This window comes from Temnothorax americanus, unplaced genomic scaffold, assembly GCF_048541705.1.
Source record: "Temnothorax americanus isolate GAGA-0224 unplaced genomic scaffold, ASM4854170v1 Scaffold128, whole genome shotgun sequence".
Taxonomy (NCBI): Eukaryota; Metazoa; Arthropoda; class Insecta; order Hymenoptera; family Formicidae; genus Temnothorax; species Temnothorax americanus.
The window spans coordinates 196,213-268,301 of record NW_027509262.1 but is presented as its reverse complement, the minus strand read 5'-3'; the positions used below and the strand labels follow the sequence as shown (position 1 = coordinate 268,301).

Here is a 72,089-nt window from a genome sequence, read left to right as displayed (position 1 = left end):
AGCGATAAGGCATTCAATTTGCACACCTTGAATAACTTGTAAATTATGCGTTGTAACAATAAAAATTATTGCATACAAAAGTTACACGATTTTAATATTGTATATGTACTTTTTTTTATAAATAGTAGCGTTTCAGAGATTTAAAAGTCAACTTTGATTTTTAATGGTATATTAATTATATTACATTTTTTTATGTCGCGGTTAGAAAGTATTTATTTGTATTTTTTATAAAAATAATGACAAAAATAAAATATTCTTAGAAAAATTATTCTGTGAAAAACAGTAATAATTTGAAAACATGTCATTCTATTATTACAATTATATTTTCAACTACAATGATATCACAGGACGCCAAGTGAACAGAATAAATTAGTAACATCTGATTTTTTAAATCATATTTCTTCATTATACATGTTATGTACCTGTTTTGTTTTTTTTACATATTATGTCACTGTGTTTGTTGGGTATATGTTACTAACTAAAAGTAGTTCGTTACCGTTACTCATGACCAATTAATAAAAGTAACTCATTGTCGTTATTTTCATTTATAATAACGTTATAAGTAACCCGTTACTTCCAACCTTGTATCATATTCCAAATATACAAGCAAGAAATTTCGAAAAAAAAATAAATTTACTGAGATTTACACGAAAAATACTTGGCGTTCCCGGATCGTATTAACAACTTTAATGTTATATAATATGAACGCAACGAATCGATTGAGCCCACCCAGAAACGCATTGTTCAGCCGTTACAGCCGAACGATAAATCTTTCCTGCGCTCAACTAGTCGGACGGCATAAGTATAAATAAAGTCAGTGCCTTGTTTCGCGTATAGTATAGGTACACTCTACCGCGTCTCTTGATAGTCTAAATAAAAACGTATTACTATATTTATCGATTCAAATCCTCATAAATAACGAGATATTCAAGATATTTATGTTTAACATAAATAATCTTAGCTTATTATTATTGTTACGATTGTCTGTTTTTTAAAGAAAATATATTAATACAATAATACGTAATTTATTAATTAATAATAAAACAACACTCTAAATTGTTTCTGAATTGTTATTATACGAAAGATATCAATTTTCATCAAAAACGATTTCCAAATCAATCGTCGTAGAGAATTTTTATGGCACCCCGTGTACCAGATCTAACGTTATTAGTTTAAAAATGGGTCTAAAAATGTAAAAAATTTGTTTTTACTTACTTAAATTTACAATAATTCATTTTGTTGCATTTTCCTTCTTATTACTTGACCTACAACGTCTTTTACCGTATGCACAATTATTGGCTATTTATCAAAGAACGACTGCGTATGTGGCAAGATGGGCAGGAAACACAACGATATTTTGTACTCTAATAGTTCTTTATTCTATAAGATATATATATAAACTCAAACACGTCCGCACGTCCGAACTCGACAACACTCCGGGCTCTTGTGTGTTCACACAACGACCGAAACGACCGCACGTACGCGTGGCGCCCCGAGGCTCGTGCCACGCGGGAGCTGCCCTCTCGAAGGGCGGGAGCACATCGCTCATTCAAAGCTCAGCTCCTCATAACAATATTATTTTGTTATTTATTACCTTTTAATCTTAGTTACCGTTTGATAACCAGACGATTTGGTTTTTATTTCATATCATAACTGTTAACATTTTATATCATAACTGTCTTTTTGATTTTACCATTAACTCAAGTCTACCGATGATTTACTCTTAAATATGACTTACCATTTGATGTAGACTTTATTTTTTACATCCACGTTCTTTGAACTCTTTGAATAAATTGACTTTTTATCTCATTTTTTGTGTCAGCTTTTTGTCATGTTTGTTTCGATTATATTATAGACTATGATCATTAACTAAAATTTTATTTTGATCTCTTCCGACGAAATATACTACTCTTAGACTATTCAATCTGGAAATATTTATCTGTAGTTCTTCAGAGAACGTGAGATTACTTTATTTTATTTGTTATCGCATCGCTGAAAATTGGCTCAAATAGAACCGAAACGTTCAATGTAATCGAATAAACGTGAAATTTACGTTCTCTCATGACGTTTACAATTCACTTCGTTCTCGTTTGAGTAATGTATAAAATCTTTTGCACGCTGTCGCATATGTTTTTAAGTGTTTCTTTTGCGATTTGCACGGAGATAAAAAAAATTTTAATTGCATGTCATTGATTCACTTAATAGCTATAGTTTATTTGGAATCGGTTGTTATTGGTTAACTTTTTTGTTTAACACATCACTCAAAAGATATTACAGAAAAATTGATTTGCAATATTTAACATGTATCGCGTTGTTGTCGCATTATTCAACTCGATTACAGGTAGGTATTCGTCTCGCTTGGCGATTGACTCGGCTGCTTATCTGCACGTGATCTATATCTATACATTGACCGTGACACTGTCGCAGGTCAGCTTTGGATAGTGTTGTCGCATAGAGCTTCAGCTCATCTGGCTATTAACTGCTTTCCTAAGTATCTCATTCAGTTAAGGATGCGTTTACTCCTTGAGCGGCCAGATATCTCATGCCTATAGTCCTAATTAGCCCGGGAGGTAACGACACAAAAGTGTCAGCGATTTGATTAGTCTTGGAACAAAGTAATTTATCTTGTTTTAGTAGTGTTGTTGATGAAATGCAGAGTCTGGCTGCGCTGTCTCGCTGGAATGGGCGTTGCGGCGCCTTTGATCTTGTCGAAAAACACTTATGTAGGAAGAATTTGATTAGTGCTGAGCTTTTATATATTTATTGTTTTTTGTATAAAGAAATGTTTTAGAAGAGTCTGGCATGCAACTGACACTGGAAAATGAGTCTGGCATTCTCCCAAAGTCGTTGTAAAAAGTCGTTTTATACCACCAATAATACTTTTACAGGCTCGTAGCTTAAAAATTAGCATATTTTGAGGGTTGTGCGGATTTGAACTTTTCATCGATATCACACAAACTACAGTTTTCCATAGTTTTCGTAGATTTGAACGGTGGCCACATTTTTCATATAATTAGTGCGTGGTCCTTTCTTTTATATTAGTCATCATAAAATTTACTGAATTTAATAAAAAAATTGAATTTTTATTGAAATATTGATGGAATAACAATGAAATAAGGTCAAATAAGAAAGAATTTCAGTAAAATTTTATTATATTTTTAGTATAAAATATTTCCATTAGGGTCTTGTCTTTATATAACAAAATAAATTTTTTAGATTGGTTTTGCCTTAAGTACAGTTTTGGCAATAAATATAAGGTATCTATAAGAAATAAGGAAATTGATATTGTCAGTATCTTTATCGACTACTGCGATACTACACTTAGATTGTAAGAATGTCTCTATAACCCGACGATGTTTCAATCGTCACTCTAAACTGACTATTTACATCATCCGGTCGCAATTTAACCACTAATGCTCGTTTACCGGTTAACGATGAGATATTCTGCATATTCGACAAATGCTTATCAACTAGCTACTTCCGATAACAAAACGATTTGTATTGCATTTCAACAAATCAAATTGTTGTAATTGCATGTAACATAACGCGAGCGTCATGCAATTTCAAATAATTTTACGTCAATACGCGCTTTGTTTTAAAATCCATCTAATTCATTCATCTCAATTAAATGTTACAAACAACTAATTGGTTCGACTGATTGTGAGTATTTGTTATTTATAATTGTCATATATATAATGTTATATTTATAGAAAATGCAACATTGCAAAATAATATATTTTTTGATAATCTTATATGTGTATTAATCACGCTGAAAATTGTAACTTTATTACGTAGTGGAAAGTGCAACTTCTCGTCGTCGTCAAAATAAGTTGAAACATGAGAAATGTTGAGAGCACGGATACGTCGTACACACATTGTGGCAATAAAAAGCTATGAATTCTATGAACTCTTTGTATAACATCATCAGGCGAGACACGTGCAACTCCATGGGTAACAGCATGGCAAAGTAAAATAGCGTAAGGTAACGAGTAACGAGATTTTGAGTGATCGTAAGTTTGTAGAGTAAAGCTCGTAAAATATGACAGAATAAGATGCGCAAGCGAGAAACGACGCAGCTTAAAAGTAACTTTATTTTGCTTCTTAACTTGCTAAAACCATCGCGTCATTCATCTTCTCTTTTATTTAATGAGATTTAAAGTTTATTAAGCACAAAACATATATCTTCGTAATTAATTGTTGTTCGCAGAAAATAGAAGGTGCAGTGAGTGCACACAAAAGATTGAGAGAGCAGTTGAGGAAGTTTTAAAATCTTATTATATACACAGAAAACAATAGTCAGAACAAAAAATTTCTTTGCATGTATTAATTGGACGCAATTCTGCAATGCAAAACCAACTTCAAAATCTTACTTTTCCGGTAGAGCAAATTCCACGAAACATTAGAAATAAAATTCTGCGCCAACGTTATCTCAAATATTACGACAAAACTATAATCCTCCTCAAATACAATTTCATGTATTATATACGTTTCTAGAAAATCTTTTGTCCACGTGAAGTGGACTTTGCAATACAGAACTAAAAATCATGAAAATGGCGCTTAATTCCTTATTGCATAACGCCATAACTGCAAATTGGGAGCATGTATTACACTGCAAGAATTGGTCAAGCAAGGCGCGACAAAAACAACGGACTACCGTGAGAACTGGGCACGTATTATGGAACTTTTCGGAATAGATTTTAATTGGAATTGTTCAATTATTTTCTAGATTTCTATTGTGTTTTTCTCCTCTTCTAAAAAAAACAAGTCATCGATACTCTAATCTATCGAAGTATTGTTGTCGCTTTTCCGCGATGCCGATTGATTTTTTATCTGCGCTTATATACTGTTCTGTAATATAGTACGTGATGTCCTATCGATCAAATTTGTTAGTAAAAATAATGAAAATTAGCTGTTTATCTAACTGTGTAAAAAACTAGCAAGTGCCGAATGCGCCAAAGGATTTATTCTTTCGTCATTTAAGAAAGTTCGCGAGTCTTCAAAACTTCAATAACAATAACTTGACGTGTCGTTTGATGGTCGATCAGCTATTTCGTCGATCAACTTTTATTTTGCCTAAAATGCTTACAATATATATTTTTTAACCATGTCACTCAAGAAAAAGGGAAAAACAGCAATTGACTATTATTAGGCACATAATATACAGTCCATATCAAATGCTTCAAAATTGTTGAGATGAAATAATTAAATAATTTGTATATTAATGTTAACATTATAACAATGTTAAACAATCGTGACTTTAAGTATTTTAAATTAAAATAAAGTCGGTTTATTGTCAAAAATTCTGAGTCTTTGTTTTTTTAAATAAATCTTTATGTAGAGATATTTTTTAAGAAGTACGTTTTGAATAGAAGTTTTTTGAAAAATAAATCTTTATACACTTATTTTGTAACAACAGATCGGCATGTACATGTCTCTTACTATCTCTCATTAGGAGTGATTTGAGGGGTGCTCAGCCTCCACGTTTTATTACTAATCTAATACAGATGAAAGCCGAAATCACCACATCTAACTTTACTTTAAGAGACTCTATAAAAGGTCCTATTCAGACACTTCATGGTATTAATCTATACATACAGGGTAGGCCAAAAATATGGGTACAGCCGAGTATCTTGAAAACAATGAATTAAAAAAAAATGTTTCAGAGAAAAATTGTAAGGTTTAAAAAGATATATTTACTGACTGTATTAGTTCGAATTTAGATAAAATCGTTAAGGACAAGTCAGGGTCACTTTGGATTTTTTTAATTGGATTCCCTATTTTTTATTATTTATTGCACATTCTTGTAGTCTTTGTCGAGACGTTTTTAAAACACTATAATGAAACGCTATAATAAAGCTTTCTTTCCTTAAAAATTTCCTGAGATATTTCGAAGTTTGTTATAATATTTTTAATATAAAATGAATTATCCCGTAAAGTATTCACTTTTCTCTGACTTTACCTTGATACTCTTATACGCAGAATAATGAAAGAAATCGATTTTTGTAAAAAAAAAATTATTTAAAAATATTTGATTGTATTTTGTAGACGTATTCAATTTTACAAAATTGCAAACGTAAAAATTAATATTGTTATTCAATTCCTTTCATTATTCTACGTATAAATGTATCAAAGTATAGTTATCAAAAAGTGAATACTTTTTGATATATATATATGTATATATATATATATATATATATATATATATATATATATATATGTATATATATATATGATGTGTATTTCATATTTTATCACAAAATATAAAGATATCATAAGAAACTTTGAAATATCTCGGAAAGTTCTTAATGAAAGAGAGTTTTATTATAGTGTTTTGAAAACGTCTTGACAAGGGCTACAAGAATATGTAATAAAAAGTAGAAACTTGCACATTGTTTCCTCGTAGTTTTTAATTGTGCAAGTAGAAACTTGCACATTGCTTCCTCATAGTTCCTAAGTGTGCAAGTTTTTATTTTATTCAAGGTATAATTATCGGTATTTATTTGTTTTGGCTTCCTCATAGAGGAAGCTGTGTTAGCAAAGGTTCTGATTTCACACTTAACTCTTTTGGGGACTGCGTAAATAATTATGTACATTCACTAAAAAATACTAAAAATACTTGTCCACTTAAAAACTAAAACAATATGCAGATTTCGCCAAATTCAATACCAATAACCTTCCTTAAATGATACTTTATCGATAAAAAATATCAGCCCGATATTATAAATATTTGAGATAGCGATTTATTTTTAATTCTATTATATTTTCCAGTCTTTTCTACCCCTATTTCATATATAATTGGTTAAAATTTGGTTGATCAGATCAAGTTTTATAAAGCTTCTATGTATGTACGAATTGTTCGAAATTTCAAATGTGTGTAATACGAGATCTGATTAATCAAATTTTAATGAATTATATATGAAATATAGGGGTAGAAAAAAAACTGGAAAATATAATAAAATTAAAAATAAATCGCTATCTCAAATATTGAGAAAGCGGCAGCGTAAAACACATTTTTCAAAAAAAGGAAAATCTGCATAAAATCTATACCGGTAGACCGATTTCAATAAAATTTGAGGAGGACATACTTTCTATGATACTCTATTTGTGTGCAAAAATTCAAACTGGTATCTAAAAAATTGTAGAAGTAGATGCGTGTACAAAAATCCGTACACACACACACACATACACACACACACACACACACACACACACACACACATACATACATACTTCCGGACATTTTTTACTAATATGATTTTTCGTCATTTTAGAACATTCTAAACCTATTTCCATCAAAATCTCGAAAAAAAAATTTTTCACCATTACAAAGCTTCCTCTATGAGGAAGCAAAAATAAGAGATCTACTTTAAAAAATTCAAAGTGACCCTGACTTGATCTTAATGACTTTATTTAAGGTCAAAATTAATATAGTCAGTAAATAGATCATTTAAACTCTACAACTTTTGTCTAAAACATTTTTTTAAATCTATTGTTTTCAATATATTCGACTGTACCCATACTTTTGGCCCACCTTGTATAAAAACAAATGTCCTGACTGACTGACTGACTGACTCATCAACGCCCAGCCCAAACCCCTAAACCTAGAAACATGAAATTCGGGGAGTATATTCCTTCCATGACATAAACACCCACTAAAAAAGAATTTTTATAAATTCGACCTCTAAGGGGGTGAAAAAGGATAAAATGTGTGTTATCGTAGCGAAGCACGAGTATCAAGCTAGTTTCACATAAAACGATAGACGGGATACCAAATTTCTAATTCACGATTTCTATAATTATGACTAGATGTTATCGACTTATTTTATAATTGATGGTTTTTATTATAGCGCACTGAAGATTATCTTATTTTAGCTCGAAACGTATTGTTTATTTAAATTATAATACATTCTTATATAGCACGTACATCCAATTTTAGTTCGATTTGTTAGTAAATCTTTACTTTGAATTCACAAGAAAAATCATGGCATACATATTGCGTGAATAAAAATTCGTAGAAACTTCCAAGTTCTTTGGCGAAACGTATCGAGTAAAATCGCTAACAAACGTGTTTGCAAAAGCCCGGTACGCACGCGACAACAGATCAATTTAACTTTTGTGATAAGAAATGCATTTAACTCACTCTCACGTGCAAATGAGCGAGCACAAAGATTCGCGCTCGTATAAAATTCTTCATAATTACGACAAATCTGTAGTTGACAAGAGAAATTTCTGTATTTCCACGGGCAATATTGTGCATTTACAATATATCGACGTCACGCAGTTTCAAGGATATCGAATCCGAGATGAGATTTATATATCAATAGAATATCGTTAGAAGCCGGTCTTTCGCATGCACTTACGTGAATCTACAGCGTAACGCGTACTTGCGACTATCCCCGTGTGAATCGATTCTTTTGAAAACTCGCGTGATACATGGCGCTAGAAAATTACGGCAACAAGTAAAATCATTATTACGTCATGTTCGAACACGAGCCGTGTAGTTGTAACATTGCAACTTATAATATATATCGCGGCAATATTTCTCAATCCGCCTTCTTCTTTGCCTTCAGTTATTACCAGGTCGTATTTTATGCATCAACGCTTCTAGAGAAGTTAACAAGACTTCCGATACTGAATGTATAAAAATAAGTTGACTATTCTATTAAGTTTAAACTTTGCTAATTAAACTTTCAACAAATGTTTAATTCCATAGTTTTTGTCAGTAAGACGTATCGGAGTGATTGGAACGATGCAATAATTATCTAGAATGGCCAAAAAAGCGATAGAATTCAACAGCATCTCATGCTTTACTTAACAATAAAACGTAAAGTACCAGTGAAATTAAAAATGTATTCAAAACTGTATAAAGGCCAAAATTATTGATAAAATTAACATATTAGGAATACGTATCTACTGCCAAACGCGCGGCAACGATAAGATAAATCAGATATCTACGCGAGTTGATTAATTTAATCAAGATATAATTATCAAATCTCAATAATGACTGATAGAAGATGGCTTCAAAATGGCTTGATAGTAAACTGATGAATAACACAAAATTAATGCAATGAATCTTAATAATCAAATAATTATGCAGTTTTTATAACAAAAATCATAATAATAATAAATTATAATAATACTTAACATTCAAGAGAGTTTAATATAATTATGATTGTCAAATATTAACATTTATATTATTTTAATTGCTATTATAAAAATTATAATTAAAAATTTAAATTTAAAAAAATTTCTGAGCTATTGTATGAATTAGATAAAGAGATATTTCATAATTATTTTTTCAATTACTTTCAAGGATGTAAAATATTCCTGATATTAATGTTTTTAAATCTAAATTATAACATATTTTAAAATCTAAGTGTACATACAGTTATAATGTAGTTACCTTCATCATATTATTATGTACATGACACATATATATACACATATACACGGAGAAAATTTTATATTAAATATATTACTATGATATCTCTCACTAACTTCGGACCATCAAGGAATTATAAGTTTCAATGCTATGGCCATTATTTTAAAAACAATAAAGCAACGAAATTTTTACGTTTTCCCATAGTAAGTATGTCTCAAAGCAAAAACTTGCTGGATAAAAGTTAGAATTACAAAGAGAAGTAAAAAATATGTACCGAATAAATTTTTCCTGTACACACCATAGTAAAAATTAACTCTTTCCACTTTAAAATATAGCTTGAGCAGCGTTTTCACAAAAATTACTTAATTCATTATCTGTCACGACTCACGACGCGGCGACGGTCACAATCTAGGTTATAACTGCAGTTATAATCTAATCATGACTTAACGTTTACGCGAGCGTTACTTCTGTAGTAACTTACGATAATTCACTAGTTTACACGGAATAAATTATCGTAAGTTACCACAAAACCCCGTTTACGTGGAGGAATTATCGTAATCCTGCTGAAAATGACCGATTAAATCCGATTGGTTCCGTATTAAATTTGGTGAAATTGAATCGGAATGAATGCATTTTCAATCCGGTTAATCGGATGCCCGATTGGAAGTGAATCGGTTCTAATAACAAATCAATCGGAATCGTTTTTAATTCGGCATTTCCGGATTGATCTGAATCCGTCGTTATCAGTTTCAATCGTATTAATGCACATCCATTTTAATCGGATGAATAAAGTGAGCACATGAATCGTGTTGAATCCGCATCAATCGTAAAATTTTAATACAACACCGAAATCGGATTTAATGCGATATTTCCGAATTCATCTGAATCCGACTGAATCGGTTTCAATCGTATTAATGCCAATCCATTTTAATCAGGTGAATAAAGTGACCACATGAATCGTATTGAATCCGCATCAATCGTAAATTTTTAATACAACACCGAAATCCGATTTAATGCGATATTTCCGGATTTATCTGAATCCGACTGAATCGGTTTCAATCGTATTAATCCTAATCCATTTTAATCGGGTAAATAAAATGACCACATGAATCGTATTGAATCCGCATCAATCGTGAAATTTTAATACAACACCGGAATCGGATTTAATGCGATATTTCCGGATTCATCTGAATTCTACTCAATCGGTTTTAATCGTATCTGATGCGCTTAATCCATTTAAATTGGGGAAAGTAGCTATGTGAATCGGATTAAATCCGCTTTAATCATTAAAATTGTATATAACACATAATTTTTACGTAATAGAGTTCTTATTACTGGATTTTCTTTTGATAAAATCATGAGTTCTATATTTGCAAAACTGTAAAATGTTTTTATTTAATCCTTCGAGAACACACAGGGTTAATTTGAACCTTTTTTCTTTTTTTTTTGCCAGAAAACATTTTAGCCAAAAATATTAGACAAAAAAATAAAATTTTTTTCATAAAAAACTTTTTTTTTTTTTTCAAAAGAACACACTGAGTCAATCTGACCCTACACACACACTTTGATCGTCCACCATTTTAAATTGACGAGTGCGATCAACTTGAAAAAATTCCCAGATGTACTTGAAACATTGTTAAATCAATTGATATAAATAAAAAGTGCCGTTGGAATTATTTACATATTTTAAAAAATTTAAAAAGAAAACACATTTTTTTAAATTTTTTTTGAATTTTTTAAAATATGTAAATAATTCCAATTACACTTTTTATTTATATCAATTGATTTAACAATACAATAAAAAACTCGTTAGCTTCAACCAATCTGGCAATCTTTATTTTCAAGCACGACGCGTTTCGACCGAGATTCCGGTTCTTATCAAGTGCAACAGTCCATTAAACGCTTGCAGAACACTTCATTGTACAAATGTGGCAGCAATAAGTCAACAAAAGGAAAAGGATTTTATTATATTGATTTAACAATGTTACAAGTATATCTGGGAATTTTTTCAAGCTAATCGCACTCGTCAATTTAAAATGATGGACGATCAAAGTGTGTATGTAGGGTCAGATTGACCCAGAGTGTTCTCCGTGAATGAAAAAACAGATGTTTTCTCAAAGGGTTAAATAAATACTGCACATTGTAATAAATTTGTAGTACAAAGAATGGAATTATAATAAAGTAGTAAATAATCTTGTTTATATATCCGGAATTCACGGATTCTATCAGTTTGAATCGGTCAGTCAATCCGTTTAAATCATTATAATTTCATGATTTCAGGGTTCACGAAATCATAATAACAATTTAAACGATTGACTAAGACTGATTCAAACCGATAGAAAACGAGTGCAATTACATCCTTGAGTACGAATCCGTTTCAATCGTTTCCAATCGGTTTAATCGTTATATAACTAATCATGGAGTTACTGACCAGTTCACTCAAAAAGAGTGAATATTCGCTCCAATAGAGTAAATTTATTTACTCTAAAGTAAAAAAAGTAGAGTTTCACTCTGATTTTTAAAGTGAAGTCGTTAGAGTGAAGAATTGTCACTCCAAACTTCACTGAACTTGAAGTGAAATCGCCTTCCCTCTTCCCGCTTCCCGCGTGTTTAGTTGTTCCCGTGTAGAAATTTGTTAGAGATGGCCTTACATAACATAAGGCCCCGATTATTTACGAATATATTTACGAACACAAAATTTTATAATGATCCAGCACTGGTTTTTGACATTCACCCGACATTAAAAAATTCTATTATATATCCAATTCAATTTATTACTCTTTTTAAACTGAATTTGTTTTTTAAGATAATTTTTGAAAAATTATATATTTGCGCTGGGGTTGTAATATATGTAGACTATATACATATAACGCTTACATCAAATTAAGAAGTAGTCTACCACATAAGGCAGTTGGCTCACGATGCAGAGGTCCCGAGTTCGAATCCCACCAAGGTAAGTGTTTTTCAAATACGAGAAAATATTTATAATTATAGACTGCATCTTAAGAAACAAATTTAATTAAAAAATAGTAATAAAATTTTAAAATAAATAATTTTTGTTTCCTTATAGAGGAAGCTTTGTAATGGTGAAAAAATTTTTTTTCGAGATTTTGATGGATAGATACTTACCTGGCGTAGAGGTTACCGTGATCATGAAGGCGGTTCCTCCAGGGCGAGGCTCTTCCATTGCACTACGGTTAGGGCTGACCCTTGCGAATATCCCTAATGTGGATATCTCGGATGTATTATTTTTGGTATCGATAAGAACCGATTGAAATTACATCTTTGATTACCAATCCGTTCCAATCGTTTTCAATCAATGTAATTGTTATAAAATCATAACAATTCAAATTGATAGAATCCGATTAAAATTACATCCTTGAATACCAATCCGTTTCAATCGTTTTCAGTCGGTGTAATCGTTATAAATCCGTGATTTACGGATCAAGAATCCAGATTCATACGGATTCAAAATTTTTAATCGGATTCAATCGGTCATTTTTAGCAGGGAAGTTACTACAGAAGTAACGCTCGTGTAAACTAGTAGATATGAGAGTGCGCTGATGAACCGGCTGAAAGCACTATTTGCACTCTGTCACGCACAGAGCGACAGAGCGACTGCAGTGCACGGTCTGCGTCTGCACGGGCATCACTGCCCCTTTATGTCAAAGATAAGAAAAGTGACAAATTATTATTATTATTTGTCCGATGACAACGTGGACGTTTCTTAAAATGTAATTTTCTGATTCGGACTTTGCATCGCAATATCTCCGCTCGTAAGGCACGTAGCGGAAAAATAAAAACACCTTTATAATATATAAATTTGGTCCAAGCTATCAATTAAGCCTAATTAGAACTTGATCCGTTCACTGGTTACCAAGATCTCAAAATCTCGGTTACTTGCAACTTGTCGGGTCGCGTATAAATGTTGCTGGTAAGACCTTTTATCGAATGTGATACGAAAGTCTTATCAGCAGCATCGATACGAGTGTAAAGGTCTTACCAGCAACATTGAGAACATTCTGTATTAACGAATACGAGTGTAAAATAAAGTTATAGGAAACTAGTGTGAATATTAACGTTGTCCACATTGACCACGTAACAGAATCCTCGGCTTAAGTCGATTCTTTGATATTTTCATAATTGATTAAATAATAAAATCAATGATGGCTCAGAATCGCTTACAGTGTTACGTTTGTGGTCATGCATTCGGTCGTCAACAGATGGCTCGTATTGATGGCGAGGAAAATGCACACAAACGAGAAATCGCTATCACTAGACGTGATGCATTAGGACAAAATCCTCTCGATATCACAGACAGAACACGATTGTGTTTGAATTGCAATCGTTTGATCATAGCGGAAATAACCGCCCTTGAACGTGATCCTTACTGCTTTAAACTTAATGTTTTAAGACAAACTCAAAATAGAACTTGTTTATTTTGTAATGCTGCAGTTAATCTGCACAGATTATCCATCGCATGTAGGGTCGATGTATTTGTTAAAATAAATATTTATATTTCAGAAATAACCAAGTCTTGTGCACAGCATTTGGATGATCGAGGATTCATTCTACCATTGCTTTTACCTGCTTTGCAGTTTGTCAATAGACCATATTCAATAAGAGGAGATCAGATGCAATTGTTTTTAGATGAACTTCAAAATGCTGTGAACAATACAAGAGTTTATCAAAATGAGAATGATTTCGAAGATAATGCGTTCCAATGCATCAATCCTATTACAAAGGAACAGTTCCAGGATTTATTCACATACTGTGTTCCTGTTCATTCAGCAGGTCATAACAGAAATATAACAAAAAAAGATCTCATGACATTCTTATGTAAGCTACGACAAGGTTTATCAGATGACTTCTTAAAAGTAATCTTTCATTATAAAAGCAAACAAAATGTGAGCTTAGCTGTCGCTACTGTGCGAATCTCTCTAATGCAACTATTCGTTCCATCAAATATTGGATTCGTTGCAATAACTAGAGAAGATTATATAGTGAGACATTGTACAGACTTTTCAAATGAATTATATAATCCACAGCCAGAAAACCGAAAGGCGCTAGCTTACATTGATGGTTCTTATTTACGAATTCAAAAAAGTTCAAACTACCGCACGTTACGGCAATCTTACTCTGTACATAAGAGTTATCATTTACTCAAACCTGCCTTAGTTGTTGCTCCCGATGGTTATATATTAGCTATTCATGGACCATATTTTTCAGATGCGAGCAATAACGATGCTCAAATGCTTTGAAATAAATTCGAACAAGATATGCAACGAATGAGAAAATGGTTTCAAAATGGGGACATTTTCATAGTAGATCGAGGTTACAGAGATGCGATACCACTGCTTGAAGCTATGGGAATCACACATAGGATGCCTTGTCTTCTTGAACGAGGTCAACGTCAGTTTACTACGGAACAAGCTAATGAATCTCGAATAGTAACAAAGACAAGGTGGGTGGTCGAAGTTCGTAACGGACATTTAAAATCAATTTTCAAAATTTTTGCTAACGTCATTCAAATAACCCACACAAAAAATATTGGGGATTTTTTACGAATTGCTTGTGCTATTATTAATAAATACCACCCGCCTATTCGTATGGAAGAAGCAAATGCAGAGTTAGCAAGAGAACTTTTACAAAAATCAAGGCAAGTAAATGTTGTACAAGAGCGTGTGAATGCAGAAAATCTAAGAGTTTTGAGAGCTAACTGGAATCGACTCAATCACCAGCGTGTCCGTAACTTCCCCCTGCTTACCTTAGACTATTTACGAGAATTGACAGTTGGCACTTATCAAGTGAATTTAGCTCCGTCTTACGTTCAAGATAAACTCCGACGAGATGGACAGAAAGAGTTTCAAATCGATGTTCACTTTGATAAGCCATCATTGATTAGAGTTAGAGTATATATGCGTTACCGTAATGCAACTAAACACCAACTCTGGATTTCGTATAATGAAATGAAGGATGATAATATTGATAATGATAACGATGACGTAGAACCAATAACAGGTTACTATTGTACATGTCAAGCAGGTGCTCGAACACTGGGGACATGTGCGCATGTTGCAAGTGTTCTTTGGTTTTTGGGGTACGCACGACACCAACAGCGTATTAAATATCCTTCAACACAACTATTGCAATCTGTTCAAGATGCTGCCCATAGACCTCATCTGCAAAACCCTAACCATGGCATAGAATAAAGAATGGATCATAACAGAAGATATAAGTAACGATTTATTAAACGCGCACGTTTACGCGCGTACACACACACGCACGCACGCACGCACGCACGCACGCACGCACGCACGCACGCACGCACGCACGCACGCACGCACGCACGCACGCACGCACGCACGCACGCACGCACGCACGCACGCACGCACGCACGCACGCACGCACGCACGCACGCACGCACGCACGCACGCACGCACGCACGCACGCACGCACGCACGCACGCACGCACGCACGCACGCACGCACGCACGCACGCACGCACGCACGCACGCACGCACGCACGCACGCACGCACGCACGCACGCACGCACGCACGCACGCACGCACGCACGCACGCACGCACGCACGCACGCACGCACGCACGCACGCACGCACGCACGCACGCACGCACGCACGCACGCACGCACGCACGCACGCACGCACGCACGCACGCACGCACGCACGCACGCACGCACGCACGCACGCACGCACGCACGCACGCACGCACGCACGCACGCACGCACGCACGCACGCACGCACGCACGCACGCACGCACGCACGCACGCACGCACGCACGCACGCACGCACGCACGCACGCACGCACGCACGCACGCACGCACGCACGCACGCACGCACGCACGCACGCACGCACGCACGCACGCACGCACGCACGCACGCACGCACGCACGCACGCACGCACGCACGCACGCACGCACGCACGCACGCACGCACGCACGCACGCACGCACGCACGCACGCACGCACGCACGCACGCACGCACGCACGCACGCACGCACGCACGCACGCACGCACGCACGCACGCACGCACGCACGCACGCACGCACGCACGCACGCACGCACGCACGCACGCACGCACGCACGCACGCACGCACGCACGCACGCACGCACGCACGCACGCACGCACGCACGCACGCACGCACGCACGCACGCACGCACGCACGCACGCACGCACGCACGCACGCACGCACGCACGCACGCACGCACGCACGCACGCACGCACGCACGCACGCACGCACGCACGCACGCACGCACGCACGCACGCACGCACGCACGCACGCACGCACGCACGCACGCACGCACGCACGCACGCACGCACGCACGCACGCACGCACGCACGCACGCACGCACGCACGCACGCACGCACGCACGCACGCACGCACGCACGCACGCACGCACGCACGCACGCACGCACGCACGCACGCACGCACGCACGCACGCACGCACGCACGCACGCACGCACGCACGCACACACACACACACACACACAACACTCTTTTTCCCCCTTTTCCCTCTCCCCCAAAAATCTTTCACCAGTACATTTTATGAATCCGAATTTCTGTAAATACACCAATGCTCAATTTTCAAAGTGTTCCCCAAGCACCACAAACTTTTTAATAGCTTTATCGTATTCAGGAGATTAAAATCTACAAAAAACACAATTTCTTTTACTTACACCTTTTTGGGCGAAAATCGGCCCTTTTTTAACATACTTTTTTTTGCACTTTATTTAACTTACCAAAATATATTTAAATCAGTTCTGCGACCGCATTTTGATGAAACCCAGACGTGATGGAGCAAAACGGTTTACAAATTCGGATTCAATGACCCAAAATCTATAAAAAAAACATCTACTCTCTGATCCCAGTTAATTTCCCAAAAATTTTTTTTATGGTCCTGTGTTATATATTACATTTATTATACTCATAGTGGAGGCAAATTAGGTTTTTATCTCGGAACCGGTTAAAACTACTCGGATTTGAACGTTTTTTTTTTAATGTAGGTAATTAAAAACACTACAATGTTAATGGGTTAAAAATTGACGCTAATTGTTTATTTAATAAATTTTTATTTAATAATTATTTAATAAATTAAAGCGTCAATTTTTAACCCATAAACATTGTAGTGTTTTTAATTACCTACATTTAATAAAAAAAAACGTTCAAATTCGAATAGTTTTAACCGGTTCCGAGATAACGCACTTTTTTGGTCTAATGTGCCTCCACTATCATAACAATATTGCCAACATTAACATTATTATTATTTTCAACTCGCTTATAGAAAAGACGACAAATATGGAAAATGAAATTCAAAATGACAAGGATGACAGAGATTGTACTCCTGATCAAAGCAAATCCACAGATTATTGGACTGGCGATAAAAAAGTATTATTAGAAAAAGCATTTTTATTTGAAAAACGAGAAAATCAAAGTAAAGTCGCAGTCTGTAAATTATGTACATCAGAGAAAAAAGAAGTGAAAATGAAAGACGGTAATACAAGTGGAATAAGAAAACATTTTTTTAATGCTCATTCGCAAATTTATGAACTTATATATGCTAATAATGGATCAAAATCAAAACTTACATCGGTAAAATATTTTTTCTCTTTTGAGAAAACTAATTTTTATTATATTAAAGCATAATTATTACATACATTGTTGGAAAATTTGTTGTGTTAAATTTTATAACATAAATCGCATGTCCCAAACGGTCCACTCAAATTTTTGTGTTAATTTAACATAATATGGATGTGTTAAATGGTAACACCGATACTATGTTAAAATATTTCAACAGAAAGGAAATGTAATTCTGATCGTAATTTGAGGTTAATTATGTGTACAATTAACATAACTTTTATGTTGAAGTTAATTTTCCAACAGTGTGTAATAGTTTGGCTTCCTTATAGAGGAATCTTTTTAAGATTAAAAAAATGATGAAGAAGGAATATGCGAATTTCTAATTTGCACATTTATTTTGCTTTCTTTACTTTTATAACCATCGCAATAAATTCAGAGATCATATAATATTATAAAGCTAACCAATAAATAAAATAACTTATTTTTAATAAAAATTAATAAATAAAAAAAATAATTAAATAAATAAATAAATAAATATAAATGATTAAATATATAAATAAATAAATAAGTAAATGTAATATATTATACGTATAGGTATCATTCACGCAAGAACGCTTCTCTGAGATGTTGGTTGATTGGGTTGCAAGAAAATATCTACCATTAAGTTTTTTTGAAGATGATGAAAAACTCAGAAATTATTCACATTTTTAAATAAACAAGCAGTTTTACCTGGTAGAAATAAACTTAAATCTAATGTTCAATCCCAATTTTATAAAAAACAAAAAGCGGTTATTACGATTTTATCAAAACATCAATCAAAAGTTTCATTCACAATTGATAGATGGACATCAATTGCTAATCAATCTTTTTATGGCATAACTGGTCATTTTATTGATATTGATTGGAATTTGAGATAATTAGTTATTGATTTTGTTCCATCAAATGGAAAACATACTGGCCAAGATATAGCAACACTTTTTTATGGAGTCCTAGAACAATTTGGATTGCGTAAAAAAATTAAAAGCATAACTGTCGATAATGCTGCCGCTAATACTACTTTTATGGAAAAACTCTCATATTTAATGAATTCTGCAGATGGGCGAAGTGTTCGATCCTATCAACCAACATTTTCGATGTATGGCGCACATAGCAAACTTAGGAATTCAAGACATGCTTCGTTTGTCAAAAAGTGGTTTGCAAACTGAGAAAGACAATGATTCCTTTAATGAGATTGATGATAATGAAATTGTGGAGGATAACGATAACGATGATGATAGCATTAATGAGAAATGTGTACTTCAGAATTTGCGTATTCTCTTTAAAAAATTAAAGTATTCAGAACAATTGCGAAATAAACTCCATGCTTGCTGCAAGACAACAAATGTCAAACCTATGGCACCGATTTTAGATGTGTCAACGAGGTAAAACTCAACTTTTGAAATGATAAAATCAGCAGTAAAAATAAAACAAGCTATTAATTTACTTTGCGAAAATAATGCAAATATTCAACATCTTTCTATTACAGAAAATGATTTGCAGATATTATGTGCAGTTTTTAAACATCTTCGTATATTTAAACAATTGTCTGACGTTCTTAGTGGTGAAAAGTGATGTGACACTACCACTAGCTGTGCTGACATTTAATCTTTTACTTGACAAAATTGAACAAGTCATTGGAGACATGAATCAAAAACATGATCAATCAGACATAGAATATAATATCCAAACAGCACTTGTTGCTGCTCGCGATAAGCTTGTTAAACATTATCGAAAAATGAATTACATTTACTGTGCAGTATTAATTTTAGATCCGAGGCGTAAAGTAAAAACGTTTAAGTACACCGATTGGAGAAGAGAAATGGAACAAATGTCATTAAAGACATTTTAAAATATTTACAAAAAACACTACTACTAACCAGAAATTAATATACTTAACTTATCGCAGGATGAAGAAGAGAGTAACACATCTGACGATGATTGTATTAATGTAAATAGATTATTTAAAAAAGGGACTAGCATTAATCTTACAAAAAATACTGCATATCGTAATAATCTTTGGAAGCAAGAAATAAAAAATAAATCATTATTTATCTGCTGAACGAGCTGATGCAAAGGAAGATATTCTACAGTGGTGGCATCAACATGAAAAAGTATATCCGACAATGTCTCGAATGGCTAGGGATTTCTTAGCAACACCCGCTACGTCTGTTCCTGCCGAACGATTATTTTCAAGAGCCTCTCTTATTATCCGTAAACACCGTAACAAACACACAAAAGAATCCGCCAAATGGTTGTTATGTTTAAACTCATGGATAACATGTGATTTAGCAAATTATATACATAATTTCATGGAATAATTTCAAAACAATATAATATGTTCTACAATAAATATTATTTTCATAATTATTTGTTTTATAATTAATTTTCTTAATTTCTAAATTGTTTTTTAATTAATTTTTGTCTTAAAATTTAATATCGAGAATAGTAGGGGAGACCGGGGCTAATTTAACACAATTTTTTTAAAGGCAATTTTCAACAATTAATTAAAATTTTCAAGCAAATTTAATGGTACACATTTAAAAAGCGTTCCTTCAGGTACAAAATTGCTTAAGAAAATTTTATTGTACGTCGCTTAGTTTTGCCCTCAGGAAAGGAAAAGTGACGCAAAGGCAAATTTTCAAATTGAAAAATACCGGGGTAAACTCGACACAATTTTTTCAAAGGCAATTTTCAACAATTAATTAAAATTTTCAAGCAAATTTAATGGTACACATTTAAAGAGCGTTCCTTCAGGTACAAAATTGCTTAAGGAAATTTTGCTGTACGTCGCTTAGTTTTGCCCGAAAGCTCGATGAAAGAGTAGACCATTTTCGAGAGATCAGAAAAATTACTTTTCACTATCAAAAACGCTTATGTCGCGTTAAAAATTACACTATAACTCAGAATGTTACCAAATTCCGTTGATAATACTGGCACATGAAGACGCATTTACAGTAGGAAAGGCAAGTTTCTACGATAGATTTAAATTGGCAAAAAGCCTAGTGTCAAGTTTGCCCCGGTGTCGAGTTAGCCCCGGTCTCCCCTATTTATCTCGTTTTTCCGAGAAGAGACGAGAACGAGACGAGACAAGAAAAAACAAATGACAGATAATAGCGTTTAGCCACAGTCGAAGTACCTCCCATCAAGGCTAGACAATTTAATGCAATCTTGTAATTTCTCCTATTAAGTTGCTGTCAATTAATATAAATCACGTTACATATTATTAATAATAAATAAAAGGTAAAAAATATATATATAAATATTACATAAACAGTAACTGGCGAATCCAATGTACATCATTTTGATTTTGATTATAAAAATTTATCATATGTGAAACAACACATCAGATGCGATAAATATAATGGCAAATGTAAATACTCCTGTCGACCTCACTTACGTAAGTAATGACAAATCAGATATATTAGATTGTGCTGCAACAATAATCGATCGACCGTGGCCTTTCGACGCGCGTAACGTTGTATTGTGATATCATCTTTGTTACTGACAGTACGATAATTAAACATATTCAAGAAACAAGTAAAGAAGTGCAAGAATTGATTTCAATTTCGACAAAACTATATGGTGTATACTATAATAGTTTAGTAGATAATAAAGCTGTGATAAATATATCAGTACGACATTATATAGATTTGCTTTGTCGATGATTACGGGTGCTCTAAGCCTTTATTATTTTATATGCAAGGATTTGAATTGTTTTAAATATGGTACATCACATAGGCCACCTATTCCTATATTGAGAAACTAGCTTGATACACCCGTGCTTCGCTACGGTATGCGAAGGATTTTATAATTCACCCTCAAATTTAGATTTGCCCTTTTAGGGGTTGATTAAGGCAAAATCTTAAATGTTTTAAAGCACTTGTATGGGTAACCTTTGTAAACAAAAACCAAGTCGATATCTCAACGGACCTAAGAGATATTGAGAAAGTCGTGAAAACACATTTTACCCCGTTTCATCCCCTTAGGGGTCAAATTTCTAAAAATCCCTTCTTAGTGAGTGCTTACGTTATGGAAACAAAATACTCCTCGAATTTCATGTTTCTAGGTTTAGAGGTTTGGGCTTCGCCCCGGAGGACATATGTAGTAAAACACGCAAATAATCTCCCTCTCTCCCTCTCTCTCTCTCTCTCTCTCTCTTTCCCCCTCCCCTTTTTTTCTCTCTTTCTCTTTCTCTCTCTTTTTCTCTCTCTTCCTCTCTCCCTCTATCCCTTTACTCCTCTCTTCCTCTCCCTCCCTCTCTCTCTGGTGAGTAAGCTGTGTGCACGTCCGTTGTATGGCTCCTATTTCAAGTGGATATATTTCTGCTGCAAGCTGCTTTCGGGCTTTTTTGTTGCAGGTTCAGGCAAGTCTTTTTGTTGCTCGTCACGTGCTGTTATTGGTACGCATCGGGCTATCTCTGATTCTCAGTATTTTGCACGACGAATGTTCTCATTATTACTCTATTATTTCTGAGAATCATTCCATGGAGGATGTTGTCCTCTTCTGCGCATGTGCCTGCCGCTTGATCTGTCCTTTCCTGCACCTGCTGCCCTGCGTGCCGTCGAGTTTGGAGTCGATATCGACGTTTGGCGATCGATAGTGGTGCGATTTCGAGCTGTCTCGTGCACAGTGCGCTCTGGTCCCTGTTAATCAACTACTTAGTCGCGTCGTGTAACTTGAGCTGTCTTATACTCAGTGTACTCACACACCTTCTCTGGCGTGAGTTTTTCGTTTTCATTGCCTATTTGTGTGACGGTAATGCAGCGTTCGTGCTCCAAATGCGGAAAGACAATTGCGAATAATTTGATTGAATGTACATGTAAGAGAGTGTTTCATCCTGTCTGTGTCAAACCTTACGCTGTCACCAGGTACGCCGACGCTTGTTGCAAGTCGTTGCTTGCTTCTACTTTACCTATCACACCTGACAATACTGATCACTCATTTAATTTTACCATGGCGACTCCAGTGAGCGTGGGCGCTCTGTCGCAGTCTCTGTCGCAGTCGCAGTGTGACAATACGACTAATAATCTTTTGCTTCGACTGACCGAGCAGCTGAGTGAGTCGAATGCAAGACTGAGTGAGCAATTGAGCGAATCGAATGCGAAATTCTCTGCTTTTGTAGAAGAGCAGCGGCGAACGAATACTATACTTAATAATAAGCTTGATAAATTAAATTGTGTCGCTAGTTGTGTCGAACGAAATAGCCAGCGCATTGTCGAGTTGGAGCAACGGTGTGATGCTCTTGTGGATGAGATTCGTGCGCTTAGGACGGGTGGTGCGGATTCTCATTCTGTCACGCATGTTCAGTTCGGGAATGAATTAATTATATCGGGAGTGCCTGCCACAATGCCTGTTACCTCTTTAGAATGCGTTCGCAACGTGTTTACTACCTTCGAGATCCCCGAGCTGACGTGTCACATTCTCGGTGTTAGGCCCGTCGCTCGTAAGCCTCTGCCGGTGGCCGCTCGTGACCGTCCCTTACCGATTTCGCCAACGAACTCTTACATCATCACGTTAGCCTCGAGAACTGTTCGTGATGCGGTAATGTCTAAAAAGCGCGCTCTGCGTGCACTCGTGCAGAGAGACATATGTGGCAATGACTCGGGTCGGAGTGTGCATGTGAACGAGCTGCTCCCCAAGGACACCTATGAACTACTGCAGCAAGCAAAGCGTGTGGCTAAAGAAAAGTCTTACGCGTATGTCTGGGTGAGAGGGGGTCGTGTTCACGTCAGGCACTCTGACGGTAAGCCTGCTATTTCGATTAACTCGGTTGCTGATCTCAATAAGCTCGTTTGACATGCTCATTCTGGACACTCATTGCCTTCCGTCGTTTGGCGTGGCTTGATTTCTGAGTCCTCTTGTTTTCGTGTGGCTCAGTTCAACGCCAATTCCCTGCGTGGACACATAGATTATATTAGACTGCATTTTGCTACTCGTTTTTATCATGTCATTTCGGTCTCCGAAACGTGGCTCAATGAGAGCCTCTCCGATGCGGCGGTGGCTTTGGGTGACTACTTTTTGATACGGCATGATCGAGTGGGACGGATGGGCGGTGGGGTGGCGTGTTATGTACATAAATCACTTCAAGCTAAGATTTTGGTCACCTCTAGTAATGTCTGTGAAAATTCACCAAAATATTTTCTCTTAGAAGTTCGTCAACCAGATGGTGTATCGGTGTTATTTGCATCTATTTACAGAAGACCCAAAGGTCTTCTTTTGAACGATTTTGTCGAGTCTCTAAATCGATTCTCCCATCTCTATAAGAACATCATTATTGGTGGTGACTTGAATTGTAATCTAATGTCGACTAACTTTGAGGCAGATTATTTGCGTGAACTCATGTCTAGCCTATCGTTACATATTGTCATTTCTGAGCCTACCCATCATACTGCTACCTCTGATACCTGGATTGATGTGTTGGTGGTGGATGATGTTGAAAAAATCATATCATATATTAAATCTTCAAGTCCCTTCATTGCTGGTCATGATCTGTTAGAGCTGTCAGTGTCACTTGATTGTAAGCTGAGATTCGAGCGTTCTATCTCCCGGAGGAATTACAGGGGCATTGATGGCTCTGAGTTCTGTGATCATCTTCGTTCTATCGCCGGCACAGTACGGGCTCAATTGGACGGGTTGTCTGGGGATGCTGATGTGGATGGAATGTGTGGAGTCCTGTCCAGCAACTTGTTGGGAGTTCTTGATATCTTTGCCCCCGCTCGCGTCCTATCAATTAAGAGGCCTCCTGTACTTTGGCTCACTCCGGAATTGACTGCTTGGTTACAAATTCGTGATCGGTTGTATAGGCGAGCTAAACGTGCCAATAGTCTCCTAGGCTATGCCACATATAGACTTTTCCGTAACCAACTTAATATAGACATTAGGCGTGCTAAGAGTAAATTTTACTACAGTTCTCTCATTGGCATTACAGACCCTGCTAAACTTTGGAGGGAGCTTGCTCGGCTGGGACTTGCAAAACCGACTCTCACTTCTCCTCTACATTTCTTCTCGCCCGGCCAGTTGGGCTCATACTACGTGTCTGTTACAAATGTTCAGCCTGTTTGCACTTATTTTAACTTTATCTCAGCCATTGCTTCGATCTCTCGTCCTTCTGATCGTCCTGAATTTGTTTTCTCGTCTATCTCACCTTGTGAAGTCCTTAAACTTATGTCTGAGAGACCTCTACACTCGTATGCTTCTGGGTCAGATGGCATTCCACTGTATATACTGCGTGTAGCATGGCCGGTTGTTTCGTCGTTGCTTGTGTCCATATTTAATCGCTCGCTTGATACTTCGTTGTTTCCGTCCGAGTGGAAGAAGGCATATATACGTCCGCTTTCTAAGGTTCGTACACCACTATCCCCGTCAGACACAAGACCCATTGCGAATCTACCCGAACTGTCTAAACTAATGGAGAAGATTGTTGCTATGCAAATATTAGACTACCTTAATAAACATGACATACTCAATCCAAGACAGTCTGCATACCGCTCAGGGTTTAACACTCAGTCGGTACTTTTGCGCGTTTGTAATGATATCAAGCGGGGGATTGATGATGGATTCATAACCATCATGATACTGTTTGATTTCAGTAAGGCATTTGACATGGTTCCCCATCTTCTATTGTTTGTTAAACTTAAAGAGATTGGCTTTTCCGATGCTGTTCTTAACTGGATTTTCTCCTACTTAACTGGCCGTTCTCAAGCTGTTATTGACGATGCGGGTAATCTCTCTGAATGGTTATTTACTTCGTCTGGGGTCCCTCAAGGTTCCGTTCTTGGTCCTCTGCTTTTTTCTTTGTTCATCAACGACATATACAAAGTTTTGCGTTATGCATTTCATATGATTTTTGCAGATGATATACAAATCTATCGCCTTTGCTCACCTGCTGATATTCTCAGTGCTCTAGAATTAATTTCTAAGGATGCCCAAGCTCTTTTTAACTATGCTAATAAGAATGGACTTAAACTCAACCCGGCTAAATCCAAAGTCATTATATTTGGAAGTCAAGCGTATGTCAATGCAATTAATCTTAGTAATTTACCACCTATCCTTGTTAACAATACGCCTCTTCCATTTGTGCATGAGGTGAGAAATCTTGGGGTTATGTTTACTTCCGATCTCTCTTGGGCGCGACATATCTCATTGATTTCACAAAGGGTCCATCATGTGTTGCATAATCTCAAGTTTAACAAGGGTTCTCTTTCCACCAATCTTAGAATCAAACTTGTCTCTACTCTGATTATGCCCCACATAGACTACTGTTGCCTAGTGTATCATGGCCTGAGCGATGGGTTGGATACTAAATTGCAGCGACTAATTAACTGCTGTGTTCGTTTTATTTTTAATTTAAAACGTGACGAACATATTACGCCTTACAGGCGTCAGTTAGGTTGGCTTTCTGTTAGGAATAAACGTTTATATTTTCTGGGATGCCAGATATATGGTATTTTGCATTTGTCTTCTCCTACATATTTACGTGAACTGTTTACCTCTCCTGATTCTTCTCTTAGAAGGTCCGATCGCTTGGCTGCTTCCTTCACTTCATCTTTCCATATTCCTGCTCATAGAACTATCACGTACAGAAATTCATTCCAGCTTTCCGCCATATATTTTTGGCACTCACTTCCTAGCAGTATTACATCAGCATCTTCCTTAGCATCATTCAAAGGTCTTCTGCGTCTATTCTTATTTTCATCTGAATTCGAGTGACCACTTCGCTTACGGGTAACCCATGCCATGTTCCCTCTATTTTTGTTTTCGTTACATTTAGTCTTAAATTAATTTTTAAGTTGCGCTAGTTATAAGTTCTTGTTGAATGTTTGCGTTGCATGTAGGCTGAGAGTGTGCCTGTGTATGCTTGGCATTATTATTATTATTATTGTTCTGTATTTCGATTTTTGTATTTTACTTTTTGCCCTTTAGCAGTTGCTCGGGCATATTAAAACTATATCTATCTATCTATCTATCTCTCCCTCTCCCTCTCTTTCTTTCCCTCCCTGTTTTTATATACAACTCTTTGAGATTTGGTCATTTGGAACTGGTTTCCAAAAAGATTGGTAACAAAAAATAGTACACTTTATAGCACTTTCCGGGAAATTTTGTCCCTATTTCATGTATAATTCTTTGAGATTCAATCATCAATTATTTCCCGAAAAATTGAAAAAATTAAAAAAACTGGTTTCTAAAAAAATCGGTAACAAAAACTGTACACATCATGGCGCTCCCCGTAAAATTCTACCCCTATTTCATATATAATTCTTTGCGATTCGGTAAATTAATTCCCAAAAAATTGGAAAAATTTCTGATACCTATTTCCAAAAAGATTGGTAACGAAAAATTATACACATCATGGCAATCCCCGAAAAATTCTACCCTCACTTCATATACAATTCTTCGAGATTCGGTCAATTATTTCCCGAAACATTGAAAGAATTAGAAAAACCGGTTTCCAAAAAATCGATAACAAAAAATTATACACATATTTAAAATTTGAAGGATTTGAAGGAGAAAAACAATTAAATTTTCTTTATAATGTGAACAATTCTTTAAAATTTGGTCAATTATTCCCCGAAAAATTGGAAAAATTTCGGATACCGGTTCTCAAAAAAATTGGTAACACAAAACTATACAGTTTATAGCACTTCCCGGGAAATATTATTTCCCGAAAAATTGAAAAAATTTTGGATACCGGTTCCCAAGAAGATCGGTAACGAAAAACTATACACTCTGTAGCACTCCCCGGAAAATTCTATCCTTGATTCATATACAATTCTTTAAAATTCAATCAATTATTTTCCGAAAAATTGGGGAAATTTCGGATACCGATTTTCAAAAAGATCGGTAATAAAAAACGATACACTCTATAACACTTCCCGGAAAATTCTACCCCTACTTCATATACAATACTTTCAAAACCAGTCGAATAGTTTAAGAGTGCATAAAGGACATACATACATACATACATTCATTTATATATATATATATATATATATATATAGATTTTTTTAATTTTTTTACCCTTATTTTCCTTCTTCAATATCCATTTTCTTTAGATTTTATTTTCCATTTCCATATATTTCTTTTTCCATATATTTTTTTTGACATTTACTAACAACTGACATATACTGAGTGAAATTATCAACTTATTTATATAGAATGTGAGAGCCCGATTAACTTGAAACTTGGTGATTTATGAGTATATGTTCGGCTCGAACTTCTGAACTCGAATTTCTGAGCCGAACATATACTCATAAATGTCACCAAGTTTCAAGGGTAAACCAAAGGATAATGTCGCTGCCCTAGATATAGAGGTCGATGTTGAATCTTAATAACGCGAAAATATACGACGATGCGCCGCGTAGTGTCTATGTCATTTGTCTGTGTTATGTTATGAAGTTGCTGCTTTCACATATTATATGTCAAAACTGATAAATCAGTCACTTTAATTCGTGACTGTCGCGAGCAATTAATTATTTAGTGAAAACTTATTTAGTGCCACCTTTGACGTTATTAAATTTTACAGTCAATACTACTTTCGGATACCAATTTCCAAAAAGATCGGTAACGAAAAATTATACATTCTATAACACTCCCCGAAAAATTCTACCCCTACTTCATATACAATACTTTCAAAACCAATTTCCAAAAAGATACCGATTCCCAAAAAGATCGGCAACGAAAAACTATACAGTTTATAGCACTTCCCGGGAAATTCTACCCCTACTTCATATATAATTTTTTGCGATTCGGTCAATTAATTTCCGAAAAACTTGAAAAAATTTTGATACCGGCTTCCAAAAAATCGGTAACGAAAAATTATACACTTTATAACATTCCCCGGAAAATTCTACCCCCGTTTCATATACAATTCTTTGAGATTCGGTCAATTATTTTCCAAAAATTAAAAAAAATTAAAAAAACCGGTTTCCAGAAAATCGGTAACAAAAAACTATACACATTATGACACTCCCCGGGAAATTCTACTCCTGTTTCATATATATTTCTTTGAAATTCGGTCAATTATTTCCCGAAAAAATGAAAAAATGTCGAATACCGGTTCCCAAAAAGATCGGTAATGAAAAATTATACACTTTATAGCACTCCCCGAAAAATTCTACCCCTGTTTGATCTACTTTCATCGTTTCCTTACTTACTCGGTTAGGCGGAGCGCGTGCCCCGAGGGTTTCGTGCCCCGGCGGTCACGGTGTTCTAGAGCCAAGCGTGTCAGAGTGGCGTGAGGCTTCGCGGCCGATCGCCGTTAATACTCCCGCGTGATCCGATTCGAGGACACTGCCAGGCGGGGAGTTTGACTGGGGCGGTACATCTGTCAAAGAATAACGCAGGTGTCCTAAGGCCAGCTCAGCGAGGACAGAAACCTCGCGTAGAGCAAAAGGGCAAAAGCTGGCTTGATCTCGATGTTCAGTACGCATAGAGACTGCGAAAGCACGGCCTATCGATCCTTTTGGCTTGAAGAGTTTTCAGCAAGAGGTGTCAGAAAAGTTACCACAGGGATAACTGGCTTGTGGCGGCCAAGCGTTCATAGCGACGTCGCTTTTTGATCCTTCGACGACGATTAAATTATTCATTGAAATTTGGTGAATTATTTCTCGAAAAATTAAAAGAATTAGAAAAACCGGTTTACAGAAAATCGGTAACAAAAAACTGTACACATAGTGGCACTCCCCGGAAAATTCTACCCCTATTTCATATACTTTTGGTAAAAATTCGGTTCAGGGGTTTGGGCTGGGCGTTGATGAGTGAGTGAGTGAGTGAGTGAGTCAGTCAGGACATTTTCCTTTATATATATAGATATGGGAGTATATATCGGTCTTTATAATACGTCTTCAGGCCGAACTTGTCAAAGATATTTACAACCTACATCCTGAAGCCAAATACACTGCAATACATGATATTACCAAATCACTTATAATAATTTGCGAGCTTATTAAATGCGTCACATTAAATCACTATAATGAGGTGAGTGCTACTTGCGTTTTTGGTATCAATGTTGATTCTATTAGAAACTCAGAGAACGAATTCTATATGTATATGGCAAAGAGGCGATCACTTTTAACATTGTTTCCTTAATAAAGTTATACATAAAAACAAAAAATGATAATGGTATTGTTTGTCCTGACAAATTGATGATGGAAAACAGAAGCAAAGAGGTTCGGAATTAATTGAATGGTAGAATCGATGATGTGGTATTCATCAGATACTTACCTTGTTCTTCTGTAGCTTTGACGTTAATGTATTTTGCCGCTCGTGAAATTGCGGATTAACCTAGATATACGAAAAACTTCGAAAGATATCGACGAGGTCTTAGGATTGTGACGTGACAAATGTCACGTTCCTCACCCCAGATAGGAGCTCGGCCGAGGGAGGCGTCAGGGATGGTGCCTCCGCCCGAGCGAACATTTAGGTTAGGATTAAGATCTCTTGCGAGCGTTACAGGTCGAGGGAGTGCGGAGCAGATGGCCAGGGTCACGGAATTGTAACGGCGTATACCGCATCGAGGGACTTACGGCTGGACAACCAGAGGCTTCCGAGGGCGGACGGTCGACGGGCGGGTCACGCTGGAGCCCACAACCGGAAAATCAGCTGGCCTGTCAAGGCGTCACCAGCGGCGCGAGAGCACTGCAGCCCGAATACGGAGGACCCGAAAAGGGGGACGCCCCGACGAAGGTTCCCGTCAAGGAACGGGGCCACCTCCGGTGTACCGCCCCCGTTCGACGAGCCAAGGCCCGGCCAGCCTGGCCGTCGAGGAACCGGACCATGATTCGCGGCCTGGACAGCCGGTCTCACGTAGGCGGACTTTAAACCAACCGCCGGCGGATGGGAGCAGTGACAAGGGGCGCCCTAGTGCGGCGCGGCGGTCGCCTAGGGGGATCGCTGGCAGGCCAGGGCGCAGCACCGACCAGACTAGGGAAACCGGCGCGCGCGGGCCCAGCGTGGTCCCGCCGGACCGAAGGAACGCCACTGTCGTGCGAGCCGCCATCCCGGCAACATCCAGCCCTGCGAGCCGAGCGACGAGCTGCCGGAACAGGAAGAATTTGTAAGGCCACTGCTCAGCCTTCCTCGAAGTAAGATCGCGGTAATACCTAAGCTCTCCCGGGAGTCGCGTTGTGCCGCGGTAATGTATGAAATCAACCGTAATTGAAGAATACCGAGTGCCATACCGCGAGAGGGCCCGCGCGACAAAGTGATCGCAAGTGCCCGTCTCGGGGATGCGAACGTACGGCCGCCGACAGTCAGCGTGCTTGTGGTTTCGTTTTGTGTGATTTCGTTTCGCGTAATTTTGTTGCGGGTGATTTCGTTTCGTGTAATTTCGTTGCGTGTACTTTCGTTGCGGGCAATTTCGTCGCGTGGAATTTCATGATCGCCGTTGGCTTAACCGTGCCGTAGTTTTGAGAAGGGGCTCTCGCGCGTGAAAGGGTCTCGTAGTTATCGTTGCTGGTTAAATTTGTGCCATTTGTAATTAGCTATCCGTGCGTTTCATCGGGATTAATGGCCCACGGCTGTGTCGAGTTGACGGGTGAGGCCGTTCGTGCGTCTCGAGGGGAGAGAAGATCCCCAGCGTTGTCGCGGCAGACCGTAAGGAAATTGCGTTAATTGTTTAATTGTTAGACGTAGACGTTTCGAGTATTTCGCGTTTGACCGTCCGGGTATAATTCGCTGCAACTTATGTCGGGGAATACGAATTCGATCGGGATTGCCGTGCAGTTCGGCGACGGAATGAGTATCGCGCTCGTGGGGTGACACGTGGCGCGTACTCGAATTTTGCTTGTTCGCCGTGGAACACGTTACCCTCCACATGTTATCTGCTTTAACTGAAATACAATTTTATATTCTTTGTTATTTGCGTGTGATGATTGCGCTACGCTCCCTCTCCTATTCCAACCGCCGTTAATCAAAGAAACCCACGCCTGAGAATACTGCGATCTCGTGCATTGTGGTGCGAGGAATCGCACCTGGCGCCCAACATTACATCTTAAAAGTACTCAGTCGAGCTATCATCGGGGTTTCGGAGAGGAAGATCGCAAATTCTAAGGAGATCTAGTGAAGAAAGCGACGGCGCGCTCCTTTACGGCCGGCGAGACCGTGAGGACATTGTCGTCATCGTCACAGGGTAAACAAATGGGCATCTCATGAAACAATTAATAGCATGGAATATTTAAATGCTGTGATTAACGAAGCTCTCAGAATGTATCCAGTTATTATATACCTACCTATATACAGGGTGTTTGATATAAAAGTAACCACCCGAATAGGGGGAGTAGATTGAGTCAAACTAAAAAGAAAAGTCTGGTACCATTTTGCAAAATTCGCAATAGTTAACGAGTTATTAAATAAAACGTTTGAGCGAATGAGCGCACAAGGAGCGATAGGAGCGATAAAAGCGGGCCTCGGCGGCTGGCTGGGCTGGCACGGTGCCCGGCGCGCGGCGAGCGGTGGGGATCGAGAGACGAGCGGCGAGCGGGGCGCGGCGCGGCGCGGCGAACGTCGAGCGACAGATGTTATACACTGCGGCGAAAAAGTATTAGAGCCAGCCCATACTAAACTTACGATAATTCCTTCGCGTAAACGGGATTTTCCTTCGCGTAAACGGGATTTTGTAGTAACTTACAATAATTTACTCCGCGTAAACGAGTGAAATATCGTAAGTTACTACAGAAGTAACGCGCTCGCGTAAACGTAGTAACAGTAGATGGCACACGTATTGCATAGGCATTGCCGTAGCGTCTTACGCCTTAGATAATATTAATTAGTTTAGTTTGAATTATGTGTAATAAAAACATTTAATTTTAGTAAATTTAATTATTTTGCATGTCAAAGTTTACGAGGTTTACCACAAGCTTTACTTTAACTTTTGTTTATGTTAGAATAACTTTAATGGTGCGTGTCCACCTGCGAGTAAAACTCTCGAGAGTAGCTCTCGAGATTGATTCCCGCAAATGGACATATTCCTAAAGAGTACCTATAACGGAGAATGAATCGCAGCTCTCGGTGAGCAAACTTTTCAAGACCTACTCGCAAATCGACACGACGTTATTTTACTCTCGGAGATCAGCTCGCCAAGCTCGAACGCTGTTCGTATTTTGAGAGCTACATAATGACACAAAGAAACTTATTGAATAATGCGGAAATCATGAACCATTGTAGAATATTACTGTGACAGAAATAAAAGTTTTTTTAATTTTTATGTTTTGCGAATAAAGTGCGAAAAATTCATAATTTAAAGAATTAGATAAGAATATTTTTAATACATTCTCTTATTACTTGGTCAATAATTAGTTACACTTTAGTTTTACATACTTTGCACGTTTTAGTTACAGTTCTGAAATTAAATACATTTTTACATCGCAAATTAAGTACATTAAAAAAAAATTATTTAATATTTACATGTAAAAATCTAACATCAAAATATTTCGCAAACAGAAAACTAAATAATAATATCACACTATGTATTCCACTTCACAATTTGTAAGTCTGTAGAAACTTTTAATTGTTGGAAATCTTCAATCTTAAGCTCTCTAATTTAGAGCAGATCCGACACCTGCGATCAATTCATTGCTTGACCCAGAAGGTCTTTTTGTTGTTGTCACCACTCTCAATCAACTAAAAAAAATTGAGAGATATTCTCGAGAGTTTTAAGGCGCGTGTCCATCTGCGAGTAAAACTCTCCAAAGTAGCTCTCGAAAGTTATTCTGACACTGTCCATTTGAGAGTAATTTTTCTGACATTGTACTCTTGCGAGCATCTCGTGAGAATCCAGAGAGTATTCTTTCGGAGAGTTCTCTCAAAACTGTGTCCACTTACGTACTTTTTTAGTCGATCTCTGAGAGTGGTAACATTATAATGTCTCGTAAACGAAGAGACTTGCGGCTACTATAGTGGCTAGCATTATTTTAAAAAGAAAAAGTGTTTGAAATCAACGTATAAAGAGAGAGAGAGAGAGATTGTGTTGGTGCAGCCATCTATGGCGTTCATCTTGCGGTAGGTCGGAACGCTCGAATGTGTGTGTGTGCGCGAAAACAGGGCCCGACCGTTCGAGAACGGCCGAGCGCGGGCTTCCCGCGCGCTTGCGTGAGCATGTTAGGAGGGGCGCGCAGCCCGGGCGAGCGAGCAGCGAGCATTCGTCTCCCAGATATCGTGCGTGATACATCGTGCGTTATACATAAAATTCGAGTCGCATAATTGCATCATCTTTTCGCAGTTAAGTCGTAAAGTATTTGAGATCGGCCTATCCGTGTGCAATAAATAAGAAAATTGTGAAACATATACGGATCGGAAAAAGACAACAACGATCGTCACTGAGAGGAAGCCTGCGAGATACATCCTGGCGAGCCATGCCGGCACGTGGAAGGTTCGAGGAAGGCAGCCATTTTCTGGAACGTTCGAGAGAACCTTTCGGCATGAGATAAAACGCCCTTTCGAAGTCGTGGATAAACGAGGTTTTGGCTTGGTATTTTCGAGATATACTCGTGTATGAACTTCTTACGTGATGTTATCATAAAACTAAAGGTAACCTGTTTAAATATATTTTAGTGGTAACGTTAGATATCGTCTATCGTTACGTGAGTGGAAGCGTTAGATTTCGTCTACCGTTACGAGAGTGGAAACGTTAGACTTCGTCTACCGTTACGAGAGTGGAAACGTTAGTTTTCATCTAACGTTGCGAGAGTGAGAATCTCTCCTCTCAAGGTTACCCTTTGAACTGACAATTCGCAGAAATCACGAGAGCAAGCGAAAGGAAAACTTCCTCGTCTTTTGAAAAGAGATTAAAAGTTTATTTCGAGTCTAATTGTAACACTGAGCTCAGTCTAAAGTATATTAAATAATTAATCCTTTGGTTGCAACCATTTTAGTTACAAGGAAAACGTTTATTTCTTTTTTTCATACGATTGTTTCATTGTAATTGATTCTGTCATATTCTTTATCGTCTATTACTTTAATTTGCGCACATTCGTTACACTTACTTGTATTACGTACTAAATGAGAATGCGTTCTTTGCGAAATATAAAGATCGTTCCTGGCATAGTAATAACACTATCGAATAACCGTTTCCGTGCGTTGCTATATAAGTTCTTATTCAATTACTTTATAATCTTTTAATAAATATCTTGCGAATTATTAGTTATCTAGTATTACGTTCATGCTGTGGTGAATTAATGTGTCAATCAAAGACTGCTTAGTACAAGATTTAGTCTAGTAAATTCAGTGAGAAACTTAGCGCTTACGTTTCTGTTGTTGCTCATGTCATGTATATAGCTTATGTGGTAGTAATCGCTCATGATATAGTATAATGCTTTGCCGAGATTTCGACACTTATTTAGTAATACTTAATCAGTATTAACATTACAAATAACATCACTGAATAGACTGATGATAGTAATTCGTTATTTGAAATAAAAGATTGATGCATTATTTCCCAGATTATATAAATTCTATCTGAAGTGACATTCTTGTATTAATTGATTTATGTTTATGTTTCAAACGATCCTTTCTTTAGAGAAGAACCACTGATTCTAAGCTTGACTACGTCAAGAGAAATTATACGAGAACCTACTATGACAATTCTTCTTGCAATGAAGATTTTATATGATAAAGAAATACCTCAGTAAAACCTCAAAGTATATTATGATACATATTTAAAGAAAGGGCTGTTCTATAATAACCATTTATTTGGCTCTTTTATGCATTTGAGACATTTATTGTACTTATATTGTATTTTTATATTACCGATGTATAATTCTGTTCACGAATACTGGGAAGGTTTTAGGGCAGTTTCCCTTCTCCTATGCAACAAATGTTGGTATTTTTTGTATAGTTCTGCCCACTTTAAACTTTTGATTTGAATTACATATAAATCACGAAACGCAATCTCTCTTTCAGTAAACGGATTCTTTTCATTTGTTCCTTCCTCATCTGACTCTTGAGATCAGGCTTGTGCGCGAGCTTGTGCAAACAAAAAAGGTGTTAAAAACAACAAAAAGACCTTCTGGGTCAAGCAATGGATTGATCGCAGGTGTCGGATCTGCTCTAAATTAGAGAGCTTAAGATTGAAGATTTCCAACAATTAAAAGTTTCTACAGACTTACAAATTGTGAAGTGGAATACATAGTGCGATATTATTATTTAGTTTTCTGTTTGCGAAATATCTTGATGTTAGATTTTTACATGTAAATAATAAATAATTTTTTTTTTTTAATGTACTTAATTTGCGATGTAAAAATGTATTTAATTTCAGCACTGTAACTAAAACGTGCAAAGTATGTAAAACTAAAGTGTAACTAATTATTGACCAAGTAATAAGAGAATGTATTAAAAATATTCTTATCTAATTCTTTAAATTATGAATTTTTCGCACTTTATTCGCAAAACATAAAAATTAAAAAAAACTTTTATTTCTGTCACAGTAGTATTCTACAATGGTTCATGATTTCCGCATTATTCAATAAGTTCTTTTGTGTCATCATGTAGCTCTCAAAATACGAACAGCGTTCGAGCTTGGCGAGCTGATCTCCGAGAGTAAAATAACGTCGTGTCGATTTGCGAGTAGGTCTTGAAAAGTTCGCTCGCCGAGAGCTGCAATTCATTCTCCGTTATAGGTACTCTTTAGGAATATGTCTATTTGCGAGAATCAATCTCGAGAGCTATTCTCGAGAGTTTTACTCGCAGGTGGACACGCACCATTAAAGTTATTCTAACATAAACAAAAGTTAAAGTAAAGCTTGTGGTAAACCTCGTAAACTTTGACATGCAAAATAATTAAATTTACTAAAATTAAATGTTTTTATTACACATAATTCAAGCTAAACTAATTAATATTATCTAAAGCGTAAGACGCTACGGCAATGCCTATGCAATACGTGTGCTACCTACTGTTACTACGTTTACGCGAGCGCGTTACTTCTGTAGTAACTTACGATAATTCACTCGTTTACGCGAAGTAAATTATTGTAAGTTACTACAAAATCCCGTTTACGCGAAGGAATTATCGTAAGTTTAGTATGGGCTGGCTTTAATACTTTTTCGCCGCAGTGTATAACATCTGTCGCTCGACGTTCGCCGCGCCGCGCCGCGCCCCGCTCGCCGCTCGTCTCTCGGCCCCCACCGCTCGCCGCGCGCCGGGCACCGTGCCAGCCCAGCCAGCCGCCGAGGCCCGCCTCTATCGCTCCTTGTGCGCTCATTCGCTCAGACGTTTTATTTAATTACTCGTTAACTATTGCGAATTTTGCAAAATGGTACCAGACTTTTTTTTTTCAGATTGACCCAATCTACTCCCCCTATTCGGGTGAATATTTTTATATCAAACACCCTGTATAATAATAGATAGATTATGCATAAAAGACTTTGAGCTCCTACCGCGGCATTACCAGGGATGAAACTAATTTCTATAAAGGAAGGATAAGGCATATGGATACTGGTTTATAGTCTTATGAACATGATGCTAAATACTTTGAAAAGTCAGAAAAGTTTGATCCCGAGCGGTTTCTTGGTGAACCGTAAAGATATGCTTCAATACGAAACCTGAAGGTGGTTTCTGGCTAAAAATGTTACCCTAAGGAAAAATTATGTTATATTCTTACAGCTAATCTTGTCAGTGGAATAGATGTGAAAAAATTTTAATAATTTTATGATTTCTTGCAAATTTGGAAATAAAAGACATTTTAATATAAAATAATAATTTCTGCTATTTTGTTAATTAATAACGTCCCAAAATAACATTAATTTAAAAAAAAATAATTTGTAAAATTGTTTAAGTTTTTCAAAATACACATATGTTATTTATACACATGCAATCTTACAATTAAAAAATTTGGTAATTATGCAGTATAGGGGAAGCACCTCCGATGACCTTGACCTTGACATATGTTGTCAAGGTCACCCTTCTGAGTGACCTTCAGAAGGTTTTAGCCGTCGCTCGTTTTTTATAAAAAGTTATAAACAAAAAAAGTTTTGAAAATATAGCAGTTATTTTAAGTACTGAGAGGCATAAACGACTAATATTACGTTTTTCTTTAAAGTAGAAAATACTTTATTACGCGAAAAAATCGCTGCTTTACCAAAACACAACATTTAAAGCAGTAAATCGTACCTATGTAGGTTAGTGACGCGCTTTAAAAGTATTTAAGTGTTTAAAGCGCGTCAACTAACCTATATATGCACCTATATATGCTATATTTTCCAAACTTTTTTTGTTAATAACTTTTTAACAAATAGCGAGCGACGGCTAAAACTTTCTGAAGGTCACTCGTGGTCATGACCTTGACAACATATGTCAAGGTCAAGGTCATCGGAGGTGCTTCCCCTATACTGCATAATTAAAAAAAATTTTATATTAAAGCAAATTTATATATATATATATATATATATATATATATATATATATATATATAACAAAGTCGGGTTAGTTACACCATTTATAACTCAAGAACGGCTGGACAGATTTTAATGATCTATGATTTGTTGGATTTGTCTCCGCCCCGAATAGCAGAATAACAAAAAAAAAAAAAAAAAAAAAAAAATAATTAATCTAGAAAGATATCCAAATACACATAGAAAAATACCGGGGCCGGGGCGAAGCCCGGCGGGGCATGCTACTTTTTGATATATTAAAATAAAATAGCATTTACAAAAGTCAAGTTTGCTCAAAATATAATCATATGTTTTTATATAACATATTATCATTTTAATTTCAGATGAAATAGAAAACAACGATGCCAAAATGAACACAAAAGAAGACATTTCTTTCTTAATTATCCAGCAAAAAGATGTTTACGTTGCTGCAAGTTTAACAAACAATGATACGTGCATTAGAAATGTTTTTATTATAGGTAATTATTTTATCTTTAAAACGTATTTCAGGTAAAAAAGAAATCATAAAAGAGGTTAATATCATGAATTAAATATCATTTCTCATGTTGCAATCTTATTATTGATCGTTTTGTGATGCAAATTACTTTTCTTTGTAATAACTGTACAATTATTGTTATTATAGTAATTATACTTATACTTATACTTTTCCACTGCATTTTTGTGCGATTTTTGTAAGAAATATTTTTATAATTTTTTCCATTGAGATAACGACGTATTATGCATCACATAAAAGCGTTATTGAAAATAGTTTAAGCAAACAATTACATTATAAATTAGAAGCAAAAATTAATTATACATTAATACAAGTACAAAAATATTATATGGAAAAAATTATGTTAGAATAATAAAAGTCAGAGATTAGTTAATTGCAGGACATTATTTTATTACAAAATCTATGAGTCTATATGTATATAATGTAACATATACGCCTTTGAATGTTACGTAGTGTTTAGTTCCATTAAATCACTGTCTAAATATTATTTTACGTGTTACGTCATACTGCGCAATAGACCCCTTCTTGTAATACGTGACACATATAACAGAAAGATTAGTTGTCGCAGCAGCAGTTGACCATTATAGCTTGACGTATAGTGTCATATTGATCAAATTTATCGGTATTTTAATAATATTTGAATAACAGTGTTGTTTTTACTTTTTTTTTTAAATTCAGTTCAATCGCGTATACAGTTATCAGCATGATATATATAATCATTTTGTCGATGATAACGGTTATTCTAGAGGTCTCTATTACATTCTCTACAAGAATTTAAATTAAAAAAAAAAAACATGGAGTACCATGTGCAAAACCTTTACCGTTACTGGGAAACATGGGACCGACACTATTCCGTCGGAAATCCATTGCTGATCTTGTAAAGTCGACGTATGATTTTGTTGAAAATACCACCACGCCTGCGCACGCGATACTACTAGGGACTTGCGCTTGATTCCCGTCGGGCGCTTTCGCCGAGTGTCGGGCCCTTTCGGTTTTGGAGCGGACGCCGGTTACCCCGCGCAATCACTTGCCATCAAGCGTGCTACCGTGTAAGAGTCGCGGATTCTAACTCTCATTGTTACTTGGACGTAATAAATGTACATATCCAAAATTGAGAGGAATAATTATTTCTCGACCACAACCGCGAAGCAATCGTTCCGTGGACAAGTGGTGGCAACAGCCAGACGTCACAAGAAGTCAAAATCAATCATAAATTTGGTCCTTCGAGCCGGATTCCGGCAGATTTCCGCCATTATGTCGAGGAACGTTCGAGAAGTTCTCGCACGTGGCAAGTCAACCCCACGACACACATAGACGCGGGGCTGCAGGTTTCCACTGGGGAAGGCTAGCTGCACGATCTGGCACGTCACGAAATCGTGCACAGATACGAGCACGGATTTCGAGCAACCACGAGAGAGACGTCGCGAGTCGTCACGGCATTCACGAGAGACGACGCGAGCCGCCGAGACATCCGAGAGACGACGCGAGCCGCCGAGACATCTACGAGACGACGCAAGCTGCAGAAACATCCACGAGACGACGCGAGCCGCCGAGGTATCCACGAGAGAGACGACGCGACCACCCGAGGCATTGACGAGAGAGACAGAAACGTAGTGTTACGCAGCGACCCCGCCATTGTTCCCGCGCAGCGCCGTGATACATCGGCGTGCATTGCGAGGTAAGGGAAGCTATTCAGTATTGGTGCCAACGAATCCCTTTTTGCATATTCCGTCGCGTCGCATTTAGTAGTATTGCGTCATGTGAAACGAGGATATCGCCGCGCTCAAAAAGCGGCGCTCCACAATTCAAGGTTCGTGCACACGCATAAAAACGTTCGTCGACTCAGTTCCCGCCGTCGCCATTACACCGGCCATGACAGCACAGCTTCAAGAGCGCCTATCCAAGCTCGATCGGTATTGGTCGGATTACGAGTCTGTTCAAACAAGCATAGAATTACTGGACGATAGCGAATCAGGTCATCGCGCGGGATTCGAAAACGCTTACTATTTGCTAGCGGGGCGCTTGCGCGAGTTATTATCCATAAATACAACGCGGCAAGCAATGACCCCATCCCCTGCGGGTTCGCGAGCGTCCCATACGTCGGAATCTTCTGCACAAATAACGTTTGCCCAAGATAAATCTGCCCGAGTTTTCCGGTAATTACGAGGGATGGTTTCCGTTTTTTGATACATTCCATTCCATGATTTACGCGAACGAATCACTAGATGACATACAAAGGTTTCAATATTTGCGCGCCTCTTTAACGGGTGACGCAAAAAACATTATCAGCTTGCTAGAAATTTCCGCGGTTAATTACGGAGTCGCCTGGGGCTTACTTAAGGAGCGTTACGACAATAAACGTGTGATTACTTGGAAAAATTAGCGGGGAAAGAAGACCCTGTTGAGCTTGACTCTAGTCTGGCACTGTAAGGAGACATGAGAGGTGTAGCATAAGTGGGAGATGGCAACATCGCCGGTGAAATACCACTACTTTCATCGTTTCCTTACTTACTCGGTTAGGCGGAGCGCGTGCCCCGAGGGCTTCGTGCCCCGGCGGTCACGGTGTTCTAGAGCCAAGCGTGTCAGAGTGGCGTGAGGCCTCGCGGCCGATCGCCGTTAATACTCCCGCGTGATCCGATTCGAAGACACTGCCAGGCGGGGAGTTTGATGTAGCCACATCAAAGCTACTATGGAATTGCCTTCCATGTCGCGAGAAAATGCATGCAAATTACGACAAATCGCCGATGGCGCGTCAAGACATGTACGTGCCCTTCAGGCTTTGAAACGTCCGACTTCTCATTGGGACGACTTACTTGTTCATATTTTGAGCAGCAAATTTGATGCCGTCACAATGCGGGAATGGCAAAACTCATTAACTGCAACCGAGTTGCCAAGCTTCAAACAACTTCTAGACTTTATAATACATCACAGTCAAATGTTAGAATCCACCGGGAAATCAAGCGCCCCATCGTCCAAAAACAATGCGCGAGTATCTTCTGGCGCGAAACGTCAAGCCGTTTGTGTCGCGTCGGTCGGATTAAAATGCAGTCATTGTGGCAAAGAGCATTCGATTTATCATTGCCAAAAATTCCTAGCACTCGCGATTCCACAAAGAATTGCCGAGATTCGCAAAGCCAAGATTTGCATGAATTGTCTAAGATCAATTTCTCATATTGCGAGTAAATGCAGTTCCGGAAATTGCAAGGTGTGCAAAATGAAGCACAATACGTTGTGGCACCTTACCAGAGATGCACCTCAACACCAGCCTAAGGAAGAAAAACCACAACAGACAACAACGTCAGCAAGCTCGCCCGCTACCGTGGTTACACATTCGACTTCACCGAGCGACGAATGCGTTCTACTTGCTACCGCAATCGTGTACGCATATGATCGCGAAGGTTCGCGCAAGTCATGTCGCGTATTGCTCGATTGCGGCTCACAAGCAAACTTCATCTCGAAGAAATTCTTGGACACGCTTACGCTTAACCTCCAGACGCGGTCATCTATATCTCGATTTTCGGCATCAATAACACGACCACAAGATCCTCGTTAATAACGCAAGTCCGTTTGCGATCTCGCATTAATACATTCGCTACCACACTTGATTGCATCGTCACTGACCAAGTAACCGATAAGCTACCAGCATTCGCACTGAAACGAAGTGCTTTCGAGCTTCCCCGCAATATCGTCCTAGCCGATCCTCAGTTCAACGCGCCAGCTGATGTTGATATATTGATAGGAGCAGAGCTTTTCTGGCAAGTCCTTTGCGTCGGTCAAGTCAAGACTTCGACGAACCACCCAACACTGCAGAAGACCAGATTCGGATGGATTCTCGCAAGACGCCTCGGTCAACCCTCAAAAGCCACCAAGCATTTTCAATCTTTCCACGCGTTAGTAACCAACGCTCAGCTAGACGAGCAGTTGAGTCGCTTCTGGGCTATAGAAACGATCGAGGGACCTTACCGCCGACAAAGTCCGCTGCGAGCAGCACTTCCAAGATAACACAACACAAACCGCACAAGGTAGATATATCGTGAAGCTCCCGTTCAAGGAACAAGTCATCGAGAAAATTGGAGTCACGATGGAGATAACGCTGAAAAGATTACGTGTACTAGAAAAAAGGCTTGCACGTGACCCCAATTTGAGAGCCCAATACAATCAATTTTTAGACGAATATCTTGCCTTGGGGCATATGAAGCAGGTGGAGGACACAGCTCAGAATGACAAAGGATCCTTCTATTTATCCATGCTGTATTCAAGACCACGGCAGGGGCAACCAAAATTCGGGTTGTTTTCGACGCTTCGTGCAAAAGCACTTCTGGTATACCACTCAACGATGCTCTCCTGACGGGCCCAGTCGTGCAACAAAATCTCCTATCGATACTCACACGATTTCGAATGTTCCGTTACGTACTCACGGCAGATATAATCAAAATGTATCGCCAGATACAAGTCCATCCTTCTCAAATACGCTACCAACGAATTATGTGGCGTGACAACCCAGTCACAGAGGTGAAAACGTACGAGCTCACTACCGTCACGTACGGCACGTTATCGGCCTCATACTTAGCAACGAGATGCCTTAAGCATTTAACTGAACTCCGTCATGATAAATATCCAGCGGGTTCAATTAGAGTGCAAAGAGATTTTTACATGGACGACTTGCTCACAGGGGCGGATTCTATAACTGAAGCCAGAGAGGCACGTGATAAAATCATTGCATTATTGCGAGAGGGAGGCTTCGAGTTAAGTAAATGGTTGTCTAGCTGCCCGGAACTACTAGACCATATGCAGGACTCAAGCGACAACGTAATAACAATAAACGAAGGTAGAAATTCTTCCATACCAGGCATTTATTGGAATCAGACGCAAGATCGATTCTACCTTTCGTACAAACCATTAGAGGCACAAACTCTCGTCTCCAAACGCACTATCTTATCCGAGATATCAAGTCTATTTGACCCATTGGGACTCTTTGGACCCATCATCGTGTTAGCGAAGCTGATTATGCAAGATCTCTGGCAATCGGACATTCATTGGGACGAATCAATTCCCCCGGACATAGACACTCGGTGGAGAAAATTAAAGAACCAACTGCCTCTCGTTAACAACCTCAGCGTACCCCGTTGCGTCAAATATAGTTCGGACCCCTGATCCGTACAGTTTCACGGATTTTGTGACGCTAGCGAACGGGCCTACGGCGCTTGCGTGTACATACGCACATGGGTGGGGACCAATGAATTCCGCTCTGAACTTTTGTGTTTTAATTCGCGCGTCACACCAATTAAGAGTGTCTCACTACCAAGATTCGAGTTGGCGGCAGCCCTGCTGTTGTCACAACTAGTTAGCAAGGTCAAAGTGGCAATCGGCTTAACAGACATACCTATTTTTCTATGGTCCGATTCAACAATAACTCTTAACTGGATCTCGTCGCCATCACGAAAGTGGGCCGTTTTTGTGGCCAATCGAGTTAGCGAGATACAACGTACTTCAGATATTGACAGTTGGCGCCACATCTCATCAACCAGCAATCCAGCTGACATTATCTCAAAAGGACTCGAACCACACGATCTATTGAGCTCACCGTTGTGGTAGCACGGGCCCGAGTTCTTGGCTTCAATCGAGGAATATTAGCCCAACAGCACCTTCAAGCATTTAGAAAACGTCCCGGAACGAAGGGGCCCTATTGCAGCCGTCGTCGCCATAGAAACATTCCTTCCCGAAGAACTGATTCTTAAATATTCCGATTTAAATAAAGTCTGCCGCATCTTAGCCTATTGCCTGAGATTTAACAAGGCGCGTCGGCCAGACAAGCCTACACCATTTATTTCACACTCAAAAAGTCTTTTTGCATTGATGCTCCTATATAAAGCTGTACAGAGGCGATCATTTCAGCAAAAATACAAGGCGTTATCCAAAGGCGAACCCCTCGGGAAATCGAGTCAGCTAAACTCATTAATGTCCCTTATATCTTCGGATGGATTAATACGCGTAGTGGGGAGAATTCAAAATTCTAATTTAATTTACGATGCACGTCATCCGATAGTACTTCTACGTAGCCACGAGTTAACGAAACAAATAATAAAACGGGAACACATACGTAATGCTCACGCAGGGATACAAGCTACTATAGCCGCGGTAAGACAGCGCTTCTGGCCGTTGTCATTACGCTCGAGCGCGCGAAAAATCATTCAAGGTTGCGTGACTTGCTTTAAAGCCAAACTCGTTCTGTCAGAGGTCGTCATAGGTTCCTTACCTGCAGGACGCGTTACAGTATCGAGACTTTTTCATCATTGCGGTGTCGATTACGCCGGACCATTGATGCTCCGAGAAAGCAAGCGACGTAATGCGCGACTCGGCAAGGCATACGTATCAATATTTGTTTGCTTTTCCACTAAAGCAGTTCACATCGAGTTGGTCAGTGATTTAACATCGAACGCGTTTATCGGAGCGCTTAAACGTTTCTCAGCCCGTAAAGGCAAACCCGCATGCATGTATTCGGATAATGGAACTACGTTCGTGGAGGCCCAGGGGCAGTTGAAAGAATTTTTTGAGTTTTTTAACGACAACCAGACACAATCCGAAATTTGACACTTTTTACGAGACCAAAACACATCTTGGAACTTTATTCCTTCCAACGCCCCACATGTCGGAGGGTTATGGGAAGCCGCGGTTAAATCCGCGAAATACCACTTAAATCGTATCGTTGGGAAAGCGCATCTAACTTTTGAGGAGATGTCAACAGTATTATATGAAATAGAAGCGATCCTAAACTCGCGGCCGATTACGCCTTTGAGCGAAGACCCGAACGACCTAGCTTGTCTAACCCCGGGTCACTTTTTAGTTGGCACCCCCCTGAATAGTTTCTCTTACGAAGAATTAAACGATATCAACGAAAATCGACTGCTCCGATGGCAGAGAGTGGAGCAGTTAAAGCAACATTTTTGGAGCAGGTGGTCTTCTGAATACTTCCACTCTCTGCAAGAGCGTAATAAATGGAGGTCCAATAAGAGCCGGCAATTGCAATTAAATCAACTCGTTTTGTTAAAGCAGCAAAACCTAGCTCCTTTGCAGTGGCTGATAGGACGAGTGGAGAAGACTCACCCCGGACCTGACGGGCAGATTCGCACTGCTACCATAAGGACCGCATCGGGATCTTTCGTGAGACCCAAAACTAAAATTGCGATACTGCCCATTGATTGTTAACCCGATGGGGTAATTTCATTGCGTTCCATTCTATTTTTTTGGTTAATTTTGAAATATTTATTCATTGCGTTTAATTCCATTATTTTTTGCTAATCTCGATGTATTAATTCATTGCGCTCAATTCCATTATTTTTTGCTAATCTCGATGTATTAATTCATTGCGTTTAATTCTATTTTTTTTTGCGTTAGTTTTGTTGCATTCATTTATTGCGTTCAAGTCCGTTATATTTAGTTACGTAAGATTTTAGCGTACCAAGCATTACAATTACTGTATGTGAAACTGCGTCACATCACCTTATAGATTAAGATTTTAAATATTCAAAGATGATTGTACACCAAAGGCTATTTTAAGATGCGACTTTACATAATAAGTCTAACCATTGCGTTTATAGCGGCATCCGGTATCGCAGCTGCTCTATTTTGCATCAAATGCGATTGATTGAAAGCATGTCCTTTCAAGGGGGGCAGAATGTTGAAAATACAACCACGCCTACGCATGCGATACTACTAGGGACTTGCGCTTGATTCCCGTCGGACGCTTTCGCCGCGAGCTTCGGGCCTTTTCGGTTCTGGAGCGGGCGCCGGTTACCCCGCGCAATCACTTGCCATCCAGCGTGCTACCGTGTAAGAGTCGCGGATTCTAACTCTCATTGTTACTTCGACGTAATAAATATACATATCCGAAATTGAGAGGAATAATTATTTCTCGACCACAACCGCGAAGCAATCGTTCCGTGGACAAGTGGTGGCAACAGTCAGACGTCTGTTGTGCCCCTTTTGAGACACTTGGATTCGATCTTTCCAAGGAGGAGGCGGAAGACAATTGATTAACACTCTTGGATGCAATAAACTCAATTTTTACTAATTACTTTGTTTTTACAATTTATTTCGTACAAGATCCGTTCGTCGCTGCCCGACTCCAATTGCCCTCTCGTCTCCTCTGGTCGCTTCCTTTTGAGTCTTCGTCCTGTCCTTCGATATCGCTGAGTTGCTCGATCGTATGTAGGCCGATCGCGCAACTTATCTCTTGCTGATTCGGCTTTGCGTAATTCTTTCGGGCTTTCGCGGTCGCGTTTCCCTATTGTTTATCTCGGTCTTTCTTAATACTATTCTTATTTTATTATTACAATAATTGGGGTCGCAACATCCCTCCCCCTTTGAGAAAAGGAAACTACGGTCTGTAGTTTTCGCTACAATTTTTCGCTGCTTATCCTATTTCTATTTTTATTAGGGTGGTTTATTTTCTTTGTTTGTTTCGGAGGTTACATTCCTCTTATGTTCTAGTATAGTATCGCTGAGTCGCCCTGTACGTGCGGTCGGGCGTTTGCTCGTTTCTTATGTTTTTTTATTACATAGATGATTATTCCTACTACGCTTAATATAATTATTAACGTAAGTGTCGATCCTACGGGATATATGACATAGGAATTTTTTATTAGGGTGTCTTGGGGTTTTTCCAATTCTGTATTTATGTCGTTTATTTTCGATTATACTTAGTTTCCCTGTTCTTTCTATTTCTATTTTTTTTTGTTCTGCCTGTTCATTACATTGAATCGTCAGCTGTTGTTTTTTCGGCGTTGAGAATAGCCACGTTTGTGGTTCGCTTAATGTTATCCATAAAGTTACGTTTGACATTATTTGACGTTTCTCGCAGGTGTTTACATATCCTGGCGTTTTTACGTAAACTTGTACTTCGCATGGTGCGTCGGCTTTTACAAAATATACCGGGTAGTTTCGGTTACATACATATTTTACTCCGTTTTGTTTACACTCGTTTAAATCGCGTTCCTCTAGCGTTATGTAATTATGATTCTCTTTATCTATTGCTAATATGTTGTGAGTAATTCTTAGGAATGTGAAAATATTCGCGTGGTTATGGACAGGTAATGGTGTCGCTCTTATTATTTCATACACGGGGTATGCTACCACGGGAAATTTGATTATCGTATAAATGTTCGGTTTATCATAATACGCGTTAATTTCTACATAGCTTTGTATCTCGTTCCAATTTTCTAATCTAGTTTTAAATGGAAAGTGAGATCCATACGTCAATTGTGACGTTGCCTCTTTTAGTTCGGTTATTATTTTTTCTATTGGTAATAGGCGGGTGAGTATGACTCCTTCTCGCGAATATGTGAGGTAGTCTATCGTGTCTTTCACGTCTTCTATTAGATCCTCTGTAATTGTAGTTAGTATTAATAACTGTTCATTTATTTCTTCTCTTCTAGCGTACAGTGCTGTCTCCTGCTGTATCCGTCTCGTGACGTTCGTCATCAGTTGCTCGTTATGGTATAACGATTTTTCTAAGGCCTCCATGTGGCCTATTGTGGCATTTATCACCTTTAATTGACTTTTTGCGGTGTGCCGTAGAGTCTGTTGCTGGTTTTGTATCAGTTCAAGCTGCTCTTGTATGTGTTTTGCGTTGTCGGCATCCATAGTGCCGAACAGCGTTTTGCTGATCGTGCCGTTCGCGTCTATTAACCCTCGTTTATTATTATTTGTTTTATATATAGTCTGTAATCGCATTAATAGTTGCGTTAATTTTTTGTTATTTTCCTCTATCGTATGGAGAATGTTTTTGCACGTCTGCTGCGTGTCCTTCGCGATTATCGTTTTGCATACTTCTTTGGCTTGCTGTAGAAATTCCTGAAGTTGGTGATATCGGTTTTCTAGGGCTGCTACGTTGATTTTAATCGCTAGTTTCCATGTAGCTTCTACCTGTTGCAATTGTCCGGTTCTCTCAAAGTATATTCCTGGCTCGTTGCTGAATTGTCGTATTTCGTACGATGGTGCTGTCTCAGGTTTCGCTTTTTTTTTCGAATTTTTACCTTGGCTTGATAATGCCTTCTCCTCGCGTTTTTTTGTTCCGTCGACGTGCAACGCATGTTGGCGCACGTACTGGCTACGCGCTGCTCGTGCGGGTGCCGTGAGTGGGGGTGCCGTGAGTGCGCGAGTGGCGGCGAATTTGGGTGCGGGGTCGACGTCGCCCCCTCCCTCCTACGCGGAAGTGTTGGTAACACCCCCGGGTATATGGATGCATCTCCTCTACCCTCTGGAGGTCACGTTGGACATGGCCACCGGACGCCGTGTGGTGCGACGTGTTTGATGTTTGGTAAGTACTTATTATTTTATTTTCCTTAGTTTGTATTATCGCCTACTTTTTATCGCCTACTTTCTATTGCTTGTTTTTGTTCTTTTGCGCTGTTTTTACTGTTCTATAAAGGGCTTTAATCGGTTTACGTGTACTCGCGTGGTTTTCCGTCCCTTTTTGATTGTGTAATTGACGTCTGAATGTTTTTCAATTACTTCATACGGTTCTATCCACGGGGATTCTAATTTTTTCGATCTCCCTCTACGCACCGTTTCGTCGTGCAAGAGAACTTTGTCTCCCACTCGGAAATTGATTTCTTATGTCTTTTTATCATACGTCTCCTTGGCTTTAGATTTTTTGTTTCGCAAATGTTCTTTTGCAACTCGTTGTGTCGCTCTTAATTTTTTTTTTAGCTCTTGCGCGTAATCGTCATACGTATACGTTGGTTTCGGTGGTTGCGACAGTGCCGTCGGTAGTGTCGCTCGGTGCTCGTATACTAATTCAAAGGGTGTAAACCCGGTCGCTGTGTGTGGCGTCGTGTTATACGCGAACATTGCGTATGGCGTCCATTCGTCCCAGTCTGTCTAGTCCGCGTTAATATAATGTCGCAAATATTCGGCTAATGTTCTATGAGAGCGTTCCAATGCTCCATTACTCTCGGGATGGTAGGCCGTTGTTTGAATTTTTTCTATCTTCAGTAATTTACACGTGCTTTTAAATATTTCGCTAAGGAAGTTCGTTCCTCTATCCGTCAGTATTTTGTCGGGGATACCGTATTCAAAGATAATTTTTGTGACAAATTCTTTCGCGATTGTATTCGCTTCTTGATTAGGTACGGGTATCGCCTTACTGAATTTTGATAAATTATCCTGAAACGTGAGGATATATTTATTTCCGTTTTCGGTCACCGTCAGTGGTCCTACTATATCTAGAGCACATTTTTCGAATGGTTTGTCCGCGGTATCTGTTATTACTAAGGGTGCTTTATTTTTTCGCGATAACTTGTTCTTCTGACATAGTTCGCATCTATTAATGTAATCTTCGACGTTTTGAGTTAATCCTCTCCAGTTATGCGTCAACCTTATTCGGTTTATGGTGCGTTCCACACCCTGATGTCCTCCTACAGGTGCATCATGGTATTCGTATAATACACGTTGCTTCTTTTCTTCTGTATATTTTCTTTCGCTCTCCTCTTCGTTATTCTCTTCCTTCTCTATCTTGTTGATGTCTGTCCGCACATGTCGACTCAGCGCATCCGCGTTTCTATTCTCTTGACCGGCCTTGTGTACGATAGTGTAGTCATTTTCTTCTAATTTCAATCTCCATTGGATTAATCGTGATCCGGGGTCCTTTACGTTAAATAGCCAAACCAATGATTTATGGTCTGTCACTATGGTAAATTTTGTTCCATAAACGTATGGTCGGAAGTGTTTCACCGCCCATACTATCGCTAGTAATTCTTTCTCGGTAGTATTATAATTTTGCTCGGCTTTAGGTAGTACTCTGCTCGCATACGCCACGGGTTGGTCTTGACCTATCTTTCCCTGTGACAGTATGGCTTCTATTGCGTAATCTGACGCGTCGGTAATTACTACAAATTCTTGGGAGATTCGGGTATTTCAATACCGGTGCTGTGATTAGTTTTTCTTTAAGTATTGCAAATGCGTTTTGTTGTTCTGCGTTCCACTCGAATTTGATATCTTTTCTGGTCATTTTTGTGAGTGGCTTGGCGATTGCTGAAAAATCTTTAATATATCTTTGATAATATCCGGCTAATCCTACGAAAGCCTGGATGTCCTTTACTTTTGTTGGTCTCGGGAAGCTTTTTACTGCTTCTAATTTTGAAGGGTCTGGCGAGATTCCGTTTTCTGTTATTACATGTCCGAAATACGTCACTTCTTTCCGAAGGAATTCGCACTTATCGGGCTGTAATTTCAAATTATAGTTTCTCAGTCTATTTAGCACTTCAATTAATCTCTTATCGTGCTCTTGTAAACTTGCTCTGTATACTATTATATCGTCTAGATAGACTAAGCATTGTAATCCTACTAGTCCTGCTAAAACGGCTATTATTGCTCGTTGAAATGTCGCTGGGGCATTTTTCAGTCCAAAAGGCATTCGATTATACTCGTAATGTCCGTATTGTGTCGAGAACGCTGTTTTTTCTTTATCTTCTTCTTCCATCGGGATTTGATGATATCCCGAGGCGAGGTCTAGCGTGGTAAAATATTTTGCTTTTCCCAGTTGGTCTAGGATATCGGTTATGTTTGGCAATGGGAAGGAATCTCCCTCCGTTAGGTCGTTCACAAACCGAAAATCTATTACCACTCTCAGTTTTAATTTTCCTGATGCGTCTCTTTTCTTCGGTACTACTAGCAACGGTGCATTCCACGGGCTCGTGCTAGGTCTAATAATTCCGTTTTTTAACATCTTTTTCACTTGTCTGTTCACTTCTTCCTTGTGCTTTTCTGGCAAACGGTACGGTCGGACGTTGACCGGTACGCTGCCCGCCTTTGTGGTAATCTTATGCGCGACGATATCAGTGCATGTCAGTAGTTCTCCTTCCACATGCAATACATCGCTGTAGTCTCTGCAAATTTCCATAATGGTTTTCTTTTCTTCTTCGTTTAAGTGTTGCGTGCGTATCAATTTTTCGATTTTTTCGCTACGCGTCATTGTTTCTTCTGCTTTGTTTACTTGGTTTATTTCTATCTCTTTTGCGTCTTCTTGCTCTAACTCTTCTAATGTTATTTGCGGCATTAGCATTTCGACTGTCTTCTCCATCGTATTTAGTATGCTTGCCGGACATAGAAAGTTTTCTGGCATCACCAGGCAATTTCCTATGAACACTCCTGGCATTGTCTCTTCTGCCTGTATTATTCCTAGTAAATTTTTATCGGTCGCGACTTGTACTATTGTCTCGCTTCGCGGTTTCAAAACCATTTTCTTATACGGGTATAATTTTAATGTGCTATTCCCTTTGCGTATTGAACTCGATTCGTAACTATATGACGCTCGATGTTTCTTTATAAAATCTACGCCTAGTATTCCGTCGTATTCTATCGAAAAATCATCCTTGACGACATATATCGTGTGCTTGATCTTTCTATCTTTCAAGTCAATAGTTGCTGTAAATTTTCCAATCGTATGGGCTTTATGACCTGTTACTCCTGTAAGGGCCATTTTATCCTCTTCTATCATTGTTTTGCCTTTCAAATGTTTTACTTTTATTATTGATACGGCCGCTCCGGTATCAAACAGTAAATTTAGTTTTTCGCGCTTTGTTTCTCGCATGGGCAGAGTGATTAAGTCCAGCCCTGCATGCTTTCGCGGCTTGTTCGTCATATGTGACACCTGATACTCTAACGCCGGTCGGCGATGCTTTGTGTCCTCTTTGTCTTCCTCATCGCTATTCGCGGCTCAATTACTGTCCTTTTTTCTCGGGCTATTCGTTTTCGGATGAAAATTTTTATTTTGTCCTCGCGGATTATTAGGTTTGTTGTGATTCGTCCTTTCTTTATTTGGTCGACCATTTTAACAGCCAACATTCTTCGCGCATGTGTCCAGCTTTCTTGCAATAATTGCAGACTTTATCTATCGCGTTTACGCGGGGTGTCCTATCGGGTTTCGGTAAGGAGAAACGGTTCGCATATCTATTGGTACGACATTCCCTTCCGAGGTGCCCGCATTTTCCGCATTTTTGGCATTGTAATATTGATCGGTTCTCGCGCGGTTGCGGTGAGTACGCATAATTATTTTTGGGACGCGGCGGAATTCCACTCGGCCCGTTTACTTTTTCTTTGGCGCTTGCTCCGGCAATCGCTTCTTGCAATGTTGCGAAATGCTGAGCTCGAACAAGTAACTTGATCTCGTCTCTCAATCCTAATTGGAAATTCTGCAATGCCTGTTGTTGAATCGTTTCTAATATAGTTCGCTTGCTTTTTATGGTGTGATTTCTTCCCTCTATCATGGAGTCGTATAGCTCCATCGCTAGCTTATCGGCTCTTAATCCGAATGCTCTTGCATTTTCTCCGGGTTTTTGCTTGAGTGTATTAAACTCTAGTTGTAAGTGTGTTGTGCTTTTGCGGCTTAAATAGCAAACTTCTAATTCCTTCTTTAGTTGTGCGAAATCTCTTATCTTTCGCGTTTGAAAGTCTATCATCGCTCTTCCTTTTATCGTTCGACCAGACATGATACAGTTGATAACGGAGAGTAGGGGTAAAGATGGCAGGATGGATTTGACTCGATTGATCGACGATATGGTGACACAACCATTCATTTTCTTTTTTGGAGGTTTTGACAGCAGCTCGACGTTAATGTGTTTTGCCGCTTACGAAATCGCAGTAAATCAGAATGTACAAGAACAACTTCAAAATGAGATTGACAAGGTTTTAGAAAATAATAACGGACAAGCACCTTACCAAGCGGTCATTAGTATGGAATATTTGAATGCAGTAATCAATGAGGCTCAATGGATGTATCCAAGCTTAGCGTTGGATAGATTACGTGTGAAAGATTTTGAATTACTTCCGACATTGCCAGGAACGAAGCTCCTTACTATAAAAAAAAGGACAATGAATATGGATACCGATTTATGGACTTCATCATGATCCTAAATACTTCGATAAGCCAGAAAAGTTTGATCCCGGGCGGTTTCTTGGTGAGCGGAAAAAACATAGTCTTAACTGCGGAGCTTTTCTTCCCTTCGGTCTGGGTCCCAGAATGTGCATAGATAACAAATTTTCATTATTGAAAACGAAAATGTTTTCGGTTCATCTGCTTGCTTTGCGAACTACATGCGAAAAGACGCCGTTACCGCTGAAGATCAGCAAAGACGGCTTAAATCTGACGCCTGAAAAAGGTTTTTGGCTAAATGTAATACCAAAAAAAAATATGCATGCATTACACGGTTGAAGTTAACAATGGGACACATTCAACGTGAGAAAAGTTTATATCTTCTTAATTACACTTTGAAATTTTAGAAATAAAAGGAATATTATTACAGAAAAACATTTTATGCTGTATGTGTTACTAAACAATGACTTAATATTTTATAAGAAGAAGAAGAATTTTTAATTTGTTGGGTAAATTTTATCCTTATGAATCCCCTTCCAATGACTTTCTCCTTTACATATATTATAGAGATCATCCTCCTAAAAAACCTTCAGAAGGTTTTAGCCGACGCTCGTTGTTTATTAAAAAATTATGAACAAATATAACTTCGAAATATAATACTTTGTATTAGTGCTTAAAGAAGTAATTTGCTGATATGTGTGCATAAACAGTACAGTCAGTACATATGTGAGCGGGGGAAAAGCTACCGCTCTAAGCACTAATACAAAGTGTTTATTTCTTAAATTTTTTTGTTAATAAATTTTTAATAAATAACGAATGACGGCTAAAGCTAAAGAAAAAATCCGCGTTTCTGAAATGTGGGTGCATAAAATATAGATTAAAGGGACTTCCGGGACAGAGTAAGTAGAGAGAGGCACGCCTGTCAAACGGTCAGTGTTTTTGCGAGCTCATCTGCCGTTCCTTCGCCGTGGGCCGACTTTGTTTCAGGTAGTTTGCATGCTCAAATATGCAGGACTGACTGCAGTAATAAGTCAACAGTGAAGGAGTCAAACTACGGACGAATTCGGGGATTCTGTGCGGCTGCGACAATTTGGAGGTTAAGGTTAGAGGCGAAAACAGGCACGGAGAAACCGGAGTCGGAGCAGCACGAAAGCAGGTCGATAAAGAAGAGAGTGACAAGAGGAAAGAGGTGCCGAAGGGATAAGAAGCGAGAAAAGAATTCGGATGGACGAGAAGAAAGAGGAGGACAAGAAAATAGATATTAATCTTAAGAAAGGCGAGAAGGAGAAGAGGACGATAGAAAAAGGTACGGGAGGCAGACCCACGAGGGCGGAGGAGCTGTCAAAGATAAGGAATAGGACAGGAAGCCAAGGAACAATTACAGAATACGTAAGGAAAAGAGGAAGGGAAGAAGAAAAAAAAATAGCAGAAAAAGCGGAAAGGGAAATTGTGGAAAATTTCAGCAAAGAAAAAAGGGTGATAAGATCGCCGCCAAACAAAGTTAAGAGAGAAAAAAAGAAAGAAGGAGATATGGATGTGGAAAAAATGCTAAAAGAGATTTTAGTGAAAATGGATGATCAAGAGAGAGAAAGAAAGAAGGACAAAGAAGAGTTAATGAAAAAGATACACAACCTGTGTGAGGATTACAGAAAGAGAGAACTGCTTTGAGAGGAGCAGAAAGCGAGTTTAGAAAATAGAATAAAACAGCTGGAGGAGAAAGTGGAGAACAGGGGAGATGAAAAGGTAGAGAGCACTGAACTGATGAAGAAGATGAAGGAGATGGAAAGAAACGCCGAATTAGCTGAAAGAAGAAAAAGGAAAAACAACATAATCATAAAAGGAATGAAAGTAGAAAATGGAGGTGAAAAAAAAGAGAAGATGGAGAAATTTTTTGAAGAAGTCACTAAAAAGAAGGTGGAAGTGGACGAAGTGCAGGCAATTGGCCGAGGAGAATACAAAATGACGCTAGTAAGATTTAATAGATGGGAAGATAAGAAAGAAATAATGGCAAAGAGGAGGGAGATAGGAAAGGCAAGAAACATATTTATGGATAACGATCTGACGGCAACAGAGAGGCAGATACAAAAACAGCTATGGAGTATGGTAAAAGCAGAGAGAGAAAAGGGGAAGAAAGCAACGGTAGGATATCAAAGAATATGGATAGACAATTGCGAATGGAAATGGAATGAAAGAACCAAAAGGCTGGAAAGTAGAGATGTTTTTCGGAAAGAGTAGAGAATAGAGAGGATAGGGAGAGGGAAAGAGAGGGAGTGAGAGAGGAGGGAGTAGAAGAAAACAAGGTGGAAAAGGAAAGAGGGTTAAGGATATGCTTTTGGAACGTTGCGGGACTGGCTAATAAATGTGAGGAAACATGGGACTATTTGGAGAATTTTGACGTGATAGGATTAATTGAAACATGGATGGAAGAAGATAAATGGAGGAAGATTAAAAATAAATTGTCTGGTAAATTTAATTGGAATTGTGTACCAGCGAAAAGGGAGCACAGGAAAGGAAGAGCAAAGGGAAAGATAATAACAGCAGTCAACAAGAATTTGAAACTTATAGAGGTTAGGGAGATTAGCGACGAAGTGGTAGAAAGAAGATTAGAGTATAATGGAAACAAATGGAGAATAATCACGTTGTACAGCCAAAAGATGGAGGATACGATGGAAACACTAAGGGAGAGGATACAAGAAGAGGACGAAGAATGGTTGCTAGTAGGAGGTAATTTTAACGCGAGGACGGGAAGCGGAGGAGGACCGATAAATGAAGAGGAAGAGAAAGAAAAGAGAAGTGAGACTAGAAAGTCGGTAAATAAAGTTGTAAATAGAGAAGGACGTATATTAATAGAAAAAATAGAAGAGAGAGGATGGGCTATATTAAATGGGAGTTTCGGAAGGGAAGGGGGATGGACGTATATAGGAGAATTGGGATCATCGGTTATAGACTATATCCTAGGGAATGACAGAGCAGGAGAAGAAATTAATATGGTTGAAGAAGGAGTTAGAACAGAATCGGATCACGTCCCGCTGGAGGTGGAGTTGACAGAACCACGAGTGTTGGAGACAGGGAGAAAGGAGAAAGAAATGGAATTAGAGAGAAGCGACTGGACAGAAGAAGGAAGGAAAGAATATCATGAGAAATGTGAAGGATGGTCGAGCACACAAATAGATACAGAAGACATCTGGAGGGAGATGAAAGAGAAAGTAAAAAGCGCTATCACGAAGCATAAGAAAAGGATAATACCATGGAGATTAGGAAGAAAAGAATGGTATAATAAAGAATGGAAGGAAAAGAAAAAGAGATTGAGGAGATTGATGAGGGACTGGAAGAAGGGAAGGATCGGAAAAGAAGAATATGTGAGGGAAAGAAAGGAGCACAAGGAATGGTGTAAGGAGCAGAAGATGAGGCACGAAAGGGAGGAAGAAGAAAAGTTAAGGAACATTAAAAATGAAGCGGAAGCGTGGAAGTATATAAATAAATACAGGAAAAAGAAAACTGAGGGGATAAGCGAGAAGATACAAATGGATGAGTGGAAAGACCACTTCATGAAAATGTTAGGAGGGACAAAGGAAAGAGTGGTGCTAGACATTGAAGAGAAGGAAGAAGATGGCACGAGAGGGGAGGTAACAAGGGGAGCCGAAGAAATATCGAGGGAAGAGGTGATTGAAGTAATAAAGAAACTGAAGATGGGAAAGGCAACAGGAGAGGACGGGATTGAGAACGAGGCGTGGAGATATATGCAAAAAGATGTAGGTAAAGAGTTCCTGAAGCTAATCAATAGAATATGGAAAGGAGAGGGAATACCGGGAGATTGGAATAAAGGCATGATTAGCCCAATATATAAAAAAGGAGAGAGAAACGACCCAAAAAATTACCGAGGAGTACTTTAATGAATACGGCGTACAAGATATACGCAAGTATCTTAAATGCGAGGTTGGAGAAGGAGATGGAAGCCAAGTTAAGGGAAGTGCAATTCAGGTTTAGAAGGAATAGAGGAACGATGGATGCAGTATACACAGTAAACTATGTAGCGAATAAGGAGCTGAGTAAGAAAAGTGGAAAGGTTTTTGCATTCTTTGCTGATCTTAAGGCAGCTTTCGATAAAGTAGATAGAAGGAAATTGAATAAAATAATGAGAAAAATATGAATTAAAGATAACTTGAGACAAAAAATAATGGAGACATACAAAGAAACGAAAAATGTAGTAAAAATAAGAGATAAAGAGACAGAGGGATTTTGGACAGGAAAGGGACTAAGACAAAGATGCCCGTTGAGCCCGAACCTATTCAACTTATACATCATAGATTTAAAGGAAGGAATGGAAAAAGGACAAGCAGGAAGCCTGGTGATAGGGAAAGAAAAATTCTGGACAATATCATACGCAGATGATATAGTGTTAATGGCGACGAGAAAGGAAGAATTGAAGGAAATGATAAGGAGGCTCAAGAGGTATTTGGAAGGGAAGGGTTTGAGTTTGAGTCCAGAGAAATCAAAGATAATGGTGTTCGAGAAAGCTAGGGGGAGAAAAAAGAAAAGGGAATGGAAATGGGGAGGAGAAGACATAGAGGAGGTCAAAGAAATAAAGTATTTGGGATATATTCTACAAAAGAATGGGGGAGCGGAGAATCATATAAAGGATAAGATGAAAAAGGCTACAATAGCGATGAAGAGGACATGGAGCATTGGAGAGAGAATATTTAAAGAAGATTTTGAAAGAAGGATGAAAATGTTCGAGGCACTGGTAGAAGGAGTGGCATTATACGGAGCTGAAATATGGGAGTGGCTATACGAAAGCAGATTAGATGTGATAAAAAGAAAGTATGTTAAATGGATTTTAGGATTGGATAGTAGAACCCCGAATTATGTAATAGCAGAAGAAACCAAAATGAAGGAAATAAAAGTAAGGGCAATAAGGAGAGCTGTGAGGTATGAGGAGAAGGCGAGACAGTCAGGAAAGAAAATAGTTCAAGCATGTATAAAGGATCTAGAGAGGAGCAGACCAAGGAAAGAAGAAAATAAGTGGAAGAAGAAGAGAAGAGAACTGATAAAGAGGGCAGGAATAGAGAAGAAGCAGCTAAGGAGAGAAATGGAGGCGAGAGACCGAGAGGCGGTGGGGAATCTTATAAAGAAAATAGAGGAAAAAGAGAAAGAGGAGAGACAGATAAAGATAAACGAGTCAAGGTACAATAGTAGCTATAAAGAGATTTTAACAGAGGAGTTACCAAAGTATCTACTAGGAAAGAAGAAGAAAAAGGATATAATGCTGATAGCCAGATACAGATGCGGAAGTGAAGTAAAAGGCAGTCAACATTGGAGAGAGGAGGAAGATAGAAGGTGCAGAATATGCCAAAAAGAAGAGGAGAACATAGAACATATACTAAAAAAATGTGAAGCGACAAAAAGCGAGATACAGTTAAAAGAATTTTTAGGAGAGGTAGGAAAAAGACTAGAAGTAATGAAAAGGATAGAAAGGGTTAGAAAAGAGGCGGAGGAAAGGGAAGGGTTGGAGGGTGAAGAGTAGGAAGGGAAATTGAAAGACAGTTAGAATGTTAAATTAATTTTAGAGTTAGTTAAAATGATCTAAGTGATGTATAATATATATGTATGTTAGGAGAAAGTTATATGTTTGCAAATTATGTTGTATGTTTGTAAAATTATGTAAGGTTGATGGAAGCCATCCTAAGCCGCAAGGCAAGGATTAAATAAAATTATTATATTATTATTAAAATGTAGGTTAAAAAAATATATATATTTCAATAGTTGATCCTGATTGTATGTCAAATGTAGAAATTCGTGGAGCAACATGTTAATCGTTTTGAGTTTCTCGATACACTAAATATTTTCATTTCCTGACGATGTACGAATATGATGACCTTTATGAAGGTTTATATATAAATATCGTAATATAGTGAGAAGTATTTTTTTAAGGAACGAATTTATATATTGAAGCAATACATATATTGTTTGAAGGTTTCTTATACAGAATAATGAATTAAATTAAATCATATTTTTCAAAATTCTTTTGTTTAGAACTTTTTAATAAACAACGAGCGACGGCTAAAACCTTCTAAAGGTTACTCGGGAGGATGATATATGTGTCTATAATATATATAAATGAGAAAGTTATTGGAGGGGGGGTTCGTATAGGGTAAATATTTACTTTTTGATTTAATTTTTAGGTAAAATAAAAAACAAGACAAAGGATAAAGAAAGCAAAATATTTAATTCTTGATTTTATAATAAAAGTGTTTATATTGACGCAAGATAAAACTGTACAAATAAAACTAATTGATGGATGAATCATTAATATTTTATATAAATATTTGTGATATATCCAAAGGTTAATTTACCATTAAAAATAAAATATGCAAAGGCGTATTAACCGTACAAAATGGAGGTAAAGAATGAAACTATAATAAACAAAACTATAATAAAAAATACTAAAAATACTAATAAACTAATAGTTAAAAACATTTTGTATTTGAGTGAATTTCTATCCGTGTAAAATTTTGTGTGTTAAATTTTTTAACATACACTGGTTAATGTATTATATTGTCATTGTGTTATTTTGACTTTTTTTAAAATTAATATTTAACGTTTCTAAGAGTTAAAATAACACAATTTATATGTAAATGCACAAATTCTTGGTGATATATTTTATATATGTTAAAATAAACATCTAATTAAGTTGTGTTATATATATACTTTCCTTTCTATATAAGAGTTTTCACCTGTTAAATCGAGACTTTTTACGTTATATAATTATATATTAGATAGAAATATCGCTGTCTATTTTTTGCAAGAAAAAGAGAAAAAAGCATAACACACCACACATTTAATGTAAGAATAACATTTTATTTTAATTAAATTTAACATTATAAATGTGTTAATTTAACATAAACTTTGCTTACAGATAGCGTCCATGTGTTAGAATTTTGTGTTAATTTTTTACATATTATTTGTGATATTTATTTACATATTTGCCTTCTGTTAAATTAACATAAAAATTAGACTGGATAAATTGGGACATTTAAAATGTGTTAAATTTAACACAAAATTTTTTACTGACAATGAGTAAGAAATGAAATTAAATGGCTATGCACGAATGTCGCTCATGTATAGCCGTTATTATTATGTACACAGCGCTTCTTCTAAATTCCTCGCCGTGCGTATAACAACCGTTATCGTTGAGTTGCCTCTTCTTGCCGAATCGTGCAAACACGCGCTGATTTGCAGATTTTTATTAATTAATAATTCATTATTTATTGTCACAATCGCAAAACGGTACAAGATTTTTCTATTCAGCTTAATACACTCTACTTACTCTCTACAGATGTTACATTTATTATCCGACACTCTGTATATATGCCAATTGCCATTCTAATAAATATCAATATAATCGTTATTTTAACATTTTTACGCTGTTTCTTTATTCAGTCATTATTGCAATATTTTTATATCAAAAATTTTTGTATATGACAAAGAAAAGTTTGTTATCATCTTCCGATCTGATATCGATAAAAAAAGACGGCATGAAAAGGACCAAAGATTGAGATGATTATTTCTTATCTCGTATCGTGATCATTGATCAGTCTGTATTGTAACTATAGAAACATGAATTTTTTGTAATGTACTAATAATTGGATACATAACACGGTATTCTCGATAATGTAATAAAGTGGCAAATAAAAAGAAACTTTGAAAGTTCAACGCGGTTGACGATGCGTATATATAAGTTAATTGTTATATCGATCCTTAATAGCTATTAGGATACACAATTATAAATCGAATATTTTGGCTCCGCTTTGAGCTATCTTCAGCGATGCGGTAACAATTAAATTAAAACAATTTCACGTTTTCCCCCGAGAAATAAGTGAGTAATTTCAAAATTTGATGGTCTAAAAATAAAGTAATTTTCTGCGCGGAATTCCAAGTAAAACTTGGCTAATAATCATAGTTTATTACATGGTCAAATCAAAATGACAGTTATTACAACTTCAGCAAAAAGGAAAATTACCCACCAGCTCAGAGAACAAAAAAACTAACAAAAAAAGCATTAAAAAACCATTGAAAAGCAATGCAATTTGTAAGTAGAGGAGGTGGCGAGCATACTGGTCCCTTTGTGCGTGCGTGCGTGCGTGCGCGCGCGTGCGCGCGCGCGTGTGTGTGTGTGCGTGCGTGCGTGTGCGTGCGTGCGCGCGTGCGTGCGTGCGTGCGTGCGTGCGTGCGTGCGTGTGCGTGCGCGCGTGCGTGCGTGCGTGCGTGCGTGCGCGCGTGCGTGCGTGCGTGCGTGCGTGCGCGCGTGCGTGCGTGCGTGCGTGCGTGCGTGCGTGCGTGCGTGCGTGCGTGCGTGCGTGCGTGCGTGCGTGCGTGCGTGCGTGCGTGCGTGCGTGCGTGCGTGCGTGCGTGCGTGCGTGCGTGCGTGCGTGCGTGCGTGCGTGCGTGCGTGCGTGCGTGCGTGCGTGCGTGCGTGCGTGCGTGCGTGCGTGCGTGCGTGCGTGCGTGCGTGCGTGCGTGCGTGCGTGCGTGCGTGCGTGCGTGTGTGTGAGGTCAGGAGGCAACAAATAACCTATACAATGTGTTTAAACAATATTACAAGTGAAGGGTTAAGAGTAATAGAAATGATAGAAAAGGCAAAACTAAAACCAAATTCAGCGTAAATTTTGAAAAATCACAAATAAATAAATAAATTAATTAAAATAATGATTAAAGTAAAATTAGAAACAGAAGGCTGACAATAATGAGCAAGGTTTATAATTTACTTAAGGGGTAACACGTACCACTTTAGAGGCCAGAAAAATAAAAAAAATTTTTGTGGTTAAAAAGAAGTAAATAAAAAATCTATTTAAAGGACTTTATTGTACACGTCTTAAAGTGTATAAAACAATTTTTTATTTTTTAAATGGCGGCGCTAGAGCCTTATAAGCATAAGCGTTTCTTTGTGGGAGCTGCTCCCACATATTAAAAAATAAAAAATAAGATATTTATTCGGAATAAAGCCTTTTCTAAATTTTGATATTTTTTGCGGCTCTCTCGATAAAAATCTTAGTTGTGACTCCGACCAGTGATAATCAATCGTAAGAACCAAAAAAATATGTAACCTATCTATTTTTTTAACTACTATTTTTCTTTTTTAAGTATTTTTCAACTTTCTACGCATACGTTCAATTTTCTTTTACTAGAAAGTACACATGTAAGCGGGGGAAGGGCTACCGCCCCTCACCCGCAGGCAGGGGCGAGTGGGGGTGGACCTCGGTTCGCGTGGAAAGTTGAAAATCCGAATCGTATAATGATAGATCTCGTGTGAATCTATTGTATTCACGCACATACTTTTCCATTCACACAACAATTGGGTTGGGTTAGGTTATTCTCTTTTTGGAGCCCCCCGCAGCGCGCAGGGGGGCGGAACCTACTACCTCTCTACGCATACACTTTCTGCGCGAAACGAGATGCCACATGGGTTTACAACGTTTACAACTTTCCACGCGTGTAAGTAAAAAAAAGGTAAAAAATAGGTAAGGTACACATTTTTCGGGCTCCCCCGATTGATTATCATGTCGGAGTTGGAATTCAATGTCTGATTGTGAATTAAGACTATTTTCCTGAAATTGAATGTGCGCTATTTCGAAGATAAACCGTTTTGATAAATAACTTTCACTGTTTAAAACTTTAACGTTCTTCTAATTGAATTCATGGTTGCAGTTAATTATGGTTGTAGTGTTCTGTGATGACGAAAGAAATGAGTATGTTAAACTATGTTCTTTCGAAGATGATAACGATGCTCTGAAATTCTAAGTTGTTTTATTGTTTGTCTTATGAGATGCATCGCAATTCTAGCAGAATATTTTGTAACAACGTTTTCTTTTGAATTAATTGCCATGGGAGAACATTTTTATGGGCCTTGATAAAGTCTCCAAGTTTATTGAGACTAAAATAGAACAATCTGGCACTAATATCTTTAATAATGTCCTTGAAATTTTCCGAAATAGTTGGGATATACGGTATCATAAACCAAGGTAGCTTGATTTCACTGCTCTCTATGGCATTAACATTATTTTGTTTGCATGTTTGTTTACTAAGAAGGGACGAGTCTCACAATCAGTTTATTATTATTTGTGTCAAATATAAAATTCAAGAGATAGTCATGGTTTTACAAAGTTTTAATTACCAGACTGATATTTTTTTATGGAACATTGAGTGTGACAATAAAAAAAACTTATCTACTATGTCCATTATTGTGCTTCTCTTTTGAGAAAGGGAGTGCTAAGAAATTTAGATATTGTCCAGAAAATATGGATTTGTGGTAGTAAAATGTTTAAGAAATTAACAGTTTGTGTCAGTGCTAAAATAAGTAATTTACTAATATGTGTGCATAAACAAGTACACATGTAGGCAGGGAAGGAGCGGTAACCCAGGGGGGAGGGGAGCTGCTAGGGGGAGCAGAGGTAAATGGGGGTAGACCTCGGTTCGGAAAATTAAAAATTTGAATCGTACAATGATAGACCTAGTTTTGCTCTATAAGAAAGCCGGGGTGGGGTAGGATAGCCCTCGCTTCGTGTGAAAAGTAAAAAATTTAAACTGTACGACAATGCTGTCCAGAGAATCACGCGAAGCGAGGTCCACCCCATCTCATTCCTGTTTACAGGCCGAAACGAAGTCTATTATTGTACGATTTAGATATTCGATTTTCCACCCGAAACGAGATCCATCCCATCTTCCCTTATAGAAAAATAGTACTAAAAGTACACAGTAATAAATTACTGTAAATACTGGCAGTAATATTTTGGCGAGTACTTTAGAAGTACTGGGCATTATTGGTAGTAATTTATTACACAGAACTACTGGTGCTTAGTATTGAATTACTAACCCAAAAATTTCCATTTTCCGATATTCACCCGACATAAAAAAAATTATTTTTTTCAAAATTTTATTACTATTTTATAACTAAATTTGTTTCTTAAGATGCAGTCTATGATTATAAATATTTTCTCGTACTTGAAAAAACACTTACCTTGGTGGGATTCGAACTCGGGACCTCTGGATCGTGAGCCAACTGTCTTACGTGGAAGACTACTTCTTAATTTGATGTAAGTGTTATACATAGTCTACATATGTCATAACCAGCGTAAATATATAATTTTTTAAAAATCATCTTAAGAAACAAATTCAGTTTAAAAGCTGATTATTATTATAACACATCACTTTTGTATTTTTACAACATAATAAAATTCTTCAATTTTAAAATGTCTCACTATCATTTTCATTAATTATTTATTAAAACGTTTCATTTAGCTAATATTAATTGCGATTGACAACATCAATGTCTCCTGAGATTAGGACTCTTGGATCCAACAATATGAAATGCATTTTATTAGGTACACGTCTTTATTTAACAAAAGAGGCTATTTGTCAAAATTCCTTAGTTAATGTCTCCTCTGACATTTTTTGCAACATTATGGAAATGACTCCGGAATGTGTGGCTATTTATCCCGAAATGATAGAATGTAAATGTATTATAATGTCATACAATAGGAAACTGTGTGTATATCCTCTAGTAAATTCCTTAGAGAGAGACTAAAGCAAATAAAAGAAATAAATTTTATGTTTACGTAAAAAATTTGTAAAACCTTGTCTATCCTTTAGCCTTTGACCATAGTTGCAAAACATATAGTTGATCAATGGATCAGCTTGATTAATTACATTTAATTACTTATTTTATATATTAGGTTCCTTTACTCCAGATATAAAACATATGCATTTAGGCGCCGTTTGCCGCCCCAGTAGTTAAATCTCATCTATACCAGTACTTAAGTACTAGACCAAGTAATGAATTACTAGGAAAACTACTTACTCATTCTATCAGTATTTCACGTCTAAGCTCAACTACTAGATTCTCTAATACTTTAGTACTTTTTTACTATATAAGCAAATACTGAAGTACTTGTATCAGTATTTTGGATCCCGAAAGAACTACTAATAATACTGAATATTACTCATATATTACTCATTTGCCAGTAGTTAAACTTCTGAAATACAAGAATAAAATACTAATCGCTAGTGAAAAATTACTAGACTTAGTAATAATAATTACTGACCAACCAGTAATACTTTTTTATAAGAGTTATCCCTGCTTATAAGGGAAAACAAGGTCTACCATTGTACAATTTATCATTGTTCGGGTTTTCAACTTTTCACTCTAACCGAGATCCACCCCCATTTACCCCCGCTTATATGTGTATTGTCTATATACACACCCTCAGTATTGACACAAATTTGTATGTTTTTAAAACCTCTTTTGTTACTAATTTTTTAATAAATAACAAACGACGGCTAAAATTTTTTGAAGGTCACTCAGGAAGGTGACCTCTATAATATATGTCAAGATCAAAGTTATTGGAGGTGGTTCGGTAATGTGTATTTTTACCATGCATGAGTAAACCTAGTATTCGCGACAATGTTTGTTTTTACTGAAATAAATTGTTTATTCATATTTGTTTGTATTTGTTTGCTTTGTCTGAATGGTTTTATAAAATACTATGTTTTCATAGTTCGTTAATCTAAAATGTGTAAAATACATATATAATCTTGAATATATGTTACGGAGTTGTCAAACCTCTCGCGCTCTCGGTCCGCGGATCACAAACAGTGCGTGCTTTTTTTCGCTCCACCCGTCGGGCGTTTAGCACACGCGCTGCTGCCCTCGACGGCCGGTACACCTCTCACTGACACTCCCGGCGGCCTCCGGACTTGATTGCGCGCGCGCACCCGCATCGTGGAACAGTTGATCGGCAATTTGGGCGTAGCTTACACGGCGCCACTACTGCCATTAAACATGTCTCCCGTCGCAGCTAAAATCTCACTGCAAATAGTCGACAACTACTAGGAAAAGTTCGACCAGCAGCACGAGCGACTCTCGGATTTAAAACTGGAATCACTGTTGGAGCTCGATTATCTCAAGGACGGTGTCTATGACCGGTGTTTGCAATACTACGCCGAGGTCAAGGCTACATTCTCACACCTTATCGACGAGAAGGATCGAGCGAATCCTCTTTCGGGATCTCATTTGGCCAATCTCTCTTTCACCGGCCAGCTAACGGCACGCAGCCACCTCCCGAAGATCACCCTCCCTCAGTTTGCCGGAAACTTCTCGGCGTGGAGACCGTTCCACGATCTCTTTTTCTCTCTAGTCGGCAGGACCCTGACATATCTAACGTGGAGAAAATGCATTACCTTCGGACCAGTTTCACAGGGGAGGTTGCGCAGCTCATATCGAATCTGCCCGTCGCAGAGGACTCGTTTGCATCGGCATGGAACTTACTAGTCGAGCAGTTCGAGAACAAGCGTCTCCTGATCTCATCGCAAGTGGAGCGGTTGTTCCGCACCAAACTCATGACTACCCGATCGGCACGCGAACTCAATGCTATTCTCAACACCACGACGGAAGCGCTTAATGCCCTGCAATCACTGGGCACGCCAGTTCACCATTTCACCTCTTACGACGCTTCTCCTCGAACGAGCCCAGCATCAGTACATTTTCATCACGGATATCCGGAAAATGTTTTGTCAGATCTTGATTCATCCGGACGACTGGGCCTTTCAGCGCATCCTCTGGATCGACGACCAGCTCAACGTGATCATCTTCGAGCTCACCACGGTCACCTACGGCACCAAATCGGCCCCATTCTTGGCAATCCGAGTTCTTCTCCAACTCGTGGAAGACGAAGGCGCGAACTATCCACTCGCTGTAGCCCCCTTCTCAAGGGGAAATATGTGGACGACACCTGTGGCAGTGCCGACAACTTTGAGGAGTTGAAGGCGACGGCTCTCCAGCTGGTGGACCTCTGCAAGGCGGCTTTTCCTTAGCCAAGTGGCAAAGCAATCACCTGGAGCTGTGCGAGTCCGTCTCATCCAACACGGGTTCACCGACGACTCATTCGTTCTCGGACGGTCAGGGTAAAATCTTGGGACTCAATTGGCTATCGGAACCCGATCAATTCACATTTTCGTTACGGCAACCAACAGAGTCTCCCGTCACCAAGCTGTAAGATCTTATTTGTTAAACCTCACTCAAACATATTAAATAAGATGACTCGACTCACTGGAAGGGACGTGTATTACACGATTGAAACGTTCATTTGATTATATCCGCAGTTTTCTTTAAAATTCCTACAAATATTTTTCTCCGGAAACCACTTCTATACGCACGTTTGTTTGTACATATACACGCTCGCTCAGTAAATACATTCACTCACAATTACCGCTCATTATGCTTCACGCTAAAGATGGTCGTCAATATATAAACCGTACGCGTCTATATCGGAATTAAGAGAATACTAATAATCTGTTTATCAATGACACAGTGTATGAAATGGATAGATACATTTGTATAGCGCTCGAATTATTGCAATTTCAAAGTACATGTGCCGGTTACGATTTGAATTTATGTTTGTTTGAGATTGGCATAATAGAAATCGCCTTTGATTGCATATCCGTGCAAGCACGCGTTGAATAAAATTGTCGCTTAAAATCTCGCATTAAAAAATTGCCTTTGTAAAGGTATAGCATGGATCTTTCGTCATTAGTCCGGAAAGTTCGCTATCATTAGCAATAACACAATCCGGCAGACCGGTCGTACAAATAAAGTCAAGCAAACAAAGGAAAGATCTATGTTATAAACAAAGCCAGCGAAAACACGTAACGACCCCGTCGGGTCGTCACGTGAAAGCAGTGACGTCAGCACGATGACGTAGGGCTCCGATGGCCAATCACCCTCTTGAAACCAGCCTGGAGGGAGGTTCGCCTCGGGGGTGATAAAAAGACCACCGCTGCGCCGCGCTCACGGCACTCCGCCTGAAAGAACCTTCTGTAAATACTTGTATATATATTCATTTAAATAGACTTTGCTTTATTTTTTTGTAAATGTGGACTTGCTGTTTTTTTTTTGTGGTCGTTTACTACCTCGCGCTATTTCGCGCTACCGCTCGCTCTCAAACAATGTTAGAAACAGTGAAGTATTCATCTGCGTGCTCGGGATATAGTTTATTGCCCTTCCCTCGTTGGCTCTCTCGCCTGTTCCGGGGACCCTCGCTTCCTTTCCCTCAAGTCGCTGAGAAAATGCTGGGCGGGCCGTATTGAGCTCCGCAGTCAGTTCAATCGCCGTATCATTAACCGTGTTTAAGAGATCCGCAGTCAATTCAGTCGTCGTAAGGCCCGTATTCAGAGGTAGCTGCCTCGGCCCTTCGGAAGTGTGGTCGGCTCGGAATCCCCAGAACGAAAGAGAGCGAGGCCGAGCTTCGCTCGGTCTCGTCAATCACCGCAGATCGCTGATCGATTGTCATGCGCAGATCATTCGCTTCTTATTTTGGGAGAAGCATGGGGTGTGGAATAAAGCGCGCACATTCAGATTATTACCTTACAAAGCAGACCATCTTATCAGAAGCTTCACAACTCTTTGACCCACTCGGGTTCATATCTCCCGTTACCATCAGAGCCAAGATGCTATTGCAGGAGTTGTGGCTAGAGAAGATCGACTGGGACGACCCCCTCCCACCCCGCCTCCGGCACTGGTGAACTCAATTCTGGAATGAGCTGTTGGACCTCTCACGCATCACTGTTCCTCGGTGGTTAGGCCTCGCCCCCTTAGCTCTCATTGAAATCCACGGATTCTCGGACGCATCTCAACTAGCGATGGCGACGGTAATGTACATTAAGGTCACACTTCTTTTAGCGGAACCCACCATCACACTGGTGTGCGCCAAAACCAAGGTAGCCCCCCTCAAGCGGCTCACGATTCCGAGATTAGAGCTCACGGCAGTCTTACTCCTAGCACGTCTTGTCAACTATGTTCAACGAACCCTCGAACTGACCATGGCCTCGATCTTCATGTGGCTGGACTCATCGGCGGTGCGCACGTGAATCAATAGCCACCTCTTTCGGTGGAAGGAGTATGTCAGCAATCGGGTAGCGGCCATACAAGATCTGGTCCCCCACGCCCGGTGGCGCTTTGTATCCGGCTCAAAGGACCAAAACACTTCTGGTGCCCGGCGAGAGAGCAGGCGGCGAGCACTCCGGGGCGAGGCGGTCACCTCGTGGTACCAGTCACGCGAACCGCGAACATAACCTGCAGCCTCGCGGCAGCGAGCCTGGCCGTGGTCACTACCCGCAATCCGTCATCCAAGGGATGATTCACTTGTCCATATGCCGTAGGTGAGATGATCGCGAGATGCACTGGTAGAGTTTCACCGTAAAATCGGGTTCCGTACGCTACTCTGCCACGTTTCATTAGAATACTTACCTTTATAAATTTACTGTTATGTAAATTGCAAATAGATTATTTTAAAATAAAAAGGGATTTGTAATTTGTATACTTACTTAATTGACTATTAGCTAACATAGAGAGAAAGTAACTAATGGCAAACCTTATTCAAACACATTTTACTTTATTTTACAAACATTTACAAACATTTTACTTTATTGCTGCTTGACGATTATCTACCATTAAAACTTTGGCAAAAATAACGAATTTTATCGAATTTTTAACTTTTGAACTACCAATGGTTAATTCGATAAATTTCTTAACGGAAAAATTTGGATTTACTTATTTATGTACTTAAATGTTGAATAACACTACAATATCAATTTAAATTTTTTGACAATTTTTTTGTTGTTAATATAATCTGTCTTAGATTAATTTTTTGGTAAATTTTTACCTTTACACAGCCCTCGCCAATGACCTTGACCTTGACATATGTCGTCAAGGTCACCCTCCTGAGTAACTTTCAGAAGGTTTTAGCCGTCGCTCGTTTTTTATTAAAAAATCATTCACAAAAAAATTTGGAAAATATAGCAGTTATTTTAACGGGATAGAAGTACACATGTAAGCAGGAGAGAGCAAAATATCCATTTGCATATCACTTAGCTTTTAATGAATGAATACATCCTATATAATATATCAAAGTACATGGGGGTGCAGGGGGGAAGCGATTTAAAAATTATGAACAAAAAAAGTTTGAAAAATTTACAAGTTTGTGACAGTGCTGAAGGAAGTAATTTGCTGATGTATGTGTATAGGGCTACCGCTTCTCCCCCGCAAGCAAGGGGGTGGGGGTAAACCTCAATTCGCGTGGAAAATTGAAAACCCGAACTGTACAATGAGACCTTGTTTGTAACATAATTGCACATTTATTATCCCAGTAAAAAATTGTACTGCAAACATACATTACATTAATTACAACACATACATTAATTACAATTGTTCAGCAACGTATTAAACCTGGTACAATACCTAATCTATATAGTGACTGTTGGAAAAAGTACAAATCTTTGAATGATTTTAATTACATACATCAGACTGTGAACTATTCTCAGAAATTTGTAGAGTCTGTGTCAAGTGTACATACACAAAATATAGAACAATTATGGCGCAATATGCGCGCTGCTTTGCCTCGTTTTGGCATAAAACAATTAGAACATTATCAAGAGACACGGTAGTGTCTCGCGCCAAGTACACGCGGAGCGAGACCGACCTTGACTCTTTTACGCGACGCGAAGGGTTGCGAGTACCCGAGATGTTGAGATCTCGATAACGAGTGAACGGATCAAGTTCTAAGTAGGCTTGATCGATAGCTTGGGGTCCAATTAGGGGGGAAGGTTTCTCTTATAATATTCCGCTATGTGCCCTACGAGCGGAGATATTGCGACGCAAAGTCCAAATGTGAAAATTTATTTTTAAGATACTTCTTCTACTTCTAACGCCGACGTCTTATATGATGACGTCATAATCAGAAACGTCACTTTCACTTTTTTGATACTGGCGGCTAGCGGCGTTAGTATCGCAGTGCAGTGCAGTGTAGACAGTGCGTTTGTTTAGCGCGTTGTCAGTCAGTTCCTATTCATCAGTTAACCTATCTCGAGAGCACTCGAGACAGGCCGCAGGGGGAATTGATTCGCGCAATTCCTTGGGCTCAACGCACCCACGGCATACCGAGTTCAGTACACCGCGGACATACACACACAGTTACACATACGCACATAGTCATATACATAATCAAGAGAGGGTCTCTGACCAATCCTCCCCTCTCTTGATTGTCTCAAAAGTGTCTTCCAGTGTGCGAGATGAAAAGGGATTTTACATAAGAGATTATAGTCCAAGAAAAAAAAATTGTACGAGGAAAAAAAGGAATACTTAAAGGTGCGAGATAAAAAAGAAATTTATAAGGTGGAAGAAAGCATAGGGAATCATCGTAGACCAAAGAGAAAGGATTGTACGAGGAAAAAAAGGGATTATACAGGATTGAAGAAAACCACGGATCAAGACCAAAT

General features: G+C 38.5%; 1 protein-coding gene and 1 non-coding gene across 2 annotated transcripts; both read left to right on the top strand.

The window, feature by feature from the left end:
• Positions 1 to 12,503: 12,503 nt before the first annotated feature.
• Positions 12,504 to 12,670, top strand: LOC143893784 (U1 spliceosomal RNA). The gene has a single exon (XR_013255928.1). It is a non-coding gene; the product is annotated as a U1 spliceosomal RNA (small nuclear RNA).
• A 45,257-nt stretch (positions 12,671 to 57,927) lies between these two features.
• Positions 57,928 to 59,440, top strand: LOC143893770 (uncharacterized). Its single transcript, XM_077399489.1, has one exon. The coding sequence runs from the start codon at positions 57,943 to 57,945 to the stop codon at positions 59,287 to 59,289; it is 1,347 nt and encodes a 448-aa protein (XP_077255615.1). The 5' UTR covers positions 57,928 to 57,942; the 3' UTR covers positions 59,290 to 59,440.
• Positions 59,441 to 72,089: the final 12,649 nt, after the last annotated feature.

Bases quoted from the DNA above. Each gene is read 5' to 3' on its own strand.
- LOC143893770 (XM_077399489.1), top strand. From the start codon at position 57,943: ATGGAGACATACAAAGAAACGAAAAATGTAGTAAAAATAAGAGATAAA.